Source organism: Tenebrio molitor, chromosome 1 (assembly GCF_963966145.1).
Source record: "Tenebrio molitor chromosome 1, icTenMoli1.1, whole genome shotgun sequence".
In the NCBI taxonomy this organism is placed as follows: domain Eukaryota; kingdom Metazoa; phylum Arthropoda; class Insecta; order Coleoptera; family Tenebrionidae; genus Tenebrio; species Tenebrio molitor.
Genome location: NC_091046.1, coordinates 24,544,998 through 24,596,741, shown reverse-complemented (window position 1 = coordinate 24,596,741; position 51,744 = coordinate 24,544,998). Strand labels below are relative to the sequence as shown.

The 51,744-nt window shown below is 32.0% G+C and overlaps 2 protein-coding genes across 2 annotated transcripts; one reads left to right on the top strand and one right to left on the bottom strand.

Annotated features, from left to right (window-relative positions):
• Positions 1-9,527: 9,527 nt before the first annotated feature.
• On the bottom strand, positions 9,528-14,285 carry Pex6 (peroxin 6). The gene is made up of 9 exons (XM_069037663.1): positions 13,313-14,285; positions 13,039-13,262; positions 10,856-11,249; positions 10,636-10,803; positions 10,440-10,586; positions 10,203-10,376; positions 10,021-10,150; positions 9,824-9,963; positions 9,528-9,770 (listed from the first exon to the last, which is right to left on the bottom strand). The coding sequence occupies exons 1-9, from the start codon at positions 14,157-14,159 to the stop codon at positions 9,631-9,633; spliced, it is 2,364 nt and encodes a 787-aa protein (XP_068893764.1). The 5' UTR covers positions 14,160-14,285; the 3' UTR covers positions 9,528-9,630.
• Positions 14,286-15,026: 741 nt separating this feature from the next.
• On the top strand, positions 15,027-50,740 carry LOC138123351 (sperm surface protein Sp17-like). The gene is made up of 4 exons (XM_069038019.1): positions 15,027-15,175; positions 36,833-37,108; positions 44,882-44,997; positions 46,818-50,740. Exons 1-4 carry the CDS (start codon positions 15,085-15,087, stop codon positions 46,923-46,925), a joined length of 591 nt encoding a protein of 196 aa, XP_068894120.1. The 5' UTR covers positions 15,027-15,084; the 3' UTR covers positions 46,926-50,740.
• The last annotated feature ends 1,004 nt before the right edge of the window (positions 50,741-51,744 follow it).

Sequence of the window (51,744 nt, the reverse complement as noted above, 5' to 3'; positions counted from 1 at the left end):
TATTTTTGAACTCTATGCTAAATTATGAATCAAATTTATACAGGTCGTTTTTATTTATCTGCAATCGTTTTTGATCAGTGGCGCTTTTTTTACCAGAATTTCGAATTGCAGGGGTCCCTTCGAAAATTCGTACCTTCCAAATAGTTGCACATAAATTAAAATGATTGACGCTGTTTGATTTCTGAATGTTTGCTGCATCTGCTGAGTGTTTACTCAACAACCTGCTTAGTCGCATATGCCTACTGCGATTTTTTAAACATAACGAATTATAAATGTCAAAAACTCATTTTTTTCAAATGGCACTCCGTATTTATTATTGCACTGGTCGAAAGCTTTTTTGACAAGCTTTTGAACAATATAAGGTTTATATCGTCGAATCTGAAAATCTAGGGTGCTATCCTAAAATCGCTAAATTTGATGCAATTTTTCCGTTAAAAAGACAATACAAAAATCTAGTAGGCCTAACAAAAGATAATCACACAATATGGTCACTCCATAAAGATGAATCAACCAACAAAACATTAACAATTAAACATTTCATTACTTTAGTGATTTTAAGATAGCACCCTAAATAGTGCAGGGGTCCCTTCGAAAATTCGTACCATCCAAATCGTTGCACATAAATTAAAATAATTGACACTGTTTGATTCCTGAATGTTTGCCGCATCTGTTAAGTGTTTACTCAATAACGTGCTTGGTCGCATATGCCTACTGCGATTTTTTAAATATAACAAACTAAAAATCTCAAAAACTAATTTTTTTCAAATGGCACCCTGCATTTATTATTATTAATTATTGCACTGGTCGAAAGCTTTTTTGACAAGCTTTCCAACTGTATATGGTTTGTATAGCCGAATGTGAAAATCTAGGGTGCTACTTAAAAACACTAAAAATCACTAAAATAATTAAATGTTTAATTGTTAAACACTGTTTTGTTGGTTGATTCATCTTTATGGAGTGACCATATTGTATGATTATCTTTTGTTAGGCCTACTAGATTTTTGTATTGTCTTTTTAACTGAAAAATTGCACCAAATTTAGCGACTTTAGGATAGCACCCTAGATTTTCAGATTCGACTATACAAACCTCATATTGTTCAAAAGCTTGTCAAAAAAGCTTTCCACCAGTGCAATAATAAATACGGGGAGCCATTTGAAAAAAATGAGTTTTTGACATTTTTAGTTCGTTATGTTTAAAAAATCGCAGTAGGCATATGCGACTAAGCAGGTTGTTGAGTAAACACTCAGCAGATGCAGCAAACATTCAGAAATCAAACAGCGTCAATCATTTTAATTTGTGTGCAACGATTTCGAAGGTACGAATTTTCGAAGGGACCCCTGCAATTCAAAATTCTGGTAAAAAAAGCGCCACTGATCAAAAACGATGGCAGGTAAGTAAACACGACCTGTATAAATTTGATTCATAATTTAGCATAGAGTTCAAAAATAAAATCAAAGTGGGTAGTTTCCATTTAAAAAAACATAACTTTAGTGTTTTTATAATATTGGGACACTCTGTATATATACCGCAATATTTTCCGAATATGCAGTAGAAGCGTAGCTATCATCTAGAATAAAGAAAAAGTTGATATCTTTCATAACAAACAAGTTATGGAGCTTTTTCGCAACTCTGGGACATCCTGTATATTCAATACTCTACGAAAATTGCTTTTGAAGATTCGTTTCTTCGTTTTTGTCACATATCTGCATATAACTAATGTTAATAAAACATTTACAATTAAAATCCTCATGGAATTTCGCAACATTAGGGTCTTACAACTGTTCAATAAGCGGGGTTTGGTAATAATTTTAAACCATCGTATAAGCGAAAATATGACGACAAAACTTGTTAGAGTCAAACGTATTATATTTTTTTTTTAATTAATAAAAAAAATTAATTTGCTCAATTTACTAAAGATCTCCGCCAAAGACATTTAAAATACCAATTTTTTTGCTTCAACAAACATTCTTCCTGCATTTTCGTTCTTGATATTGTAATTAAAAGTTCTATAACGCACACAGTCTGAATGCAGGGAGCGCTGAAAGTTCGGAATAATGGAAATATTTTTTCCAGTTGTGTTTTCCCAAAATAACTCGTACAGATTAATTTTCTATTTTTTTTTATAGAAATATTCTTAGATAATATAACATTGTTCTGCTGCTTTCCTTTTCCGCGCAATGGCATCACCAAATTTTAAATGACACTTTTATTGCAATTTGATTTATTGAGTGGCCTAGACTCAATCTCACCCGATTTGATTTTTATGGGGTAATGTCAAAACCAAGGTTTACTTAGTTGGTCGGCTACAACTGAGCAACTGAAAAAAAGGATCAAAAATAAAGTAGTATCGCTGGCCAAAAAAAAAAACTCGTATACAAATGGCAGAACAACAGATCCAAAAAATTAAAAATTTGAGTTGTGTAAACATCGCTTTTATAATAACTAAGGTTATGTATGCATAGGTTTGATTTTTTGTTTGGCCAATAAAACGGCACCTTTATCAACACCAACCTCAGCAGTAACTGCCCGTATCGAAATCCCGTCTTTAAATGTTGCGCTATAGTCTGTTTTTGAATTTCAGTTAAACGTTAAACCCATTTTTTCGTATTGACATTGACACTGACAATAGCGTTTGACATTGTAGACTTTGATTTACAATACTAAAATTTTGGCTGTATGATTTTTTTTTTTTGGCCAGCGATGGTACTATGGCGGACAATAAATTTAGGCCGGCCTGTCATTGAGTTGACATCAAAATGTGAAGCTGGCATTATGTTCAACTAACCCCATTTTCGATTTTTATCATTCATGTCATCGTGACAGCGACAATCAAAATTAAAATTGGGAAAAGAAGCGTACACCAGAGAGAAGTGCTACTACAAATCAGTTATGCTAGTGCGTCATGATCTGTAACTTACGAAAAGGGCGAAGGAAACGCCAAACAGCTTGAAAACCTTCAGTTTGACAAACTGACACATCAGTCATAATGACAATAAATGATCGCTTGCATTGACTTTTTTGAAATGTCAGAAATTTGCCGGCCTAAATTTATTGTCCGCCATAGTACATTAGGAAAATATTACAAAAATCGCTCTCAGCACTAGTACGCTATTTTTTTGAAATCAAGTGTACATCATGAAAATCAAAACAAAAAAACGTAGTATTCAACTCGTTCGTGTGTAAATGGGGCTTTTTTTGGCACGAATGGGCCAATTTAAAATGCGAGTGAAACGAGTGCAACTCGCTAAATAAACTACTAATTATGTCTGACGTAATAGGGGTAATAATAATAATTCGCTCAAAGCGAATATAAGAAACGTCATGATATATTCGCTAAAATTATACACATGAATTTAGCTGTTAAATTCACAGAATACACAACCACATTATAGTTATAAACCAGAAAGTTGTTTGGAAAATGATAATTACAAATTATATTTTGATCGAACAGTTTTAACTGACATTCATATTAAGCATAATAGACCAGACATTATTATTTTAAATAAACAACAAAAGCAAGCATATCTTTTAGATATAGCTGTTTCAAATTCACAGATTATAACATAGATATATAACACAAAAATTAATAAATATTTAGAGCTCTCCGTTGCTATGAGAAATATTTGGTGTTTAGAAAAAATTTCGATTTTACCACTTATAATTTCAGCAATGGGAATTGTACCGCAATCTCTTTTTAAAAATTTAAAAATTCTGGATTTAGGGAACACATTGGTAGTTAAAATTCAAAAAGGTATATTATTATACTCATGTCATATCGTGAGGAAGTTCCTTAACATTGACACAGAACATAATATAAAAACACAAAAAAGTCAAAATGTGGAGGCGAGACGCCGGTAATTATGTTGATAAGCACTGCACTATTACTTGATAGTAATATCCGTAATAGTGTATGTACTCCGGCAAAATTGCCGTGCCGCCGGGTGGTGGAGGGTTAAATAAATAATAACCCTAAATGAAGAGTTTTGACATTTTGCTTGTCTCGGTAACATCAAAATTGACAACAAGAAGGATGAATTAAACTACCTATAGAAAATTTATTGTACGGTCGCGGTCAATAAATTTTGAACACTAGTGTCATCGTGCTGTCATACATTCTAAAACGACCTTTATGTATTAGGTAATAACTAATAACCTTAGTTTTGATTGTTGTGTCAATTTTGAAAATGTGAATTTACAGATTTACATTCAAGATGTTTTTTTTTTAAATCACACAACTGGAATAAACCGAGGTTTCAATTAATAAAGAATAGACAATAAATAAATAAAAACTATAAACTTAATATTTTGTCATCGCTCATATTTACAAATTGTAGATAAATTTGACAACAATTTCATCATCCATGTGACAATTTCAATAAAGCACAATCTAGAGTATTTTTTTTATATGACAGAAAAATTATGTCCAAAATTTAATGCTACTGTCCAGAAGAAAATAGCAATTGGTGTGAACATTTATACAGGTGTCCCCAAAAAAAAAAACGAGTCCATTAGTCTCTTATTTATTGCAAGATTTTAGTTATTTTTATATCCGATCGGGCGATTTTTGTCTACTTATGGACTAGTTTTTAGGACGTTATTCAGTAAATGTTTGATAAAAAACGCCTCAACCCATATTTTTTTTATTTATTACCGGATTTCAATGAACAAAACAACCAAAGATATGGTTTTTCATGCGCTACAAAACAGCCACTTTTTTTTGGTGTTATCTTCAATAGCTAACGATAGACAACTTTTTTTTCAAATGGGCACATGTAGTTTATTTTTGCTCAGTTTGGTAAGGTTTTTTTTTTGAATCGAATGATGTATTGAAGTTATCATTTGGTCCATAGATATCTGAAAAAAAAAATTTTTTTTTTTGTGGTTCAGCTTATGAAATGTTTAAGAGTCCCGTGAAAAACAATCGGAATACAAAGTGCGGTAAATGTCATCCAAACGTCAGCTTAGAAATTTTCATCTGCTTTTTGAAACTTTTTTAATTTAAGTATAAAATAACAATATTGCCAGTCATGCAGGATAGCAGTCATTTGACTATTATTTTGAACTCGAGTGTAATAAAAATCGTAATGCCGTTACTACAGTAATAACAATAACTGGCTTATTCCACCTTCCTGATTTTTGTGTCGTTATTTTAAAATTGAATCTACCTAAATTATTATAAAATTCAAAACTTCGACCGGACATAAAATTTTGTATGTACCACGGGCATAATTAGCGTTTGTGACACTAGCGCCCTTAATACATAAATAACTATTAATTTGGGGCGGTCTTAGATAAAATTTTGTACATAACACGCTCTCGTCATCTGCAATCTTCACACTCGAGTCCTATAATATTGCTTTTATTCCACTAATTATGTAAATAACTAAGACACCAAATTAAATGGTTATGAATAGGCTACAAAAGGGCCTAATAAATTGCCGTATAGCCCTAAGGCCTTCAAGGCTAAACTGTCAAAAAAAATGTTTTAAATGGGAACACATAATTTTTTTTAGTAATTCAAAGAGCCAAAAAATTAAATTATTTGACCTTGAAAAGAAAATCCAACGTGAATGGACTTTAGTAATATCAAAATTGCCATTACTAGGTACACTTAGCGTAATTTTGTTTTCACCAACTGAATTCAACAGGTGGTGGTTATTTGATTTTGGCATGGCCCTGTGGCATGACCTTAGCATGGGATACAATTCTACGGATACAACAGTTTTCTACATAACGTGAAACAATTGAGATGGAGAGTTTAGTATTTTTCACTGCTTTATGTTTAGAAACTAGAATTTTACAATCTATCACCGTACGGAGTTTACTTACTTACGTACTTTGCGAAAATGTTTCAAAAATAAGAGGTTGTGAAGAACACAAAAAACGAAAATCAATTCAAGAGTATCTACTGTTAGATACGTTTTTGTTATTATGTACATAGAAATAAAAACAATAATTTACTCATATAGCTAAATAAATTTGGAGTATGTTTATTATCTCAATATTTTAAGACATTTCTGGGTTACTTACACATATTTGACATTTTAGCAGTTTTTAAAATGAATCTCCGCTGGTTTTCTGTTTGAAATCCGTTTGATTCAAAAATTAACAGATCGATTTTAGTTTTTAAAATGAATCTCCGCTGGTTTGAAATCCGTTTGATTCAAAAACTAACAGATCGATTTTCTCCAAACTAGATTTGTTAGAACTCCTTAATTTGCTAATAACTTTCTTTCTTAATTTGTTATGTTAAATAAGTTGATTTTTGACTTAAGCTTGTTTGAATTTACTGCAGCTACTTATTTTTCTGCGACAACGCTTGTAGAACTTGATAATGTACTCAATAACTTCGGCAGTATTTGTAAATCATTTCGGGATATTAGGTAGGTACAGTCGCAAGCAATAAATTTTGGTCGTCAATGTCATTCTTTGACGCAATCGAAAATGATCCATTGTAAAACAGTCTTAAATGTCATAACCTATCATCATGTTGTATGACATTAATTGTCATTTTGTTCTCATTTTTTGACACTTTGTTGACATGGGCATAATCAGGCAGGGAAATTTTTTAATTTTTAAATACGGTTCACTTAGGTATTTGGTAGGTACAATGAGGGACATGGAATCCTGGGCAGTCTGCTATTATCATTTCAAAAAGTGTCAATGTAAATGCACCTTTACTGTCATTATGATTGATATTTTCAAAAAACTGTCAAATTAACTTAAGCTTGGTTATGAGTAACTAAGGTATGGTTTAGAAATTTTGACAACTGAATGACACATCTGCCCCCCGTGTCCCCAATAGTACCTACCCAATATACAAAATTCACGTAAACCGAGTTGAATTAGTTCAAAGACGATTTCTAAAATTTTTAATTTTTCTTGAGGAGGGTAACTATCCTATGCGAGGAATCAGTCAGGCTGACCTTTTGCAACGTTTTAACATGTACTCCCTAGGTGTTGGACGGATTGTGGCCTCACTTAAATTTTTACATGATCTACTACACAATTGCCTTGATTGCTTGATTCTCCACCATTACTAGATTATATTAATTTTCATGTACAGTTAATTTCAAAATTATCGAGTACACCTTAAAAATCAAGAAGTCGATTTATTACAGTTTTTTCCACATGTAAAGATGCCTTTTTGAAATTTGAGCGTCATAGGTTAGGTAAGTTTGACAACATAAAATGTCGCTGATATTTTAGAACACCATAATATTGTGTATTTTATCCTCTGTACGGTGCTCTTAGCGATGTTATAATACTGGGCTACCCTCCGGATCGACCACCCTTCTTCTAATTTGGAAAGAATGAGCACTTTCGTGTTTTCAGTTAGATCAGGCATTTTGTTTGTCAAAATTGACATTGATCATTGACAAAAAATGTAAGTGCATTTTACACTGTAGAAAATTAGGTGTACTCTATAATTTTGAAATTAACTGTACTATGGCGGACAATAAATTTAGGCCGGCAAATTTCTGACATTTCAAAAAAGTCAATGCAAGCGATCATTTATTGTCATTATGACTGATGTGTCAGTTTGTCAAACTGAAGGTTTTCAAGCTGTTTGGTGTTTCCTTCGCCTTTTTCGTAACTTACAGATTATGACGCAGTAGCATAACCGATTTGTAGTAGCACTTCTCTCTGGTGCACGCTTCTTTTCCAAATTTTAATTTTGATTATCGCTGTCACGATGACAAGAATGACAAAAATCGAAAATGGGGTTAGTTGAACATAATGCCGGCTTCACATTTTGATGTCAACTCAATGACAGGCCGGCCTAAATTTATTGTCCGCCATAGTACCAAGAATCAGTTCACGCTCGTTTGTCCCTTTTTATTGTGATAAAGCTCGTACAAATACGAGTATATACCTTAAAAGTCCAATTTATTTAATCTGTAAAAATGCTAATGATTACTGTGCTGACTGCGACTTATTTGTAACTAAATCATTTCACACGATATCTGGACATTTGTACCGTTTACCGCCTTTAGGTAGAGGTTGTTTTTGCATGAAGTACACATCATATAGTTGCGCAGTAAACCAACGTTGGTTCGCTCGTGCCTCACTCTGCTAAATCAATCAGCTGTTCGTACATTCAGTGGTGTCCTGTTTTTCAGTTGTGGTAGCCAAGTTTAATTTGTGTTGTGTTGAAGATTGTGTTGTAATAAACGATAAAAACTGTATTTCTTAATAGAAACCTGCACTCTAGAACATTGTTCTCTGAAAGACAAATGGAATAGAACGAGGTTTTAATTAATAAAAAATATAAAATAAATTTAAATAATTTGGTTACGCCACTGCTCATAGCTATGACGTCAGCTTCGCGCAGGTTGTTGGCTCCGCCTATGTACTTCTTACAAAAACAACCTCTACCTACCTGTTTAATTAATGGCCACTATTACATTTCCTATTTTTGGGTGTATAACCTGTTGGAAATAAACGTATTATTATTACAGTTCAAGCAGTTTCATTTTTGAAGTTTTTTGGAAAAATTCAGTTTGATATTGCCGTCGCATTCTTTAATCCTTTCATTTCACAGTCTGTCATCACTTCTATGCAATATTAATAATTAAGTGTGATATGTGTATAGTCCTACAGAAACTCTAGTAGAATCCGACTTGGGTTGTAAATTTAATAACAGAACAATAAGATTTTATCAAGTAATAACCTTTGTCATAAATACCACTACCACTTACTACCTGTAACATCCCTGCCTGAAAAGCGAATAAAGATAAAAGCTTGCGTCAATAAACTTTCTCCAGCTGTTAAAACTAAAAAAAAAATCACTACATCAGTTCTCGTGTTAATAGACGACCAAAAAGATTTGCCAATAATTATTAAAGTTTAGTAGGTATCAATCTGTTTTTTGGTAATTTTTTCTTGTTCTGTGAACAATTTTTTCCCTTAAATTTGACTTCATATAGGTACTTGACATTTTGTATTCGTAGCAATATGGTCTAAGTATCACATAAGAGCTTTATGGAAAATTCTGCTAAAAGTTTTCATTTTGGAACATAGAAATCAAATATGGTTTTCCATATCGATATTTTATTATTCCGAAGTAAATTTTGTCAACACGGCAAAAACATTTAAATCAAGAGTTGGTGATTTTGTGTTTAAATTTTAATCATTGACCTTATATCCGTTAAGTGCAAAACTTATTATTTGTTTTGCATTCCCGAAGAATGTTTTCAACGTTATGACTAGACATGAAACCGTTAATGATAACTATGTAGGTTGATAAAGCTTAGGTATGTGGTTTTAATTAATTTAAATTAATGATTTATACCTATAATGTGTACTTTTTCCTAAAAATAGAACTTATGCATCATATTGTTATTTACAAATTCATGTCCATGTTCGTACCGTATCATTAAAAACTTTCCATGCGTAAAAATTGTAAACTACATAGATGTAAATATTGCTTTCGATGGTCACTTAATGTTATTCTTATTTGCAAGCATCACTCCAATTAGAATCTCCAATCATGGGTAATTATAAATTTTCAAAAAGAAACAAGTCACATTACCTATTTTATTAATAAACTAGGAGCTATGAATTTCATTATTTAAAAAATATATATTATGCACATGGTTGGCGTCAAGGACGTGGCATAATTTTTACTAAAAAGCCAACTTCAATTTATGAAAATAATCCAAATCTTCTTGCTTAATAGATGGCTTAACACTCTCGATAGCAAACTGAAAATCATTTTCATCGACAATGACGTCATTAGCCGATGCATGTGTCGTTTCTCTAGTTCCTACAAATAAACCAATGAATTGGACGTCGAATAACGACTTCGATTATATTTACCATTTTCTATGCTCGTTATCAATCTCCTCGCTGCTGACATCCAAGCGCTTGAACAAACTCCGTAAAAATCTGCACCGCTATAGTTTATAGGACAATAGTTGACAATCTGCTCTATTGTTGAGTCCTCTTTAAAATTGAATCTAAAATTAAATCAATTAGTATTTACTGATATAAGCTTCTTCAAAAATTAATCTAACTTTCTTGTTAATGCTCTAACAACAGATATTTTGGAATCTCTATCTACACACGGACCTACATATAACAATTTATCAAATCTTCCAGGTCGTAAGAGAGCTGGATCAATCAAATCGGGCCTATTTGTTGCCCCTAAAAGAGAAAATTGCAGAATAATTTTCAGAATAATACAATAAAGGATTACCAATGATAAAAATTGTGCCTGACTGATTTAACCCATCCATCTCAGCCAACAGTTGAGAAACTACTCTATCCATTACGCCTCCCGAGTCTCCAGATGCACCTCTATTGGGGGCTAAAGAATCTAGTTCATCAAAAAATATTATGCAGGGGGATGCATCACGAGCTCTTTCAAATACTGAATACAAAAAATTACTTGTTAATCAAGTTTAATTTTTAATAAAAATCGATTATTAAATACCCTCTCGTACATTTTGTTCTGATTGTCCCACATACATATTCAACAATTCTGGGCCTTTAACAGACAAAAAACACAAACCACATTCTGTAGCTACAGCTTTTGCTATTAAAGTTTTTCCAGTACCTGGTGGACCAAAAAGTAAAATTCCTGAAAAAACATTGACTATAATAATTATCAACATATATTTTTTAATTACCAGATCTTTTTAAGCCACTCATTTTCACAAGTTCAGGGTATTTTAATGGTAATTTTACAGTTTTAATAATTTCTTCTTTCACATTATCTAAACCTCCCACATCTGACCATTTTACTTTTGGTACTTTTGGCGCACCTAAACTTTCATTGTAATTTAACTGCATTAATTCTGAAATGAAAAATGATATATTTAATTTGTATACGAATTTTGTGCACCATACCAACTGCTTGAAGAAAATAATGTTCAGGCAGATTAGATTTGGTATTGTTATGGTTATTGTGAAATTCTGTAACTGCATGTAGAACTAGTGTTCTTAAATCTTCAAAAAAAAATCCGTGTGTTTTATTAGCAATATTATTCAAGTCCACATCGGTTTTAATTTCATTGGTTTTTATAATCCACCACAATATACTTTCCCGTTCTTGCTCATTGGGAGCTTTAATTTCAAATGTCTTTAGAAATAATCTTTTTAGTTCTATCGGAATATCTTTGTCGTTGCTGCTACAAAACAGTATTAATGGAAATGTATTGCCTTTGAAGAGACTTTTCAGTTCATTCAAAAAGTGATTTATTAATCTTTCATCAAACTGTCCTTCATTATTTTTTCCGAAGTTCTGAAACAAAATTGTATGAATCAAATAAATACCTATACTCCGTACGGTGATAGATTGCACGTTTTTAAATTCTAGTTCCAAAACATAAAGCAGTGAAAAATACTAAACTCTCCATCTCAATTGTTTCACGTTATGTAGAAAACCGTTGTATCCCTGCAGATTAATTCCCGCCAAACCAGTTTCTGTGTCTGTCTTCTGTCAAAAAACGTGCAATCTATCAGAGTACGGAGTATACACAAATACAGAGTATTTCACGAGTGATGCAACCCACAATACATGTCCTAAGTTATAATACAGGGTTATTCACGAGGGGTACTTCTGAATTTTGATTTTGGCGCAACCAACAATACCAATGGCAGTAACTACGAAATCAAATGTGTTATTTCTTTTAAATTAGAAATCAAAGTAAGTTGGATAGATTTGTGAGAAATGTCAGATTGCCAGATAACCTGTATTTAATCAAAATTCAACAAATAAATTAACAAATTAAGTTAATGCAAAAGGTGTTCGAAGTGTCTACCATCGGCTTCTAAACATCCGTAGCGGCGACAGAATTCTTTCCACACTCTCCATAAATGAGGAGCATGTCAGTCTTTTCGTCGTTATTGTAAAAACACATTTTTCGAATTGACAAACATTTTTTGCTTTAACGTCAAAGAGACAGAACTAAGAGCCATCGTGGATTCAGTTATAATTATTTTCAAAATTTGAAATCAAGATATTGTTGCAATGTGTATAATGGGTTGCGGTAAAAAGAAATTCAGAAATACCCCTCTCGTGAATAACCCTGTATGTGTAGGATCCAGCAAATTTTAAAATCTGCTCACACGTCAATAAAAAAATAATAGTATATTATGATACGAGTCTTATAAGAAGCATTTTATCGCACGCACGGATTTAGAGCACGACGAGCGTAGCGAGGAGTGCCCTAAAGGAGTAAGTACGATAAAATGCCTTATAAACGAGATGTCATACAGTATTTTTTCTACTTTGCCACTTTTTCAATGAAAAAAAAAATAATTTAAAATTGAAAACCGTTAAAGTTGAAGGATTCCACCCAAGGTCACGTCTGCGGTCTGCCGCGACACCACAGTATCCGTCAAAATTAAAAAATCACTATTTTTAGTATCACGCCTTTTCCTATTACGATACGCAAAACAATATCGTAATAGCATCAGTACGAACGCAAAGTAGAAAAAAGGCATTTCAACACGATAATGAAGCGTATAGGACAAAAAAAATCAAGTTTGGTAAAATTACACTATGTATAACTGTTAATAATCTACTTTTGTTGAAAAATATAAAAATTCTGAGATATTTATTGTTATATCTGATACTTTTATTGGTAAAATTTCCACAATTATTTTTAAAACTTATGGAACACAATTTTCTGTTTTGCATCTAAATTTAAAAAAAAAAAACATATCTAGAAAAACTTTTAAAAAGTGTAGACTTTTCGACTGTAGAGTCCAATGCAAAAAAAAGTAGACAATAAGTTTTCGGCTGCTTGGTCCAATCTTCCAGTTTTTCCATTTTGGTTGGCAGCTGACTACGACTGTATTCTTGATTGCCTAGCCGAATGCAAAAATAGTGAGAAGTTGTCAGTATTAGAAAAGCCACTACTTTTTTTGCATTCGACTGTATCAAGTACATAAACATCAACCACAGTTAATGTTGAAGGTTTTAATTGAATTGAAAGGAAGTACAAAAATTCAGAGAACACAAATATACATTTGTGTTCTTATGTATACACGTTACGATTAAAAAATTGTATGAAACACTTTCTTACCTCAAAATTTTTTACTTCCAAAATCGATGGTGCAGCCATTTTGGTTGAAAAAAATATATTCTTCAATTTGGTTTCATTTTGAGCATAAACATTAGCCGAAATATCAAAATTACTTATAATATGTAAGTGCATACCAAAATAAGTGGCTAATCGTTGTATTAAAAAACTTTTTCCACTTCCTTTCCGTCCTTCCAACAAGAATACAGGCATAAATTTTTCATTAACTAAAATTATTACTGCATTAAGAGTGAGCGAATATAATGAAAAGTCATACTTTTATTAATAACTGGATGTATTGCTTTTTTCATATCCTCAAAATAATTCTCCAAGGCACAGGGACACGATAAAGATAATTCCATATTTTCCTCAGGGGTACAAAAAATTCTTGGAATAAAACTTTGTATATTTGCTACTTGTTTAAGTGTCACTTTATCAGCTGCACACAAATAACCATCTTTTACATTTCTTCCCATATAAATAACTTTGTTACATTTAAAGCATATTTTATCATTGATGTTAATTACTTTATTTGAAGAATAAAATAATTCTTTTCCATATTCTTTTAAACTCACTTCAATTATGTCTCCTTCATATAACAACTTTGGTATTTGAAAATAATTTTTTAAGCAGGTATCTGTAACAAAATGACTCCATTCATTTACAGTGTTAACCAATGATATCTCAACTTCATCTGCAAATTTCAGAGTCCTTTCATGACACTTCTTAAAGCTACACTTCACAACTCGGTCAACATTGTGTGCGAAGTTATTATTAACTAAAGCCACATAGTCATCTCCAAAATGTTTTCGTAGAACATAAACTCTTCGCTTAATCACACTGCCATCTGAGTTTAGATTTACGAGTATAATAGCCAGTTCAATGTCATTTTGTCCAGTAATATCATTGAGAACTACAGTGTTGTTCACGTCCCATGCATTACTTTCTCCAATAAATTTAATCAATAAACTGCTTGTAACAGCTTTTAAAGTGAATATTTGTTGTTGCTTTAAAATATCCCAGTATCTTACAATCATGTACAGAAGAAAGCAGTAAGCATTATATTTTGGGTAGACAATTTCTACTAGGTACACCAAAAATTGGACACGTGCAAATTCAATCATTATTCTATTTATCAAATGTTATTTGTTATAAATAAAACTGTTCACTGCACTAAAATATGGGCTGTATTTATCAGTCTCCGCATGTTGACAACACGATAACAATTAACAAAATAACAAAGTTGGGTTAGGTTCTAGCATTATTGGCATTATTTTCATACAATTGAGGTTAGTTGCTGTGGCTTATTGTACCAATCTTAGGAAAGCAAAACAACCACAAAGGATATTTTTTTAAGTATTTCGATTTCAGCTATAGATATATATTTCAATTTTTTAATACTTTATTATCGTTTAACTTAGCAATTTAATGAATTACAGATTTTACAAATCCAACGAGAAACAAACAGACAAACTGAACTTTTCCTTATTTTCATAAAACAAAACAAAAAAAAAGCGGATTAGAATAGCGATGAGTCATTGGATCCGAAAAAGCGCAAGCTCGAGGGAAATTTTGAATGGGTAGTAACCACCCTTGTTTGTTCATATTCCACTCATGGAAAAGGGTTCCTTTCAGTTATTTTAGAAGTTTAAATGATTTCATAGAAGTATATTTCTCATAATGAGTATTACTTTCAAAGTCTGTGCAATGTAAATTATCGAACAAGTATAAATCGTATACCTAGTTAAGAAATATTTATTTTTACTCCTTATAGAAGTAAGTATTTACTATTGAACTCACAAAATAAATTACTGAACTTATGCTTTTTCATTTATTCAATAAATAAATTGCTTATAATTGCCCCACTGTTATCCATCCACGCAGTTAGTAGAGTAGAAAAATCAATTGAATACAAATAATATTGTTTATTCTTTTAGTCATACTATTGAAGAATTAACAATTCAATGGTTATGGTATATGGGAATGGATGACTGTTGAAAAATATAGTAAAAGTAAAATCATTCAACTCTACTAAGAATTGTGAGAAAAATGGGATGTAACACAAGTAAAGATACGATACCGGCAGCAGAAGAAAATACTCAAGGAAACGATGACAAAGTGAATATTAAAACTGAGAAAGGTTAGTTGTGCACACATTGCATTACATTTCAAATTTTTTGATATTGTATATTTTTATTATTATTACATAAAAGTCAGCTTACTATACAAGCATTAACTTAAATACGTAATAAATATGTAGGTATGTATGAAACTAAGAAAACGTTGTAATTTAAATTTACATTTTTGGTGTGAAAAAAAGTTAAAATCAATATGTCACATCATCAGAACAACAAATAAATAGTTGGAGATCGTTATGTCATGCGCCGTATCTTGATCTAAACAGCAGAACATAGCAAACATCTCATTTTTCGTTACCAAATTTACCCTGTCTGAAATGTGGTAGGTTCCTATTTTTAGAATAAAAGCTGTTAAGATGTTAGACTAGCTAACTGCGTTAATTTTTGTACAATTGAGGAAAACTTTATGCTCTAGTGGTCATTTAGGTAGATATTATACTCATTTTCTACTGAAATACCTATTTGTATAAATCATCACAAAAAGATTACCTATGATGTGACATTAATTTCCTTTATCTCTTTAGCCCTTGAAGTCATTATTTAAAAATTATGCGTAGGACTGGATATTTTGATGTTTGTAATTGATATTTAAATAAATTCAAATAAACAAAAAACACTTCAACTGCAACTTTAACTTCAATACTAACAATAAAACACTGCAAAACACTTCAGAAAGAAAATATCAATCTTCTGTAAAAATGACAGATGAAAACTTTGATAAATTGTTTGCTCAACCATTGTAGCCAAATATACGCAAACTGAAAAAGAAAAGGAGAATACCTACATTTTAATTTAAATTTGTTCGAATCATATTTCACCGATAAAACATTTTGTTTCGACGCCTACTGGAAACCGTAACAGGCAGCAATATGAACCAGGAATCGATTTAGAAGTCGGTAATTGTAATATACTTTTTGTTATTACGGTTTTTTAGATACCTACCAGAAACGTATTTTGGGTGTCTTATGTATTACGCGTAGGTATACGTACCTACAGTTAATTTCAAAATTATAGAGTACACCTCAAAAATCAAGGAGTCCATTTATTACAGTTTTTTCCATATGTAAAGATGCCTTTTTGAAATTGAACGTCATATTTTTTATAAGGTTAGGTTTGACAACATAAAATGTCCTTGATGTTTTATTCTCTGCACGGTGCTCTTCGCGATGTTATATATGTTATAATACTCGGCTACTCTCCGGATCCACCACCCTTCTTCTAATTTGGAAAGAATGGGCACTTTCGCATTTTCGGTTAGATTAGGCATTTTGTTTGTCAAAATTGACATTGATCATTGACAAAAAATGTAAGTTCATTTCACACTGTAGAAAATTAAGTGTACCTACTTTATAATTTTGAAATTAGGTAACTGTACTTGCTTTGAGTAAGATTCAATAAAACAAAAAATAAAACAACAAAACAACAGTCAAAATTATACAACTTATTGTGCCGTACTTATAACAATGTAAGTACTATCGGGGAACATTAAAAGCTGGGACATCCAAAATTTCCTCATTGTGTATCAAACTTTTGAATTTTCACTCAAAATAAAAATTGTCAGTTTTTAAAATTGGAACTCTTTGTACTCTTTGTAGATAGGTATGCACCTACTTATCTAAGAGATGTTAGATCAGTTGTGTTATGTACAAAATCCTTGTAAATGTAGACAACATTAAAGAACTGAACTTTAACTGTTTCTGAGAATATGTCATTAGTACAATCGTGTCAAAAATAAATTACTCCCTAGAATACGAACTTGTAGGGAAATAACGTTTTCCATGTTGTATGTAGGTAACTAGAATTTTCAAAAGTAATTTTCAATGCCTAAGGTTGGTTACTATGAATTGAGAGATTAAGTCCACCTAAATTGATTGTGAAACGAAAAAACATCTATCACTTACCTAGTGAGAAATAGAGCCATATGCAACTGTTACAAAAAATTCGCTGCGTTACGGTTACGATATCTTTTGTTTGTCACCATAAAGCACATAGCCTCCAACCTAACCAAATTTATAGTAACCAACTAACAAATATCCCTAAATCTTAGGGCGTAATTTATTTTTGACACGATTATAGGTAGGTATAACCTTATTTGTAATAAGTCAAATTTACACGATGTATATTTGTAATTTTTGACTTTATACAACCGTGGAGTTTATTCTAGTTTTTTATGTCCGCCGATAGTACCTACCTTAAAATTTAAACAGAATAGCAAATGCGAGTCATGTTTGTTTAAAGACATCACAATTCAGATTTTTAAATCCTTCAAAATAAGCCTACTACCCAGCGAAACGTAGGTAGGTAGTACAGTCGCGGCCGTTGAAATCTCAGACAGGAAAGATTTAAACACTCTGTATAAATTCCGAAATTTGATTAGCGTAAACAGGATTTTCATCAAGCATTATAAAATCAGTGTCAGTTTTTGACATATTAGGTCAGAATAGAGCGTAACTTTTGAAATGTGCAATTACCTGATTTGCAAAAATTTGTTAGACTGAGGGACGGTTTGAATATAAGTGCTTATTCACAATGGACATAAGACATAAGAAATACATAAGAGATACCTAAGAATAATTTGTAAATTTGGGCAATTGGAAAATAATTTATGTGTCCATATAACTCGAATATGATTCTTCATGCCTTTTTGTACACAACAATATTGTTCAGTGAGGTCACTTCTCATAAGTTACGTAAAAATTAATAGTACATATATCCACTGCATGTATCATGAATTTCTTATGCCTTATGTCAAGCTTATGTCCATTGTGAATAAGCACTAAGAACCATTGCGAGAGAAATTAATGTGGATGATGTTTGAGTGACATTTTGAGAAACGTCACTTTCAATACCTACCATTTACAAAGCCAAAAGTTTGGCGTTGTCAAAGTGTCTGAGTTTTCAACGGCCGCAACTGTACCTACCTACCTCGAAATTTTTATTTATGGTAAAAAATGGGTTACACATATGTTTACAACGATGAGATAAAGTATTAAAGTGTAAAAAAGATATGCATACATCTGTAATCAATTTCCGATAGACGTAATATACCATAAGATATAATGGAAAAACGGTTCAAGTCAAAAAGTTTGTAATATTAGAGACTTAATTTTTGTATATCTAATCAAATTTAGCCGTTTTTAAAGTGCTAACATTACATAAACATAAACATAAACGATAAATAAAGGAGTTATGGACTCGTCTTCTTTTTTGGGGACACCTGTATATTGTATGATTTTCTTTAATACAATAATGTTTGATACCATTGTTTGACTAATTAAACCAACCGTTGCTTGGCAGATTTTTTACAGATCTGTGCCATAAAGGCCAATTTATGCCCTCATTTGGGAGCGTATAAAGACGATTATTAACTAAAATACCGTGTGAACAACAATTACTGATTGAGTTGGCAATAAATTCTGGTGACTTTTGGTGACTTTTATGTCATGTTCCAACGAGAAAACCATTTTATTAATAAAAGAATACAAAAACCAAGACGTTTAAATATGAAATGTATACCAGCTGTCAATAGTGTCAATTAAACAAACGGAAATAGGTACAATTCACAGTCTTGAAAATGTCATGTAAATTTTTTTATTGCCAACTGAAACAGTTATTGTTGCTCACCCTGTAGAATAAACTAGTATTATTGCAGATATTAAAGTACAGTAAATGTTACATACGGAGGCGGAAAGTATTCCATTCCTCTCGAGAGAACTATAGTTTACCTAGAGGCCTAGGCTCGAGGTGAACTAGTTTTAGAGACAGAGGAATGGTACTTTTGCTGAGGTTTGTATACTGTTTTATTCACAATCAATCATTTAATAAAACAAGCAACATTATAATAATAAAAAAATTAATAAAAACCTACCTCCATAATATTATGAGAAAATCTATTTCTACAAATTGTTGTTACACAGTCCTAGACTATGTAACAACATTTCGTTTATTTCAGCAAAATATTAACACTTAGTAGGCGTTGCACGTTTGACATTTTATTAAATTAGTTAACAAAAGTACACCAAATTTGCATTTGCTCAGTTTTTTTTTAACAAACAAAATGTCTTACCTGACAAAAGCAAACTAAACTCAACCGCAAAATTAACCAGACATTTTATTTTCGTCCCGCCAATTTGCGAAAACAGTCTGTATATTGATTTCATATTATGTAGATACATATACGTAAATAATTGAAAGAAAGAAATGTTCAAGTTTTTTGGGCTTTCCTTTATCACGAAGAGTAGTTTTGTACCAATGATTTAAGTGGCTTTAAATGGGCAACGTTTTACTTGTTTTACAAAGCCCTCCAATTCGTTTTGACAGCTGTTTCTGGTGTGTTTCTTTGGTTGTTCGAAACAAAGAATTGTTGTAAAGGCAAGGCGTTTTGTTGATTGTTGTGGAATAAGTCCCGAAGAAGCCGCTCAAGCTGTTGCTCCATAATGATGGACACAGCATCCGATATGTCGCTAACTTGCTTGGTATCCCTAGAAGCACGGTATCTGATGCGATACGAAGATTCAGGGAGACTGGTTCTTACGAAAGAAGACCTGGACAAGGAAGACGACGAGCAACAAATGCAGTGGAAGACCGATTTCTTCGACTACAAAGTTTGCAACAGTCCTGCAACAGCTTTGACTAGGAGACTGGCAGATGTTCGTAGTACCGTGATTTCATCCGATACTGTATTAAGAAGGTTGAAGGAACACAATTTAACATCTCATCCATCTGCTACTGGCCCTAAGTTTAAGTTAAACGCAAAGCATCGCAGGCAGCGGTTGGAATTCGCGAACGCATGCCGACTGGAGTATGGACGAATGGCCCTGGGTTCTCTTTACGGATGAGTCGCGTTTCACGCGGTATTCACTTGATCGTCACCAAAGAGTGTTTAGACCACAGGTTTAGACGACCGGGAGAACGCTATGCTCAATGTTGCTTTGCGTCTAGACTCTGGAGTACTTATCCTTTGGTGGTGGAGGGTGGAAGTGTGATGATATAGACGGGCATTTCTTTGACAGCTTCTGCGGCTCTTGTAAAGTTGCGGAGAGGTAGAATCAACGCTGACAGATATACATCCGTGAGTGTCTAGGAGAGCATGTGGTACCTTTTGGGTCATTTGTAGGAATAGATTTTCTCTAAATGCATGACGATGCGCGACCACACATAACCCAGATCACGCGTCAGTATCTTCACGATGTTGGTATTCAGGTGCTACGGTGGCCACCCATGAGCCCTGACTTAAACCCCATTGAGCATCTATGGGACAACATAGACAGAAGCATTAGACAGAATTATGGCGTGTTCCATACAGTAGTTCAGCTGGAACAGACGCTACTGCATGAATGGGAGATGATACCCCAGGCTGAGATTGTGGTTTTGATAACAAGTATGCCACGACGACTAAAAGCTGTTATTCAAGCTCGAGGACAAAATACTCGATACTGAGGCTTTTTTTGTCGCAGTTTTCTGAATATTATTCTTTTTCCTCGTTTTTTAACTTTTTACAAAATGTTTATATCACAGATTTAAAAAATTTCCCAGCCTAATTGTCCCCATGTCAACAAAGTGTCAAAAAAATGACAATTAATGTCATACAACATGATGATAGGTTATGATATTTACGACTGTTTTACAATGGAGCATTTTCTGAGCATTCTGCTGAGGGCACCTTTGAGAGTTGACACATAAGTTAAGTTCCCACATCAATAACAGGATTATTTAGTTTTACAGGTAGTTTAGTTGTAGCTCTTGCGCGTTAGCGAAAAGCATCCTCGATAAGGTAGTAAGTAGTTTGTACGCCATTTTTGGGACAGCCTGTATAAAGAGTGTTTTTTTTTAATTAGGCGTTGGAGAGTCGATTGAGATCGCACCACTCGTGTAAAGCGTAAGATTTAAACAGCTGATCCGTGATCCGTAACCTGTATAGTGCGTTCACAATCGACAGTTCAACGCCTACTTCGACGCCAAATTTTAAAAAAACATCCGTCATGTATAACTAGCTGACTCGACAGACGTTGTCTTGTCCAAATTTCAATAAATTTGGTTGTGATTGTTTTGTGAAATTGTGAAAACCTACTGGAAATGTGTAAAGAAAGTAAAAATGAGAAATTTTACATGCAAGATGAATTCTATCGCCAGTACACTGTTGAAATGTTAGAAATGTGTGATGTGTCTGGAATGTGATCGACTTTGGAACCATGCGGTTTTGTTCCAAAATTTAAGCCCCAATTTAATTAAGTCAGAATTTCATGTCAAACAAATCATTTATTTTTTTCCATTAAATTTAAAATCACAATGAATCTTAAGGTGTTTCATTTACATTTCGATTTGGAATGCAAGATCGATGTTCAAGTAAACAATCGAAACAAAGAAATGAATTGCGATGAACTTACAACAGAGTCACAATTCAATTTTTCATCACTATGTAACCGATTGGCTTGATTCACAATTTGACAATCAGCTGTCAAATGACATTTGTGCACGTAGTAAAATAAATTGGAATAGAAATAAAACAACTGCTGTCGCAGTTGGTCGTCAATGTCATTTCAAAATTTGGTTAGATTGTCACAAATTTAAAAAAAAAACAAATCTAATTTTATTTTAATTTAGGCTGGAATGCTTTTTTCCAGATTTTTCTCCAAATGTAAGGGGAAATTGAAATTAAAAATTGACCTGTTTTTGTTCTTTTTTCAAAACTTAACAGTTGCCCCTCACTGTATGTAATTCTTGTTGTAATTTGATTTTAATTTAGGCTGGAATGCGTTTTTCCAGATTTTCTCAAAATTTTTCAGATTTTTATTTCAATTGAAAACATTCAATTGAGTTATTTTCATTCTGGGAGCATATCTAAAAAAAAAGAAGCGATCAAATATCTCGTTCCTCTCGTCAGTTATGTTGTTATGAGTTATGACCGAAAGTGCATCAAAAATGATAATTTTTGCAGTTTGCTCGAATTTTCGACTTTCCTGTGTAATTATCCCAAATTTTTTTTTTCTGAAAACTTTTCCAAGACCATAACGAACAAAACAAAAAAAGAATTACCCATATCCACCGTTCTAATCTTGAGTTATGGTCTTGAGTTCACACAAAAATCCCATAGAAAAAAGCACTTTCAGTTTTTTCCGAATTTTCCAATTTTCTGGGCAACTTTTCCATTTTTTCTTACCCCTAAAGACCGTATTCGAACTATATTACAAATATTTTTAAAAAATAGCCAAATCGGTCCAGCCGTTCCTATACCTAGAAAAAAGCACTTTCAATTTTTCTCGAATTTTCCAATTTTCTGGACAACTTTTCCAAAAATTTTTTTTCCATAAAAACCTTATTCGGACTATCACTAATATTTTACAAAAAGAACTAACCAAATCGGTCCAGCCGTTTTCAAGTGATACGCTTACAAACGAACAGCATTTTATTTTTATTTATATCGAGCGATCAAATTAAGTTGTAATCGAGTTATCCATGAATCCGAAATCGTATGTCGTTTCTTGAACAAAAAACACAGCTTAAAACACAGGTCATATCTGGGAATATCAATCGAAAAGACACGGATTCAAATCCATGGATGACTCGATTACAAATTAATTTGATCGCTCTTTAGATAGATTTTCTCTTCAAACACAAAATACTCGTATGTTGCGAGTGTAAAGTCTTGAACTAATTCGATAAAAGCGAAAGTGTTGAGATTTTTCTTATATCATCGGCCAGTTCAATCTTATAAAAGTTCATCTTTTCAGATCAATAAAGGCTAGTAAATGCTTTTACTAGCAATTTTTGAAGTAAATACTAGGTTTTATATGCATAAAAATAAGCAAATGCTTATACTTAAAAGTAATTACTAAAGATTTAAGGATTTACTGAATTTTCCAGTAAATACTTACATTGGTATGCATAACAGATGGCACTTTCGGTCTTCATTATGGCTACGTTTGTGCAAATATGTGCGCCTGAAGATGAGCGGGAATCATTTTAATCTTGAGATTCATGATTATCATGATGATTTTCCTTATTTACCGTTATTTGACATCTCAGGAACAGTTTTAATTGAATTTTTGCAGAAAACTTCAGACGATTATACATTGGCCCGTATGCATAAAGGCTAGTAAATGCTTTTACTAGCAATTTTTGAACTAAATACTAGGTTTCATATGCATAAAAATAAGCAAATGCTTATACTTAAAAGTTATTACTAATGATTTCAGGATTTACTGAATTTTCCAGTAAATACTTACATTGGTATGCATAACAGGTAGCAACTACTTATACTTTGGAGTAAATACTTATAATTTTTCAAGTCTGGTAATTAGCAACCTTAAAATAACTTTCGGTCTTCATTATGGCTGCGTTTGTGCAAATATGTGAGCCTGAAGATGAGCGGGAATCATTTTAATCGTGATCTTGGTGTAGAACTTCTTGAGATTCATAATTATCATGATGATTTTCCTTATTTACCGTTATTTGACATCCCAGGAACAATTTATATTGAATTTTTGCAGAAAACTTCAGACGATTATACATATTTATCAATTTTTTTACCAGGAATTTTTTGAAATTCTGAATTTTTGCCGTCAGTCTCCAGCAGTTTCAACATTTCTTCTTCTCACGGTTTCAACAATATTTTCTTTTTATTTCCCCTTGCTTTCAAATCGGTTGTCTTCTTTAAATCAATTTTCAGGTCAGGTCAGGTCAGGTAATTTTTTTCTTTATTTGGTTGGGCGAAATTGCTTTACCAAAATTTGATTCGAATACTTTGCTGCTTCATTTTTACTGTTCGAAATTGTGACTTATTCAGAAGTATTTTTTCTTCTTTTAGCAAAAAAACAAACCCCATTTGAGATAGTACAGATTATTTAGTTTCTACTTCTGAATCGGACAACATTTTTCTTTCGTATTTTGGAAGCGACTAATACAAGCAAAATGATCAAAAACGACAAAAACGACCGTATCGCTCCAGCTGAGTTCTAATCATTAAAGTTAAATTTCTGATAAACAACTGAGTGAAGAAGACCGTAGTAAATACTACACCTTTGTAAGTACATACTCGGAAAATGGTAGTATATACTTCAGATTTCCCTAGTAGGTACTGGTAAGTAGAAGTAAAAGCTTATGCATACGAAATTAAGTATTTACTTTTACTTTGATCTTTTACTACAAGTAAATTCTTTTACTTATAGTTTATAATTGTAAGTTTTTACTAAACTTTATGTATACGACCCATTGTCTATTTTCGATTGTTTTTTGTTTTCACACCCTGACGGTCATCAACAGATTCTTCAATCGCATGTCATATTCTTTCAGTCATATTTGAACAGAGGTTTATTTTTTTTTAATGCAAACAAATTGAGTTTTCCATTAATAGTGGAGTAACATTAGGTTTTTATTTCGGAACCGGTAGCAAGAGCCCGGATTTGAACGAAATTTTTTTAATATGTTATAAATAAAACATATTAAAACCTTTATAGGTTAAAAATTGCCGCTCATTGTTTGTTTCATTAATTTATTGTTTATTTATAAGAACTGAAATTTTCCAGTTAGAAATCGTTATTTTCGCAAGAAAAATACTAGAGAACAATATAGAATGACTTTGGGAAGAATATATTGTTATATTGAAACTTGTTTGCAATTAATTGTATGTGGAAAAAGAAGAACAATAGGCAGATGTTCGGTAGCCCGGTGTTGACCGACTCAGATAGAAACACGTTCAGTTTGTCTTCTAGAGTCGCATAGTTAGCATTTTTTGAAGAAAATATATAATTATTTTTAATGGTTTTTGACAAAAAAGTGTTTAGTAATACCATGCGATCGAAAATAAAAAAAATCCAGAGGTCCGTGAGTAATACGCTTCAGTTGGCAACACGTAAAAATGTAATTCAAATGTCATCAGATGTCATTACAATGGAGAACTGTCATTATTAATTATTGACTATTAAAATATGTTCACTTCAGAGCAAAAAATTTTCATTGTGCAGTGTTACTTCAGAAACGGCGAATCGTCCTATTCAACACCTCTAGTGTTCGAGGAATTTCAACAAAAGTTTTCGGACTTTCAAGGCACTTACAGTGGAGAGTAAAAAAAACATACATGATTTTTGACATAACAGTCATAAGTGTGAAACCGCCCTTCCTACATTTAAACTTATTTAGACTGATTGTGACAGTTCAGTTAATAACTGTGCTACAATCGTGTCAAAAATAAATTACTCTCTAGGATTTAGGGATCGGTGCACACGAGTTCCCGTCAGCATAATATTTTATACCTTTAATCCTGCACACGAATTCCCGTCAAGGTAAAAATGCACCCGAAATTCTAGACTCGAATTCCCGTCAGAAAAAAACCTTGGTTATTGAAAGCACTGGAAAGTAAGATTCAATGATGAATCTTCTATGTTCTGAAATAAAAACCATTTTTGCGTTAAAATTCGGTTAATAGTGACAGTTGTTTGACGTTTATTAGCTGACTTAGCAAAGATACGAAAAATCTGACACTGTCAAAATCACAGCCGCCTCTTATTTAAGTATATAATTGTTGATCACACGGTATTTGTAACTTTTTAAAATTTTAAACATTTTTTTTTGGTCCACGTAATGGTAAACAACAATGGTATCTGGTAACGGCTAGAGGGGTAGGTAAGTAAGGGATTGAAGCGCTCTTTTAGCCTTGACGGGAACTCGAGTTATAGATTATATCAGTTGATAATTACCTGACGGGAATTCTTGCATTACTTTATGACAAGAAATAAGTCAGACGGGAATTCGAGTGCGCCCTTAGGGATATTCGATACTAGGTTGCCATAAATTTGGTTAGGTTGGGGGCTATGTGGTTTCTGGTGGCAGACAAAAGATATCTCAAAAATGTAAGGCTGTGGCTAATTCCTTGTCACAGTTGCAAATTAATAACTAATGCCTCGCTAAGTGATAGATGATTTTTCGTTTCACAATCAATTTTGGTTTCTGCCGGTATATTTAATTGAACTTAATCCCTCAATTCATAGTAACCAACCTTAGGCATTCAAAATTACTTCTGAAAATTCTACTCGTAGTTACACAACATGAAAAACGTGATTTCTCTAAAAGTTCGAAATATAGGAAGTAATTTATTTTTGACAAGGTAGTAGGTACGTCTGATCAATTCTTCAAATGTTCCAGTTGTCATAAACTGTCACACTAACAATAAAGAATAGGTTATATTGAATTTTTGAAAATATCACAATTTTGATGTCCGTTTTTTTTACTCCCAACTGTACCAACAACTTGCCTTGATTATTTTGTTTTTCCGTTCCTGAAAAACAACGTGTTCAAAAATAGACCACTGTAATTGCCCACCATCAACAATTTTAAATGAAAATGACATAGAAGAGGATGAAACCGGGGAAAATATTTAATTTTTATAATACACTCTTAATAAATTTTTACTTTCAGCATCTCTTGTATATTTTTTACCAATACCCGTCACAATGATCGTTTGAAGAGTTCTACTCACTTTGAATTTTAAGTAATTCATTGTCTTAGATTTTTTTTTTTTTGGTATCATGTTGTATTGGTAGGTGCTATTTAAGTTATTCTTTGTCAAAGAATATCAGACCAACAAAACATTAAACACAGGAAATAAGATTTTAATGAAAAATGATAAAAGCTATTTTTTAGAAAAAAATGTTGTTATAAAAAATTGTCAAAATTTGAACTGTATTTTGAATTAGTATCTCGTATTGACAAATTAAAAATTTTAACACGTAAAACAACCGACAAAAACACAACATGGAAGTAGCGCAAACTTTTCAATAATTTATTTAAACAAAACAATTCGGTTGCCATGGTGACCATAGCACTCCCGATCTTTGAAAATATTCCAATTTAACTATAAAATAAGCACAAATATAATTTCAAGATTATTTATTAAAGAAATCATAATGAGTCGCTTTTTGTGCCGGTGAGTGTATTTCCCACTATGAGCGTCAATTTTTAACCTATAAAGGTTTTAGTATTTTGTATTCATGACATAAAAAAAAAATTATTACAATCGGAACTCTTGCTACCGGTTCCGAAATAACGCCGTATTTTTGTCTATCGTTACTCCACTATAAGATGACAATGTTGTTTAAGATTTCGGTTTAGCTATTGTCAGAAAATTAATAGGTGACAATTTGGACACTTCATTTATTATTACTTCTACTAATGTGACATTTAGTGCGATTCTGTTTTAAAATTTACCAATATTGCTATATAAAAAGGTTATAGTTGCTATGATATGAAGCTGTTGTTTGGTTTGATCTATGCAAAATCAATGTTGTTCAATAACAATGTTGCTAAATTTTGAAACAGAATCGCACTAATTATCAAATGTAGATTGTTTCGCAATTATTAGACTATCAATCTTTATATACTTTAAACTCGAAAACTGTCAGTATCAATGTCTTACTTTGGCACATAGCCGAATTCACAATTACAACCTCTATCCAAACATGACGCCAAAAATATGACGTGCCACTTAAAAAAAATGGTGATGACGTCATAACGTGAAAACAAAAACGACTAAAAAATGATGATGATTTGGAAGGATATACTTTAAAAAAAATGAGATTGTCCTGTCGCTTAAAAAAATAATTCGATTTTCTCGAAATCAGATTTTACACTCGCACTATGCGAGTATATGTAAATATTTTAGATATTTCTTCTTACTGGCTTCTGAATGACAGGACATGCAACAAAACCCCCATTTATTGATTAAAAAATCAAAGATTCATTACAAAATTATTTACGTCTCGAGAATCTACACGAATGTAGTACAATTATGTTAATGATGATTTAATGGTACTGAAATTTACTAATGACCACCTAAAACTGAAACATGTTAATTAGACTAAATAAAGTAAGTAAGAAATTTATATTTTACAAAAATATATATGACTCTTTATTATTGTGTTAAAACCATATGTTGCAATTATTATGAATAAACAAATTATTGAAGAGGAACGAGAGGCGGACTGCCGATTCTGTAACATTATTAAATAACGGGAAAGCTGGATAAACGACTGGCAACGAATCTACACGAAAACTCGAAGTTCGGCTTTCGTGCTGTAGTATGCGACATACGCTTCAATAAGCTACAATATGATCCTGCGAAAGCTTAGGATGCAAACGCATGTCTAGGATAGCTAGGTACTCTCACTTGATTATATATAATGTGGCATTGCTGAAATTTTGCCATACTAAAATAAATCTCAAGTGAACAGTTTGTTACTGGGTGGTGCATAAGGTGAGCTACATATTTCCCTATCTTTTAGATCAATTTCATTAAAAATGACTGAAGCATGCATTCATGATATTAAAATCAATAGATTATAAATTAATTGAAATAAGAAAAAACTAATATGGACGTATTACCTATAAGGTACTAACAATAAATAATATTAAACGTATTTGATCATCCCGTAGGTAGTCAATGTTTTCATGATTACATTGTACTGTTCACGTTTTCACAACTGTGTGGAAATAGATTTTTAATTTAACTATCTAGCATTTAGCACCATCGAAGGAAAATCTTACAAAATATGAAAAAATATTTGAATATAGTTTATCTTAAACAATTCGTAATGAGTTACTTACTTGATGTAATATTAATTACAAAATACATATTCATTTATTTATTACATTAATAAAACCATTTTAATAAATATGCATACATACATGTATTATATTTTTTATTACACACAATACTTTATAAAAATTATCGACATAATTTGATTTTACATATTAATTCACTGTAAAAAATAATGACAAAAAGTGATTAATTTTAACTGTTTGACTACTTAAAAGTAGATTTAATAATACCTATTTAAAATATTATATGTAATAGTACTAGTTCTGTATTTGCTTAAAAAATAACATTAATTAAATATATACGAATTATAGTAACAAAAATGTCATAAATTAATCTCGTGTGAGATGGATTAGAACACATTTCTAACATTTTAGTAATGATATTTATTTTTAGTATGGTTTTATGTATTCTAAAATATTTTTTTATTTCATCCAAATGTTGCTACACTTTATCTAATATCTTGAACCAGATTTGATTTCATTCTATTTCATTTATAATAAAATATATACTTATTATTATTATAGATAAAATAAGCTCGAACCTCAAAGATTTATAAAAATAGATTAACAGCCCCTTAATGTCACCATTTAACATATTGATTACCTTTAAATTCCAATAGGGACATCACAATTTTTGCACATAACAGATTTATCAACAGTTTATTATGTACAGTCGCGAGCAATAAATTTTGGTCGTCAAGGTCATTCTTTGACGCAATCAAAAATGGTGCATTGTAAAACAGTCGTAAATATCATAACCTATCATCATGTTTATGACATTGTCATTTTTTCCTCAATTTTTTGACACTTTGTTTACGTGGGCATAATCAGGCAGGGAAATTTTTTAAATTTGTGACAATCTAACCAAATTTTGAAATGACATTGACGACCAAAATTTATTGCTCACGACAGTAGGTCAGGAAGTCAAATAAGTATGTATGTACTATTACGATCATAAAATTTTGGACATCAAACTTCTGTCACATTAAAAAAATTACTCTAAATCATGCTTTATTGAAACTGTCACATGAAAGATGAAATTGTTGTCAATTTGACACCGGTTTAAAATATAATTTTTTTAATATGCGAGTACATTTGGGTATTTGTTTTATATTTTTTATTAATTAAAACCTCGTTCTATTCCATTGGTCTGATTTTTACAACTTTTTGAATATTATCTCGGTAAATCTGACATTCACATTTTCAAAATTGACACAATCAAAATTGAGGTTATTAATACATAAGGGTCGTTTTAGAATGTATGACAGCACGATGACATTAGTGTCCAAAATTTTTTGATCGCAATAGTACATATATGTAAACATTATACAGTATATCCCCGGATTGAGTTTACAAGAGGGAAACATTTTTTATTTTTGATTTTACGTAAAAACTTCAGAGAAATAACATTTCTCCACGACTATTAAACAATGAATGCATTCTTGTTGGATATTCAACGAAAAAAATGATATCAGTTCCTCACCCAGTGATAGAAAATACAAAAACCCACGGCTGTCGGCCAATCCATCGCTGGTACATATTTACATTCAATCGCACATCGCGTAGCAACCGCTAAACGAGGCACAATTTTAATTGTAAAATATTAAAAGTCAAATTAAATTCAATTTTCAAAAAGTGCCTTTTGTCCTTGCCTGTTTTCAATCTCGGCTCCGCCTCGACTAGAAAACCCCGACTCGGACATTGTCAGAATTTGAGAATTTTCTTCTGTGTGAACGGATTTTGATAAATGTCACAACTTGTTAAAACGAAACGTCAAACTAATTTTGAAGATTTTAAGCGATTTGGAGCTCGTCGAACAAAAAATCTCCGTATTTAACTCATTCGTGTGTAAACAAGCGTATTAAACTGGCCAATTCGTGCCATAAAGAGCCCAATTTACATACGAACTCGTTAAATAATATATCTACTATTTTATTACACCTGAATCATAATCTCTGTTTTTGACACTAAAATGCGTGCAAAATCGGCCCTTTAAAGCACTAAAGGTTTAAAGTCGCTTAGGTAACAACAAATTCACCTACAGAACAATGATAAATACACAACAATTGACCATTTCTATATCAACGATTAATGACACAGATTATTTCGGAAAAGGTATTTCCCTTTATGATATTTTTGTTATAATTTTCAGATTGTAGTGCACTTGCCACGCTACTACTCGTCGCGCGTGCTTTAAAGGCTTCCTTACTAACTTGTATAATAATTTATACTAATTTTCCTCTTGTAAACTCAATCCGGGGACATACTGTATGTAAAGGGTGTTTTTTTTAAATTTGGCGTCGAAGTAGGCGTTGGAGAGTCGATTGAGAGCGCACCACTAGTGTAAAAGCGTAAGATTTAAACAGCTGATCCGTAACCTGTATAGTGCGTTCACAATCGACAGTTCAACGCCTACTTCGACGACAAATTTTAAAAAACACCCGCTACTTCTTAGTAGGCCCTAAGTAAACACGAATTAAAAAAAAAAATGGATATAATATTACAAAATAATTTAACAATGGACTACAAAATTGATGAAGGTAATTACTGATAATAGAAAATTATCTATGAGCCAGTGAGTACGAATAAAGAGTACCTAACTTTGTTTAAACATAAATTAAAAAACATAAATAATCCATTATTACTATCAGTACCACATAAATGTTTACTAATATGGAACGGTAATGTAGTTCATTAGGTTATTACTTATTAGATGTATTTTCCAATTTTTAATGAAACCTTTAACAATCATACATACTCGTATGTAAATTAAAATAACTGTTATTTCATACTGTCCGGTAGATGTTCGATTACATTATCAATTTGAGTCTGGTAGGTGAGTTATAATAACAGTATCAGAGCTGGGAAGTGTCGCTAAGCAACACCTACCGGACTGTTTTGTTTTTATAAATCAAATCTGACATTGAAAATTTAAAAAATAAAAAATATTCAATGTAAAAAACAATAGCAACGGACGTTGCCATAGGAAAAAAGGTGATGCGATTTTCACAATACATATAATGTAATTTTTTAATTTTTGAAATAAAATTAGGATATAGAACCGACTTCCCGTACGAAATAAAATACATTACGATACACTTCCGGTAGTATCGTTTTTTTTTTTAATTTCACCTCATAGCAGGCGTTGAAGAGTCGATTTTTAAACACACTATACAGGTGACGGATCACGGATCAGCTGTTTAAATCTTACGTTTTACACGAGTGGTACCGTTCACAGTCAACTCTTCAAGGCCTAGCCTACTACGAGGTGAAATTTAAAAAAACCACCCGATATAAATTTTATTTAATTTTATATACTTGTACTATGGCGGCCAAAAAATTTCGGCCGTCATTTTTCCGTCATTTCAAAAAAATCGGTGTAGTCCATTCCTTATTGTCATTATGATTGATGTTTTTACTTGTCACTTTTGAAAGTCAAGCAAAATGCCATCGGTATCAAATTTTAATAAAATCAAAATAGTAACTCTTGCACAAAGAGGAATGTCCCAAGCTCAGATTTCGATGGACCTTCGTATACCTAAAAGTACAATTTCGTCCATTCTTCAGGAATGGAGACAAAATGGAATGGAACTATTGAAAGACGCCAAGGCTCAGGGAGGCCTAGCACATTTACTGCAGAAGAAGATAATATGCTTCTCAATAGATTACGCAATAGCCCTTTTATGACGGCTGTTGAAGGGGTAAATACAAGCAAATACAACGGAAAGGAGCGGTCGATTTTCGGCAAACATATAGGCATGGATTTTAGTAGATAGACCTGGGCTAATGTTGTCTCTAGAAGATCGGCTCAACAGTGATGTTTATGTTAGGATTCTTGAAGACGTGATGATGCCTTTAGTTTCAAGAATTTTTCCGAATTTTAACTTCATATTTCAACAAGACAATTGTTCAATGCATTCAGCACATAGGGTAGCAGAATGGTAGCATAAACGTTCTTGATTGGCCAAGTCGCAGTCCAGATTTTTGGTTCGTAATTTGCAACAACGACAAGTGATTCGGAATAGGGCAGAACTTTTGACTGCGATTACTAATGCATGGCAATCATTACATAGGAATTATCACAGAGATTTATGCCTCTCCATCTCGCGTCGTGTAAGACGAGTTATTGACGCCAATGGAGCAATGACCAAGTATTGATTTTAAACTTCATTCATTTTATCTTTTGATTTAGCTAAGTACTTAAACAAAAATAAATGTTTCATTTCCTTGTCTTTGCCTTAATGTTTTTCGTTTGATTTTTTAAAAACTACGGCATACTCGTGTAATTTCCACGGTTCTCTGTTTGGTAGTTTAATCCAAAAATAACCGCAAGTCTGCCTCTAGTCTCTAGTGCCACTAGCGACTAGCGGTCGTGTGGTAATTTTGTAAGAGTGGAACTTGTCCTTTGTATTCACAAAATTTGAACTGATGGACTGAATGACAGATTGTCAAAATGACAATAACGATAACAAAGCGAGGTTATTGGTGCTTAAGGGTAGTTTACACTTCATGTCAGGGCCTTGAAAGTGACGGACGAAATTTTTTGGCCGCAATAGTACTATGCCGGCCAAAAAATTTTGGCCGTCATTGTCTGTCAATTAAAAAAAAAATATTGTAATCCGTACTTTATTGTCATCATGATTACCGTCTTGATTATGAACGTTATTTTTTGGGTGGTAAATTTCAAAACTCAAAATTATTTTGTCATTTCTACTACATAGAACGTTTACCTCAGGTTATCTATGTACGATTGCTCTAATTTTGTTCATTCATGTCGGATTTTTTGAATATCTGAGCTTCATACAGTTTAAATTGATTGTCAAAATGACAAGAATCGAAAGTAGGGTTACGATTCCTAAAGGTTTATTTACCTACACTTTTCTTGAATGTCAAGAAAGTGACGGCCAAAATTTTGTGGCCGCCATAGTACCACCTGCTATGTGATTTTATTTGTGTTACTTTTTTACAAATGTGTTTTTTGTACTGTGCTTTTAGCATATTTTTCCTAAAAGTGGAAACTCTCTTTACCTAAGAAATAATATTAAGAAACAACTTTGATTTAATGCAAACATTACTAATTAGTTCACTGTATGTCCATTCTCCGTTAATGAAAACACCATTACGATCCGATGATGAATCTTTTATATTCTGAAGTAAAAACCATTTTTGAGTTCAAATTTGATTTATAAACAGTTGTTTGACGTTTATTAGCTGAGTTAGCAAAGATACGAAAAATCTGACACTGTCAAAGTCATAGCCGCCCCGTTTATTTAAGTAATTGTTGATGGCATGGTATAAAAATACGTAAAAACTCGCTTCATAAGGCGTTTATTCCATTCGTCCTTTATAAAACTCGCGCTTCGCGTCTCGTATTATTAACTTGGACTCGTTAAATAGAAACTTCCTTATGAAACTTGTTTTTTAATATACTATTCATTTATATAGTTTGTCCAGCGAGAGATTGGTTGATATAAAAATCACTAAATCCTACGTACCTAGCGCACGTAAAATTTGAAATATATCCTTCAAGCAGTAACATTTTTGTACTGAAATTATGCTCCAATTAATGTATTCTAGTGCATTTTGTAGTGTTGGGTTAATTTAAAACAATTTAAAATCTCCCAATCTCTCGCTGGATGAAGTTTATAAGTCTACTATACCTACCGTAACTATTTTAAATTAATTAAATTAATAATTCACAATTCTTATAACTCACCTAAAATTAAAATTACATACCTACATTTTTTCTAAAAAATACGACATGTAATTAAGTAAAATCTTTTTTCTATTTTGCACCTATAACACACTCAGTATAACACTCAAACGGGTTTCGAAGAGGAGCTCTTTTCGACACGCGTTTCAGGAACATTTACTTAAATTTTTAATGTTGGCAGTGACTCATAGTGAGTTGTTGCTACGTGTTCACTGCATTTCACGACACTTTAAATTCAAAACTTACAATTGTTCATCTATTTACCAGCGTTACCAACCCTTACATTTGCCAAATATAATTTTCCTAGCATTGTTTTGAACTTTTTTTTAATTTAAGGGGCAAAATAGAAAAAATATTGTATTATACTCGTTTTATAAGCCATTTTGTAGCACTTGTTTGCTTTATAGCACTCGTCGCTGCGGTCCTCGTGCTCTAAAAAACGCGTGTCTTATAAAACTCGTATAATAAATTACTATTTTACATTCAATTAGTGTCAATACAGGAAAAAATTGGAATTGCTGTTAATTTATTCACATGTAGTCTAGGAATATAATTTAAAGGCAATGCAAAAACAATAAATACTTATCAGTATTTATGGTTAGGTATGTTTCGTCTATATTGGACAGAATTGATGTATGTATTAACAATTTTTTGTTTATTTTATTTTTGTAGTTAAAAAAACTGGACGAACGAGAATGTTGCATGAGCTTTGAAAGACTAGTTTATGATTAATACGTCTCTACTCACTACATTTCCAAAATATCATTATTTTAGAATTATTCTTAATGGCAACCTTAATAATAGATACCTATACGAGTATCTACCCTTTGTAATTAATTTCTTTAAAATTAAAAAAAAAAAACGGTTTATAATATATGTATGTGTTTATATATATATCCAAAAAAGCTAACAGTCATGACAGCTCAAAAATGTTAATTTATCTTACAAAAAAAGGTTATCTAATACATGGCGACCTTACTGTGAAAATTAATGATTTTCTTACGTTAAAAAGAAAAAGAGCAGTTTAAAAACCGAAAATCCTTATGAAGGTTCAGGAACATGAGTTAGTACGTTCGAACAATGAAAATTAAATTACTTTTATGAGATTAAAGTGTGAAATTAAGTAAATTGCTATTGGCTGATTGTAACAAATGGCGTGGTCATATCCGGTGACGTCATGAAGGAATCAGAGCAAGGCAGAACGTTCGATCGTAGCGCTAATAAACTAACTTTGACCTTGTTTTTCATCGTGTCGTCCTCGAATAGGTTCAATTTAAAAGATAACTGATAATTCATTTTCATTTAATTAACTACAGATATACGCAGGATTCCCTGTCACCTAAAAATGGCTAAAAAATTAGGTAGTTCACAATTCTTTCTTCTGGTTTTGTATCACTTTGCTTTTCTCTTTTGTAGTCGACTACGAATATTTATTTATGTAATTGTCTTGGCTACAGCAAAAACAAATTATGTAATTCGTTTCTTGTATGGTTACATAAATATTTTAAGTTTAAATAATGTTCAAACAAACTACGTAATATTTTATTTGTAAGTACTGGGTGCCCCAAAATTCGCGGAACAACTCAGTGGGACAATGTCCACTCATGTTAGAAAATAATGAGAAAAATATGTAATTAAAAAATTCTTTATATTTTAGATTTGAAGATATGGGGGCTCAAAAAGTGCAGCTTTGATCTCGTTTATTTTAAATATTAAAAAAGATTTTGACTATTTGTTTTTTACTAGCCAGTGCTATAATAATTTTAATTACTTTTTGTCTTTTTGTTTTTAATTCTTCAGGGTGTCTCAAAATTCGCGAATTCCGAATTCAGAGCTTGGTAGGGAAGCACCTAGTGGAGCTCGAAAAATACTTAGAAAAACAAAATTCGCTCTTCCTGAAGAAGATATGTATAAGCACTTTAATTTTGTTCAATACATAGCAGCCTTCATATCCACAGTGACAAAATACTAATCTAGCTACGTTGCCGTTCCATTTTTAAGAAAACTTACAAAAATTTAAGATTTTTTTACTCCAAAGTAAAACTATTCTTCAAAAAGTTGTTTTACGTTATTATTTTTCACAATCATCTAAACCATAAATAACAATAAACACTGAACTTTTCAGCCTGTATTTGAAGAAAACGCAGTTCAAAAAGTGCACCTTCAGACCAATGTATCTTTGTGGGGGGAGTCCCAATTTTTATTTTATTTCCATATTTGGACTACTGAAGTGATCCCCTACAACGCTCTGAATTCGGAATTCGCGACTTTTGAGACACCCTGTATAATGGTTAATATTGCTTTTGGATTTAGATTTTGCAGTTAATTTGAAAAATTATATTTTTTTAATTTTCAGATAATTCGCCATCAGAATCTGCTAAAACAGTTACCGTAACATCTAACGGTAATATATCGGCTAATATTGAAGGTAAAAGTGAAAATAGAGCAACATCGAAAAGTAGAGAGAACGAAAAATTGAAAGATAAGTCAGATCTCGAAGAAGCCGCTGTAAAGATTCAAGCGGCGTTCCGTGGCCATCAAACTAGGAACAACATGAAACAACCGGGAAAACACGAAGAAACAGAACCATCGTCACAACAATTAGAAGAAGAATTCAGGGCTGATGATACAGGTAAGAATGTATGTACATACTGGGCCGTCACTAACAACAGTCACAACCACAGCTGTCTCCACTTGTCTTTGTATGTATTTCTTATACCGGGACATTTTTTTAACTTTTAAACATAGTCCATATTTATTCCCTATGTTTAGTTTAACACAGGTCAGTGTATGTACGTAATCAAGTAACCAACGTTACGTTAAAATAGCCACTTGATAATTTTAAATTGAAACAAATACATACTCGTATCTGAGACCGAAAATTTCCGGCTATTTCGTACCCACTCGTTGCATGTATTACTTGTGACTATTTCCCTCACAATATTTAAGCAAATCAAGTCGCTTAAATTTTCAAAAATCATCCAATGTGGGCTAAATTAGGCGGTAATTTGCACGGGTGCATTTTCCGATAATTCTTCTTAACAAAAAACTTTGTGGTCCAAATACCGAATTTTATTTTTGCTTGCTGCTTTTTCATAAAAATATTTGGGTAAATATTATTCGGGAAATAGTCCTCCTAATACCCCTCGGGTATGTCAAATTATCGACAATTTGACATGCAGTGGGGATATTACTAATGAAAATCGCACGACACTTAAAAAAAATAGCCAATAGAAAAACAGAATTCGGTGTCGTTTCTATAACAATATAGAGATTTCATGGTAATTTTTTGCACCTAGCTAACCCAACATGAAATTATTAAGTGGAAATTTTTTCAGCCAATCAAAATCATTTATTTATTAAAAATCTCAATTTTTTTTCCGTTGTCAAGGATAATTCTATTATACAACTTGATTTTTTTTTTGTCAGAAATTTATAATTTAATATGCCCTCGTGCATTGATTAATATCCGGAAATTTTTTTGAATGCATTTCCAAAACGTATTAAGTGGAACACTCGGGCTAATTACGTTTTGGAAATGCATTCGAAAAAATTTCCGGAAATAATGAATGCACTTGGGATATTATAAATTATAAGATTTATAAGTGATAATTTTTTTGTGTATGAGTTCTACTCATCCTCACCTATTACCAGTCTTTTTTTGTACTTGCATTTAAAAAACACGTGTATAAAAGTATAAAAGACCACTAATGTCACTATTATATGTATAATGTGTTTAAAAAATCTATGTACCGGGTGAGATGAGTTTTATCGTCAGCACGATTAACCCTATTAAAAAATTAGTAAAAATTAAGAAACTTTAGGGTTACATTCCCTTGAAATAAGACTTCAAATGTGTGTAATCAATAACTAAATTCAGAGCCATAAAATTTAAAAAAATCGATTTTGAGCAAAATAAAAAAATTTTTCGTACACGCTCATAATTCACAATTAATTCAAAGAACCCATTTACGAAATTCGCATCAAAAGAAAATTATTCGTTTTTGAATTATTCCAATTTTAACATTAAGAGCGAAAAATGACCAAGATTTACAACTGCAGTGTCATAAATAAATATCTCATTGTTGGGAACATCTGTTGACCACTTTTGTAGTAATTCTTAAGTCCTTAAAGGGTATCATAAATAACCTACGTCAACTTCTTTTGTGGAACTGACCGCCCAATTTAATAATAAATCATAGCTAAATTTTAGGCTTTAATATCAAATTCCATTTATTTCAAAAACCGGTGATGTTTTCATGATTTCAATGACACCAAATTTTTCCTGAATGTTTGAAAGGACTCTCAGTGAAAAATTATGTAAATTAATGTAGCAGTTATTGAATTAAAACAAAATCTTTACCTGTTTCATTAAAAATGTTGAAATTTTCACAGACTGTTCTAGAGTGATACACAATCATTCCTGAATTTTTTGAGAATTTTAAATTGATTAGAAGTGGATGTTTTCGCACTGACGATAAAACTCATCTCACCCGGTATTTATATCAGGATAATTATAATTATAATAAATTTAAAACACATATGCGGTTTGCAATCGATCATTGATAAATGTAGGATTTGCGGAACTGAAGGGGAAACAATTGAACACATCATTTCTTCTTGCACCGTTTTGGCTCAAAGCGAATATAAAAAACGTCATGATATATTCGCTAAAATTATACACATGAATTTAGCTGTTAAATTCAATTTATTAAAGGATACGCAACCACATTATAGTTATAAACCAGAAAGTTGTTTGGAAAATGACAATTACAAATTATATTTTGATCGAACAGTTTTAACTGACATTCATATTAAACATAACAGACCAGACATTGTTATTTTAAATAAACAACAAAAGCAAGCATATCTTTTAGATATAGCTGTTCCAAATTCACATAATATAACACAGACATATAACACAAAATTTAATAAATATTTAGAGCTCTCCGTTGCTATGAGAAATCTTTGGTGTTTAGAAAAAAATTCGATTTTACCACTTATAATTTCAGCGACGGAAATAGTACCGCAATCTTTTTTTAAAAATTCTGTATTTAGGAAACACATTGGTAATTGAAATTCAAAAAGGTATATTATTATACTCATGTCATATCGTGAGGAAGTTCCTTAACATTGACAAAGAACATAATATAAAAACACAACAAAGTCAAAATGTGGAGGCGAGACGCCGGTAATTATGTTGATAGTGTAAGTACTCCGGCAAAATTGCCGTGCCGCCGGGTGGTGGAGGGAAATAACAATTTAATTGGGTATATTTTCTTCACATCATCTACTCTCAGTAAAAGTACAATTCAGATTGAACACCTTTTAACAAAATTACTAAATCGTGTTTGATACCTTCTTTTGAAGACGTAAAGTTAAACAATTTGAACATAACACCCTACCCCTATAATAATTATCGTGATTGCTTCAGGAATAAAAATACGACGCTGTCTCAAACAGGAGATTGGGTCGTATGTAAATAGCATTTTATAGATTCATTGAAATATAAACAGAATTAAGTACTAAGTTCGCTTTTGAAAATATATAATTGTGTATTTGTTATAAATATGACATTTACAGTTACTTACTTGTTCTACAATATTAATTCATGTATATTTTTATTTTCATAAAAGCAATAATAATTTTACCTGGAACAGGAAAAATTATTTTAAATCAATCGCTAAAGCAATAAACTTTTAACGCACGAATTTCAAACGTACAAGCTTTATGTAGAATGGACGAGAAGAGAGTTCTCCAGGTGAACTAAAATGAGGCAACAATCAATAAACGACTCGGATGTGGCCAAACAAGAGGGATGTTCATATAGATACAGTTTCAGATAGTTAAAACTTTTCAAATTATTTTAAACCACGGGTTTATCTACTTATGTATAGTGTTTGATTATTTAAACTGGCAAAACTATACTGCAGGACTTTAAATTGGCATATAAATTTATGCATTGTATTAATTTACGGAGTTTCGTGTCTAATTAATTCAACTTTATTCCGTCAGTTTCCTTCACTCTAAAAATCACCTATTTTGAAACAAAAATCATTATTAAATTTATTAGAAACTTTATTTTTCAAACAGGAAAATATTAAACGTATAAGATATGTTTTAAAACTTAATACCATGCGATCAAAAAAACAATCAGAGCAGGCGAAAATGGTGGTTTGAACCAATCAAAGCATCAGAATACCACAATCCAGGTAACTCGATTTTTTTTTAATTGATCGCACGTTATAATTGGAGCAGATTTACGAAGACATGTTCAACACACTTGGCAAAGAAGCCATCGATTTCATTAATGTCATCGGAAACCGACTTATTACGGAATCAGGCGATTCAAAATCAAACAAATTAGAACTTCCTTTTTGAGAGGATTTCCCTTGCCATTCAACGTGGAAACGCTGCAAGCATTCAGGGCACTTTTCCAGATTCCGCATTATTATCGGAAATTTTTGTATTGTAAAACAAAATGTTATGTACAGTTCGAGACACGGAATTTCGGGCATCACTGTCAATATACCGTCAAAAAATGTAAAATAGGCTTAACATTATTAACCTCAATTTTACCCTTTGCCACGATTTTGATTGACATGCGATTGACGTGAACAAAAAATAAATTTCAAAATTTGACTTTTGAGTGTCACGTTGACAATAAAGAGTGATTTACATAGCAATTTTTTAAAGTGACAGAAAAATGATGCCCGAAATTCCGTGTCGCTAACTGTACCGTGCGATTATTTAAATTATAAATTAGAGTAGGCGGGATTTTTTTTATACGATTGCCCAGAATGCCAATTGACTTGACTGATTGAATAAATGTGAGGTTATGGTTAACTTTGTGAACGGTTATAGCGTTGCATGTATTAGAAATTGCCTAGAAATTTAGATGATTCAAAAACCACTAACAGTGTCTTATTCGCATAGGAAAATCTCGTGGGAGCAGCTCTTGAACGACGGTAATTTTATGGGTTTGAAGATTTAAATCTTGTTTTAACATTTTATGACAATTTCCATCTGATATGAGAGGTCCATCTCTTGGGCTAACCTACGGGGAGATTTTTTAGGAGACTGCTCCATTCTTGCTGCAACATCTGCCACAATCTGAGGAGTTCTTTTTTTTGGCGCTCCGCAACCGGCCTTTCGACCAACAGTCCCAACACTACGAAATTTCACCACAAATTTATAAATTTGTTGGACGAATTTTTGGTAATCTACAGTAAGAAAACGTTTATGTTCTAAATCAAACATTTTGAAACGTCTCTTTGGACAATTCAAATTTTAAATCAAATTGTCAACAGTTAGTAGTGCCAACTTAATTTAAAATCCACAACTCACTCTAATTTATAATTTAAATGATCGCACGGTACTTAAGTTGATTAATTATATTGGGTGATTCAAAATGATTGTGGATAAGTATGGCAACTAAAGTCTGTCTGAATTCTAAATTTCCACCAACACTGCATTCTACGTTGGAAATACAACCGGCAACACTGTTTTGTGAAAAATGCGTCAGACTGTATTATTAGGTTATCTGACAATTTCCGTTTTTACAGCTCAAAATTTTAAAATAAATGGGAAGAACGACAACCTTTTTAAAATGCAGCAAGTAAGTAGGCAGAAAATCAACTTCTAAAAGCAAAATAAATTTATGAACTAATTTTAATGTTTTCGAATCATGTTTGTGAAACTTTGGTTATTAAGAATCCCCAATTTGGAAATATTCTTATTTTGCCAACATAATTCAACAGGTGGTGGAAATTTAGAATTGAGACAAACTATATGTACGAAAATTTTTGTGGCAACTGTGTGGGTGGGGTAGAGTTGACATTTGTATGACATTTCATATGCGTGCATTTGATTTTTTTTTATACCATTGCACATTGATTTGACAATTTTCAAAATTGCGCGACTATGAACTGTCAAAGAAATGTCAACTCTATCCTACTCACACAGTTACCACATAAATTTTCGTACATAGTTGCCATACTTATCCACAATCATTTTGAATCACCCAATATTTAATATTTATAAATATATTACTCTTAATATAATTTTCTTTAAATTTGTTGAAATTATTAATAAACAGAAAACTTGAATTGTGGAATTGAATGTACAGTTAATTTCAAAATTATAGAGTACACCTAATTTTCTACAGTGTGAAATTACTTACAATTTTTGTCAATGATCATTGTCAATTTTGACAAACTAATTCCGAATCTAACCGAAAACGCGAAAGTGCTCATTCTTTCCAAATTAGAAGAAGATCCGGAGGGTAGCTCAGTATTATAACATTGCGAAGAGCACCATGCAGAGGATAAAACAGTCAATATTATGGTGTTCTAAAATATCAGCGACATTTTATGTTGTCAAACTTACCTAACCTATATAAAAAATATGACGCTCAAATTTCAAAAAGGCATCTTTACATGTGGAAAAATCTGTAATAAATCGACTTCTTGATTTTTGAGGTGTACTCGATAATTTTGAAATTAACTGTAGATATTGTGTTCTATTTCAACAAATATTTGTTTGTAAACTGCTTCTTAAGAGTATCTGCTATGGTCGCAATAAATGAAATTCAAGCCTATAGTAGACACATGAAAGCACAGATATTATTATGTTTATTTGTTTAAAATAAGTATGCATATTTGTATTACTAGAAAAAAAAAACAGCCAGGGCCCGCTTCAGAACGATACGTTTAGCGTCCCTTATACGACGCTTTAAATTAGCTCCATGGCTCGTTTCTGAGAAGGTTACTTAATGGTAGTTTTAGACGATGCCTCATTTTATTCATCCTGATGCATGCGTTATAGGACTTATAGGTATATAGGGCAATAAAACGCATGCCTGTCTGTATACGTTATTTTATAGCGCATCTGACTTTTTACCTAGAAACAAATTGACGCACGTGTATCCCGATCATGATAAGAACCTGCTGGCATCAGTCGTACGTTTTGAATGAAAAATGTGGTAAACAGACAGGTTTACAGTAAATATGGAGTGGAATAACGAGAAAACTCTTGCATTTAAATTTTGAATCATATAGACAATTTTTATGTTTGTGGCATTCCAGAGATTCAATTTGTAAATGCAGAAAAAAACACCCGCTGTTTAAGACCATTTTTTCCAAAAATGAATAACTGATAATAATAATGTAGTACACACACACCTCCAAACAATAAATCCACATCCCTTTTATTTGCAACGATGCAACACACACAAAAAAAAAACGGCCTGATAGTTTAAAAACCTTGATGCATAACGAAAAGGGCATGTGCTTTTTGCCTCCTATGTTTGTAATCATTTATAATGACCCTGTAATACAGGATCGTTATAAATGATTGTCCCATCGTAGTTGGCGTTGAAAACCCACACAAATTTTGGATGTGCCGCCAGCCTCGCAACGTTAGACAAACTAGTAGACATATTTCCGCTAGCGCCGGTAGCGCCACCTATCGGCGATACTAGTCTCATTCATGTTATGAGGCTTGCGGCACATTCAACTACCTCACCAACGTCTACTGCGATGGGACAATCATTTAGAATGAGAACGACCCTGTATAAATATAAATATTAATAAGAAAGAAATAAAGGGGTTCAATTTTGGTCTTTTGAATACATATTTTGTATTGTGTTACGTAAATTTCTTTTTCATGCATTACTTTTCTGTTACTTTGACACATTATGTACAGTTAATTTCAAAATTATAGAGTACACCTAATTTTCTACAGTGTAAAATGCACTTACATTTTTTGTCAAAGATCAATGTCAATTTTGACAAACAAAATGCCTAATCTAACCGAATACGCGAAAGTGGTCATTCTTTCCAAATTAGAAGAAGGGTGGTTGATCCGGATGGTAGCCCAATATTATAACATCGCGAAGAGCACCGTGTAGAGAGGATAAAACAAACAATATTATGGTGCTCTAAAATATATGTTGTCAAACTTACCTAACCTATATAAAAATATGACGTCTACATTTCAAAAAGGCATCTTCACATCTGGAAAAAACTCTAATAAATCGACTTCTTGATTTTTGAGGTGTACTCGATAATTTTGAAATTAACTGTACGTAATAATCCCATTATCAATAAATGAACTTATTCAGATGTGCTTTTGTTATCAAGGGACTAAAAGTGCCACTTTACTGAAAGACGAAAATAATGCTTTATCCAAAGCTCTTATTGAAAATATTTTTTACATCACTTAAACAAATATACTCGTACGTCGATTGCACTACAATATGGTACTATGCACTGAAAAGTGAAAAAAGGCAACGATTCACATAACGACAAAATTTGGTACCTACGGAACATAAAATTATATTGTACTTAGTAGCGGGGTCCGTCTGTATAAGACTATATTGTTAAAGTTTACCTCTTCGTTTCAGAATTGTGCCACGCAGCTACAAAAATTCAAGCATCTTTTAGAGGGCATATGATAAGAAAACAAATGGAAAAGAAGGAAAATGAAACAGATGATTCTCCTCAAGACAAGAAAAATGAGGTAACATTTTTTGTGAAAAAAGTTTTTTTTTCTAACTTTGCGAAAACAGCCATTAATTATCGCTGAATAACAAACAGTTTCTATAATGTTTAAAAGCTATCACAAATAATTGACAATATAAATTTCACTAACTGACTGAAAGATTAGACAAATACCGATATAATTTGCCATACTCTGTTTCTGAGCCCGATGCCGCTAAGCCATAAAACGACCGAAGCGCTGACAGATTCCAGTGCGTCCAAAACATTTCACGAATAATTAATTATAATTTGTTTCAAAATCAAAAATCCACCAACACTGCATTCTACCTCGAAAATACAACCGACAACTTTTGTTTTTAGTGTGTTTGAAAGTGTCAGAAAAACGTGGGGTTATGAAATAAAACTGTTGACAGCCGTTTTGGTCGTAGTTTATCGTGTTTTTTAAATTCTTCGAAGCACTTAATGAACGTTCGCTTTAATTTAGCGGTTAAAAGATTCCTTGTTTTTCGAGGCATTTTTATAATTTGATATTTGTGACACACTGAAGGTCAAATTTTGGCGCAAGGTCAGGCCAACCCAGAACTTTCAGAACGAGACGGCCAATTTGTTAACGTGAGCCGAACGCAAGTATCTTCCCGACAAAAGAAATTTGCGTGTACGTGTGTTTAAGCGGTGATTATTATTGATTTATGACAACCCGGTTTTACGACTTACCGGCATCGAACTCAGAAACGGAGTATATCCACGTAAATGATATAAGCAATTTTAAAATCATTGTTCAAAATTAACTTCTAAGGTTTCTGAACGAAAATCGATTTTTGTGCCCCACCTATGACCTAATTTCTATCGCACAATTTGGGAAATTATATTATTTTTCAACATCAAAATTGATAGGTTTTTTCTAGTAATGTTCCAACCTTTTTACAAGTTCCGGGAAAAACATTTGTTATTGTCCACCACTTCAGTATCACACGAATATTCTGTCACATAAATATTCTTTTAATTTAGGGATAATCAATAATTACTAGGAGTTCGAGATGTGGAAAATAAATAAACGGCACATATTGTTTTGATAGAATAGCACGCACAGCATCGATTCAATTTTAATTCAGATTCAGTTTAATTTGGAAACAATTTTTTCTAGATTCTAAAATACATACAACTCATGTAGCAGTTTCCCTACCTACGGGTCAATCTAAAATTCTTAGGTGATGTTAGTTACCCATGTTTCATGTATCGTTACAAATCGTCAAGAAAAACCTACATGATTGTACTTTATGTTCTTTCTGCACATTAGGTAAATTACGTTCACATAGATATCATAACTTGTTACTGTTTTTAAACGAGTATTCTGAGCGCCTATATTGCAAATAACTAGGTATTTCCTGTCTAGATAATTCATGGATTAAAACACTATCAATTGTATGGTAAAAAAGCTTCTCTAGTTGCCCGATTGTGCGTTCTAAATATTAGACTTTATTAATGTTTTCTTTGCTTGACACACTCCAAGGATGCAAGATTGAACAATTGAACAATTTTTCCAACAATTCCATTAAGATTATTACACAAACTTGTGAAAAATGTAAAATGTCCAAAATTTCTTATTCCTTGGAAATAGGTCAAGGCCAAAATAAGGATCAATCCTTGTGTAAGACGACCCCGGATTTTGGAGTGTCATTTTAATGATTTTTAAATATTGTCTTATTCAAAGAAATTATGTATGGTAATAAACATTTCCCGTTTTGTATAAGTAAAAGTTTGTGATTTAATATAATGTACTTACCAATAAAATAAGAAAGTTAATGCTAATATTTCTAATATGCTTCTTATTTTTCTCAGGAAGAAGAACTAGACATAGATCTTTCAGATCCAGATCTGAACAAAGCTGCTGTAAAAATTCAAGCTTCTTTCAGGGGTCACATGTCACGCAAGGATCATGAAAATTAACGTAGTAATCGTCAATAAGTACCAGAATCGTTAAAATATGTTTTCGTGTTTGTTGAAATTATACATATTGAAAAATCTGTTTAAAATTGTTAAAAATGTTAAAACTAGAAGACGTCAAAACCTTCTAATATTATATGATAAAGTACCATAAATTTTTCTTGAAATAAAATATAATGTCTGTATCGCAGTCAAAATGCAAAATCCGCTATTTTATGAAAGGGTTAGTCATTTTATAAAACTTGTGAAACAAGAAACAGCCAAAGTAAAATTCAGCGATGTTGGTCGTTTGCTGTTTTACTAAATCCCCAGATTCTATTCTACTAATTTGTCAGCTGTGATGAGTTGATGACTATTGAAACAATACTTATCTAGTATAAAATAGTCGGAAGAGATTCTAAGCCTTGGCTTTGTTATAAATTTAATACATAAATGTTACACTTAGGCCTGGTTTATTCACCTTCAAGTAACTTTAATTGAACGGTAATTACCATGGATCTACCAATAGCAGATTTTAAATCATAGCAACTATTGGCCAGATAAATTTACTTGAAGCTGAATAAACCGGGCCTTAATGTTTTTTTTTTTTTTGTTCGACACTCAGAATTTGAGAATTTTCTCTGTGAACGAATTTTGATCACAACTTGTCAAAACGAAACGTCAAACTAATTTTAGATATTTTACGCGATTTGGAGCCTTTAAGGGGCCCGTCGAACAAAAAAAACGTCGTATTCAACTCATTCGGCTCTTTTTAGCAGTCGTGGGCCTTTAAAACGCGAGTGCAACGAGACTGGCCCACTCATGCCATAAAAAGCCCAATTTACACACGAGCTCGTTAAATACTATTATTGCATTTTAGCCGAAATTTAAAAAAAAACTGTTCTTTGTACAATTTCGGCAACACTTCCACACAAGTTCAGTGTACCTAGTGTAACTTGAAATGCAAAACACGTTAACAGTCTACAGCCTTCTGTGTATTTCATAATGTGGCTGTTTCTTGATTCGTCAGTTCACAAAACGACTGAAGATTGTAAAATAAAACTACGATTTTAGAATCTGGTTGGGTTTTATAAAATGACTAACTCTTTTAACAAACAGCGGATTTGCAAATTGGACTCGACATTTACACTTCGTTATTTTGAAGTGAAGATAATTAAATACTATTTTATCTGCACAATAAATTATCCGCTGGCTTGAGGAGCAATATTATATTACAAAAAAAGTTAATGCACGACTTACTAATGTAAAAATAAAATTAAATGAAATTAAAAAGTGGTTTATTAATAAAAAATCAATAATAATTGTACTAGATCACAAAGTAAATTTTGTAGCTGTAGTTGCCAAAGTGTATCAAGACTAATTTACCAAAACCTTATCGAACAAAATAAGTAGGAATAGTCAGTTGATGCGGTCACATAGGTGATAGTAAAAATCTACGAAAAACGTTTATCGAGTATTATTTTATATTGAACAATTCAACATTGACGTTAATTATTTCTTATTATAATAAGCATGTTAATAACATATACAAAAATGTCTACGTAAAAAGATACATTAAATAGAAACATATTTTATTTCATACTGTCTGGTAAATCTTCGATTACATTTCCGGTAGGTGAGTTATACAGGGCTATTCTAAAGATTGTAGTCGAAGCAGACCATGCCCATGTTATAAAATGTTTGCCGCTTTCATGTGAGCTGTCAATTTTTGTCGCTGTCACTGTCATTTTTTAGGTAAAAAGTGCGGTGATGGGAATTTTATTTGATTTTTTTTTAATTAACGATTGCATCCAAAAATGTTGAGTTGTTTTGCAGCCAATTCTAAAAATATTGAGTTGTTTTGCACCCGATTTAACAACTTCTGTGTGTGAACGGTGTGTAGGTACTCATACTCACTTATTCACATCACTTTGATGTTTTTTATACTGAGCGGCTACCATAAATTTTACATTCAGTTACGACACACTTCCGGTAGTACTCCTAACGTCGCCTCGTCCATAATGTCTAACTCAGTAACTTATCGGACTTATAACGTAAATAATTATGTATTACAGTTTACTTCAGATTATAAATTTACTAAAGATCATATATGATCATATTGACTAACTTTTCAAGATTCAGGAAAGTGATACATTTTTTGTGCAGAAAATAACAAATATAAAAATTATATACTTTCTATAAAACTATTATGATCTCCGACAAAGCTTTAATGATTCTTAAAAACCGTAAGTAAGAATTTACATACCTAATTAATCTTAACTATAAGATAATCTTTTTTTAAGTTACAGAGATTTTAACCAACTGTTTACGACTTATACATTTTAAGGACCTAGTTGAAACATCTAAATTTTAAACTCTAAAATTTCCATTGCTTGCTGCTTTTTTTAAAGCAGAGATTCCGGACATAATAGCATATAAGTAATTACTAATTAGGATAATATTCCTAAGTATATATTTAGAAACAAAAATTTCAAATTGTGTTAACGGGACGTATTTAGCTTATTAGACATTTGTTAATTGTTGCTTACACTGTTTAATCTAGTAATTCGTTGAAAATTTTATGTTCAAATTGTTTTAAGACATTTTAAAAATCTCACTTATCCCAAAGAAAGATGAAAACAGTTATAGGATAACGGACAATCTTTATGAAGTTAATATTATTTAAACATTCAACTGCTAAACCAAGAAGAATAATATATAACAACAAAATAATATCAACAAAAACAAAACATCGGTTGTGTATGAGCTCGTTTTTAAAACTGAATATGATAATCATAATCTCCAAAATAAATAATATCACAAATTCTATACATTCGACAACCAATTTTAAATTTAAATAGATACCTACATCATACATAATCTACTTACATACAAAGTATTGTTTTGTATTTATTTATTTCTTTTTATGTATACCTATCTAAAAATAATGTTTTTCGATTTCAACATCTTAAGGACTTAACATACATTAAGTGTCATTACTTAAATTTGAGGTCTGTCTCATTTCACTAAGACGTGGCAAACATTTTTCACTGACAACCAAAAAATGTTATATGATCAAAGTCTCTTGTGTTTCTTTTTTAAAATATCTATTCTTTCTAAAAACTAAATGCGAAAATTAATGCATTCTATGACTAACTTTCTCCACAATTATGTTTAATGTTTCCCCTACATCAAGTATTCATATAGTTAGTTGCACTTGCATAAAATCGGGTCATTTATCTAACAGTTTTAGACATCTGCAATAACTGGTGTTGTTTTTATTGTTTCCCATACCTGTGCCTATCATTTGCAAGCTGCAAGTACGATGTGAAATACATTACCAATTAAGATATCTGGCAATCTAAGTAAAATCATTAAATGTCTGTTAAATCCAATTTTCACTTTCCGTTGTATTTCGTTTTAGCCACTGGGCTAAAAATTTATACTGACAAATAGATGTAATGTGCGTTTTGTCCTTTAATTAAATATACCTATACAGTTTCCAAATTTTTAAATATTAAATGCTTATTGTATGTACAAACCTCCGTTATATACATATAATTATAGTGCTGAGTAAATTTTGTTACTTGTGGGCTTACTGTAACAATAACTGAAATGTATGAAGCCATTAAAATCATTTAAACCGAGATACGGGGTATATGTATTTACTTACCCACATGTATTTATATAATTATTTATTCCTTAGATGTAACATGGATTTAGCAATATTTTTCCAGTAAGCCTGCCTACGTAGGTATTGTTTCTTGTTTTATGTGAGTTTTGTTTTCATGATATAAACACTGTAATATCCCAACAACAAATACAATCAACTTATACAATATTGTTTATCATTATCATTATGTCGTGTACTAAACTAACAAAGAGGAGAATATAAGACAACTGTAATTAAGTTTTTTGGTAAAATAAAATAAAAATAAAAAAGAATTAGGAATTCTAATTAGGTACGTTATTCATAAATCGTTAATTCTGCTGACAATGCTGTGCTGTGTTTGCCGGATTTTCATTTTTACTGTACGTGGGGATATTCATAAGTTTGTAGCTTAATGTACAAGGAAACTACCTATTTGCAAAAAAATATTATATTATTCAACACAATAATCCATCATCTTAATGCCCTTAGCACAACGTTTACAAAGTTGTCTAACTCTTTAAAAAATGATTCGTTTTCTTGATCTACAAACCAAGTTTCTAGAGCATCAATCACCATCTCTTTTGACGTAGTTCTTTATCTTTTTAAGACTTTCTTTACTTTTGAAAATAAGCAAGAACCCGAATTTTTAAACCGATTTTCCACATTGTTAATTTAAAGTTTTCTTAACAAAGGACAGTAATGATCTGCCGTTATCGTTTTTCATTAGTCCATGTAATCAGTGAAAATTGATCCGGAAAATGAAGGCAAGGGCTTTCCCGAAAGATCTTGTACACACGAAACATTTTGGTTCAAGAACTACAAATCGATCTGGATGTTGTCACCCTCATTTGCTGTTGGCCAGCATTTTGGTATCCATTTTCTCATACCAACTGAAACACCTTCCCACGACATCTTCCAAGTCTCTTGATACTCGTTTTACAATATTTCATCCGTTGAATCACATACCTAACATAACCTAAATTTCATGTGTGCGCCGTAGCCGAATGCTCGTATTTAGATAGACAAACCGAGTGAAGGCAGGCCTCCAAGGCCCAGCGGACACCTGGACAGCTCCCCCGGTGTCCAGATTGGACGGAAATAGAACAAAAACTGGTGCCAAGACCGTAGTTTAAATTGGCAACAACATTAGGCTAGCAGGAGATAACAAGAGGTTTCTTGCCCGGCACCACC

What these genes read in the sequence shown, in the direction of transcription:
- Pex6 (XM_069037663.1), bottom strand. Translation starts at nt 14,159, where the DNA reads ATGATTGAATTTGCACGTGTCCAATTTTTGGTGTACCTAGTAGAAATT. An exon ending in TGGAAGTAAAAAATTTTGAG is followed by an intron (nt 11,250 to 13,038) that starts GTAAGAAAGTGT and finishes ATTTTGTTTCAG; the next exon opens with AACTTCGGAAAAAATAATGA. An exon ending in GATAACGAGCATAGAAAATG is followed by an intron (nt 9,771 to 9,823) that starts GTAAATATAATC and finishes GTTTATTTGTAG; the next exon opens with GAACTAGAGAAACGACACAT.
- LOC138123351 (XM_069038019.1), top strand. Translation starts at nt 15,085, where the DNA reads ATGGGATGTAACACAAGTAAAGATACGATACCGGCAGCAGAAGAAAAT. An exon ending in GAATATTAAAACTGAGAAAG is followed by an intron (nt 15,176 to 36,832) that starts GTTAGTTGTGCA and finishes TTTAATTTTCAG; the next exon opens with ATAATTCGCCATCAGAATCT. An exon ending in ATTCAGGGCTGATGATACAG is followed by an intron (nt 37,109 to 44,881) that starts GTAAGAATGTAT and finishes TCTTCGTTTCAG; the next exon opens with AATTGTGCCACGCAGCTACA.